Source organism: Phragmites australis, chromosome 2 (assembly GCF_958298935.1).
Source record: "Phragmites australis chromosome 2, lpPhrAust1.1, whole genome shotgun sequence".
Lineage (NCBI taxonomy): Eukaryota > Viridiplantae > Streptophyta > Magnoliopsida > Poales > Poaceae > Phragmites > Phragmites australis.
Genome location: NC_084922.1, coordinates 7547047 through 7616433, shown reverse-complemented (window position 1 = coordinate 7616433; position 69387 = coordinate 7547047). Strand labels below are relative to the sequence as shown.

The 69387-nt window shown below is 42.7% G+C and overlaps 7 protein-coding genes, 1 non-coding gene and 1 pseudogene across 15 annotated transcripts; 4 read left to right on the top strand and 5 right to left on the bottom strand.

The window, feature by feature from the left end:
- Positions 1-7616: 7616 nt before the first annotated feature.
- Positions 7617-11480, bottom strand: LOC133909816 (glyoxylase I 4-like). Its single transcript, XM_062352364.1, has 3 exons — positions 11270-11480; positions 11063-11171; positions 7617-8133 (listed from the first exon to the last, which is right to left on the bottom strand). Exons 1-3 carry the CDS (start codon positions 11452-11454, stop codon positions 7675-7677), a joined length of 753 nt encoding a protein of 250 aa, XP_062208348.1. The 5' UTR covers positions 11455-11480; the 3' UTR covers positions 7617-7674.
- A 17882-nt stretch (positions 11481-29362) lies between these two features.
- On the top strand, positions 29363-31391 carry LOC133897395 (uncharacterized protein At2g34160-like). Its single transcript, XM_062338126.1, has 5 exons — positions 29363-29673; positions 29767-29815; positions 30733-30795; positions 30910-30974; positions 31111-31391. Exons 1-5 carry the CDS (start codon positions 29512-29514, stop codon positions 31204-31206), a joined length of 435 nt encoding a protein of 144 aa, XP_062194110.1. The 5' UTR covers positions 29363-29511; the 3' UTR covers positions 31207-31391.
- A 2894-nt stretch (positions 31392-34285) lies between these two features.
- LOC133897389 (embryo-specific protein ATS3A-like) lies at positions 34286-35933 on the bottom strand. Its single transcript, XM_062338115.1, has 2 exons — positions 35188-35933; positions 34286-34649 (listed from the first exon to the last, which is right to left on the bottom strand). The coding sequence occupies exon 1, from the start codon at positions 35848-35850 to the stop codon at positions 35227-35229; it is 624 nt and encodes a 207-aa protein (XP_062194099.1). The 5' UTR covers positions 35851-35933; the 3' UTR covers positions 34286-34649; positions 35188-35226.
- A 1922-nt stretch (positions 35934-37855) lies between these two features.
- On the bottom strand, positions 37856-37927 carry TRNAP-AGG (transfer RNA proline (anticodon AGG)). Its single transcript has one exon. It is a non-coding gene; the product is annotated as a tRNA-Pro (tRNA).
- Positions 37928-38177: 250 nt separating this feature from the next.
- Positions 38178-39111, bottom strand: LOC133909815 (peroxidase 25-like; annotated as a pseudogene).
- Positions 39112-44124: 5013 nt separating this feature from the next.
- LOC133897376 (uncharacterized) lies at positions 44125-47524 on the top strand. 2 transcript variants are annotated; one of them, XM_062338094.1, is made up of 5 exons: positions 44131-44404; positions 44986-45215; positions 45941-46031; positions 47032-47098; positions 47171-47524. In XM_062338094.1, exons 1-5 carry the CDS (start codon positions 44268-44270, stop codon positions 47222-47224), a joined length of 579 nt encoding a protein of 192 aa, XP_062194078.1. In that variant the 5' UTR covers positions 44131-44267; the 3' UTR covers positions 47225-47524. The 2 variants fall into 2 exon arrangements, with proteins under 2 accessions (XP_062194087.1, XP_062194078.1); XM_062338103.1 differs by lacking the exon at positions 45941-46031 and having other exon boundaries at positions 44125-44404.
- Positions 47525-48555: 1031 nt separating this feature from the next.
- LOC133897341 (DEAD-box ATP-dependent RNA helicase 14-like) lies at positions 48556-53218 on the top strand. Of its 6 annotated transcripts, none has more exons than XM_062338060.1 (13): positions 48556-48666; positions 48845-49101; positions 49241-49318; positions 49635-49760; positions 49847-49915; positions 50263-50532; positions 50738-51088; positions 51170-51447; positions 51608-51940; positions 52011-52067; positions 52128-52184; positions 52267-52311; positions 52718-53218. In XM_062338060.1, exons 2-13 carry the CDS (start codon positions 48865-48867, stop codon positions 52824-52826), a joined length of 2010 nt encoding a protein of 669 aa, XP_062194044.1. In that variant the 5' UTR covers positions 48556-48666; positions 48845-48864; the 3' UTR covers positions 52827-53218. The 6 variants fall into 6 exon arrangements, with proteins under 6 accessions (XP_062194044.1, XP_062194061.1, XP_062194053.1 ...); XM_062338077.1 differs by having other exon boundaries at positions 48583-48738; positions 52143-52184; XM_062338069.1 differs by having other exon boundaries at positions 48583-48738; positions 52140-52184.
- Positions 53219-53939: 721 nt separating this feature from the next.
- Positions 53940-56558, bottom strand: LOC133897326 (phosphoenolpyruvate/phosphate translocator 3, chloroplastic-like). Of its 2 annotated transcripts, XM_062338023.1 has the most exons (9): positions 55937-56551; positions 55725-55847; positions 55482-55634; positions 55278-55363; positions 55036-55120; positions 54807-54926; positions 54635-54703; positions 54404-54533; positions 53940-54290 (listed from the first exon to the last, which is right to left on the bottom strand). In XM_062338023.1, the coding sequence occupies exons 1-9, from the start codon at positions 56312-56314 to the stop codon at positions 54220-54222; spliced, it is 1215 nt and encodes a 404-aa protein (XP_062194007.1). In that variant the 5' UTR covers positions 56315-56551; the 3' UTR covers positions 53940-54219. The 2 variants fall into 2 exon arrangements, with proteins under 2 accessions (XP_062194007.1, XP_062194016.1); XM_062338032.1 differs by lacking the exon at positions 55725-55847 and having other exon boundaries at positions 55937-56558.
- A 6561-nt stretch (positions 56559-63119) lies between these two features.
- Positions 63120-68417, top strand: LOC133897320 (dol-P-Man:Man(5)GlcNAc(2)-PP-Dol alpha-1,3-mannosyltransferase-like). The gene is made up of 13 exons (XM_062338013.1): positions 63120-63360; positions 63456-63490; positions 63597-63734; positions 63863-63931; positions 64212-64369; positions 64469-64535; positions 64612-64665; positions 65153-65241; positions 67021-67137; positions 67381-67487; positions 67592-67670; positions 67786-67842; positions 68014-68417. The coding sequence occupies exons 1-13, from the start codon at positions 63213-63215 to the stop codon at positions 68171-68173; spliced, it is 1278 nt and encodes a 425-aa protein (XP_062193997.1). The 5' UTR covers positions 63120-63212; the 3' UTR covers positions 68174-68417.
- Positions 68418-69387: the final 970 nt, after the last annotated feature.

Below are 69387 nucleotides of genomic sequence, written 5' to 3'. Positions count from 1 at the left end.
TAAGCTATAACATAAGAGCCTCAAGCTCTTTGTACACAGTTCTCCCCTTAGAACCAGATACCTCCTTGAAGAATCCCCTTCAAGGATAAATATAGCGCTCATACAGGAGTAGGGTGTTACGCCTCCGTGCGGCCCGAACCTGTCTAAAACCCAGCGTACCCACTTTTCCTTGCATTAGGGTGATCGTCTCCCACTAGCCATCGCATTTATTTCCGTTCCCGCTTATTTCCCACACAAGCTTTTCCAGGATCATCCCCCCGGCCGAATCTCTAAAAAGGGGTCTCTCGGGATCCCTGCGACAGGAGTTCACTCTCCGACAGACCCCATCTCCGGCACAAGCCGAACCCCGAGCGATGAGCCCCAATCCCTCGACGAGCAACACCTGGTGTTCTATTACTCTTCAGGTTTCGGGGGATCCGTCGGGTTCCGGGGACCCGTCGGGTTCGGGGCCGGGTGGAGATTTGCACCCGAAAGACAATTCGGGGCCGGGGCAGGTTTGATTCTCGGGTTTCGAGTGCGGGTCCGCGGGTGCTTCACCCGGCCCCGACCCACCCTGTTGCCATCCCTAACACAAACACTCAAGCCATAGTCGTATAATACAAACGATGACACTTCTTAAAAGATGACGGCTACTTCCTTGTGAGTTTTAATAATTTATATGACATCTTCAATCTTGATGCCATATATATATCGTTATTATGGACTTTCATATTGTAAGTCTCTTGAAACTTGATATTCATTAATTGATATCACTAATTTTTTAATCTAACTATATTCTTATATGTAGGCACTTTATCAAAGAAAAAAAAGGAAGAACAAGGAGCATCTCGGATTTCTTGACCCTAAGGCTATTATAATTTTGGTTGACTAACTTCACTCTGACTATGTTGTGGACTATGTGACTAAGGCAATGCAACATTATTTCAAAATAGACTACATGTTGGGCGCCTACAACACCGGTGGTTATTGAATCTTACTGTTCAATTACCTCAAGTGGAACTTGGTGTGGTACCTCGACTCATCAAAAACCAGTAGAACTAAAAAACAAATCTAGAGAGAGTGATTACAGCGATGTAAAAGGACTCCTCGATGTGTGAGTTATGCCTAGCTTAGTTTACATATTTAATTTTTATAACATTCAAACGTTCTCTAATCGATCCCTCTTTATGCGGGGCTTTTAACAAATAACTTTGAGCTTATCTTGACTACAACACGATAGACGGTCGCAAACTGACACACAAAACTGGGTTTGCGGTAAGTGCTACCAAACAGATGTACCTTTGAGCTTTTTTCCTTTCGATCTAAACATAAATTCTCTTTTCCGCAGTGCCACCAACAATCACCGGGCAACGTCCGCAGATTCTATGTTGCGTGGAACATGCTCCTCACGCTCAAATCAAAAGATATCAAATCCTCCGATGTAAGTTCAATACAAGAATATACTGTTCATCAAAACTATACGAATACCTATATGTATATATGCACATATACATATATGTATATGTGTATATATGTATATGTATATGTATATGTATATGTATATGTATATGTATATGTATATGTATATGTATATTTACATATATAATTTTTTTTTTTGGAAATTCCAGAAAAAATAGGGAAAGGTATAATAGATATATTGATAAATCGGTTGAAATAATCTAAAACTCAAAAAAAAATATGAAACAAATTTTGTTAGGTTCGTATTACTGTCATATACCTATTAAAATTATGTGCATGCATAAAAATAATATTGTTTTCTCTATAATTAAATGAATGTTGTAAATATTAATAAATTCATAAATAAATATTGAGATATACAAAATCAGTGAATATAATTTTTTTAGACTTATTTTATCATATTCTGTGAAAAAAAGACGCGACTAGGCACGCCAATCCGCTAATTACTACAAATCCTGCGCGGTGGAGATCGAGTACTTCGTGGAGAGGCAACGCTAGCTAGTGGATGACCGGAGGAGGCCTGCATGTGATCTAATAAGCGATCGAACTGAAATCAACTAATAAAAGTCGATCGAAAACGCTGCTGCCTGCTGGTTAACACTCCTTCAATGTAATTAGACGTCTAACCGACAGCGACAGGCACCAAATAATCATCGTCTCGTTAACCAAATTGCCCAGCGGACGACGGTACGTAGCGATCGAGCTTGCGGAATTACACTGATACGATGATGAATCTAGCTCCACCAGAGAAAAATTATACTAGTCCTTACACGGATGAGCTATCTAGATCATTTATTTATGTTAAAAATTATATTAAAAAAGATAAAAAAAATATATTATAAAATAGATAAAAAAAATAATAGATAAATGGATATAACATCTAAATAACTCGTGTATCCACGCTCGTTAGAGTTTGCCTTTGCAGCGCCCATCCTGTCGCAACTCGCGGGACGGTTTTGGCTTGGATTGCCTTTTTTCCTCGCACCGCACCAAACATGAGCACTCGACAAAGCGCAGCGTCGGGCCACTAGCTCGCATCTGCGTGTGAGCATTTTATCTCATCTCACGCCTGTGAAGTGCAGCCGTGCAGGCACGAGGAAATACTGGGATCTTTTTTTATTTTCTTAATTTTATTTTTTAATATTCGTAAATGTAAATATTAGTTTTAAAATATTGTACATATAGACAATCATCGCCGTTGGTTAGGTGACAACTAGAAAAAATAAAAAATATTATATTTTATTACTCTCAAAATTCAAAATACTATCAAATAGTTATGAATTTTTTTGAAAAAATATATGTTGTAGAAGGTACTATGATCTGACTTTTAAAAAAATCAAACAAAAATATGATTTATACAATAAGAAAAAAAAAGACAAATTTCTCATTGTAAAAGTATTGGTTTGAGTTGAAAATGTTTGGAGAGATAAATTATATGCATCCTGTATAGTATATTTTTTAAAAAAAATCATGATTATTTTGATAGTATTTTTAATTTTAAAAACAAGAAAATGCTCTGTTTTTTATTTTTCAAGCTGTCGGCTATTGAAAAGATGACATCTTTATTTTATTTGAAGGTGTCGTCCGTTGAAAACTCGTCTCTGCGTGATTCTGGGCTTGCGGGTAGGCGTCTTCCCGCTGGGCTCAAGCGGTTGGTGCGGGTGCATGGTCCAGGACCGAGGTGGCCGAGTGTGTTTGGGCTGACGAGAAGCCTGCAATGGTGGCCCTGTTCTTTTGGACGCCCTGTACTCGCCGTGTACCGCGTACGGCCGATCCCCGGCTCTGGTTGGAGACATGCGTCGTTGTTGGACACACTCGGATCGATCCTTCTTGTGAGTTATCTGTGTTACCCGACCAAGACAGACATCCATGTGTCTCGTAAAGGGTACGTCCAAAAGTTCAGGAAGTTGGACACCTGGCATTGCATGGATGGAGCAACGATATATCATATATAGATATCGTAAGAGAGATTACAAGATGCGTATCTGCATACTAGCGGATTTTCGCGCTTGCGTTGCGTCCGTTTTTTTCCAATAAAACATGATAAAAGAAACTAATTTAGAATATCTCAATATTTAACTATAAATTTATTAATGTTTAACACATTCACTTAATTACAAGGAAAACAGTAGTACTTTTATATATACACATAATTTTAGCATGTAGACAACAGTAATACGAAACTAACAAAATTTGTTTCATATTTTTTGAGTTGTATATATTTTTCTCTGTATTTTAGATTATTTTAATCCATTTATCAATATAACTAATATTTCTGTTGATATTTTTTAGAATTTCCCAAAAATAAAATTATATTATATATGTAAATATATGTGTATATATATATGTGTATATATATGTATCTGTATATCTATACATACAAAGCTACAGTGCTCTACATCTTGGTTAGATAATATATGTTATAGATATGTGCAAGAATTAATTGTACAAGGCACAACTAGCAATCTAATACCGATGGACCGATCAATGGATCGATCTCCTCCTCAGGGTGCAAGCGATCACTACCACTACCAGAAAGTTAATTTTTGGTGACTGCCTCACAGATTTGGTGACGGTTATAAAAAACATTAACCAAGATAATTTGAGTGACATGCCAAAATAGAACTGTCATCCAATGATTTTTTTTTTTTTTGACACGTTTGGCATCACTGTCCCCAAAGATCCGTAAGATTATTTTGGGAAATCAACGTTCGCAGCTTTCATGATGATTTATGGTCAGTGTCACCAAAAATATCGTCTCCACGTAACGGCGTTAACGGGAAAGATTCTATAATGACTGTCTAAAGACCAATCGCTAGCTAGGCCCAGAAGCTCAACTCGTGCCGAGAAGCTCAAAACCGTACGCGCATGATTTCTGTACCCTAAACTCAAGAAAATTTTATAAGGACCGAGTTTTTTAAAAAAATCTCTTTTCTTAATACGAGCTTTTAATTTTTTCTCTTTTACACCCATCAACCATTAAAATAGGAGAAGTACGATATGGACGAGAGTCTCGAGATATTTTCCTAAAATCCCATAAAAAAATTTTCCCTCAAAACTACGTAGCGGCCGAAAAAAGAGAAGAAAAAGGACGCTCGTGTGACGCGCAGCCGGCCACGGCCGCCGGCCACCGCTCCAATCCGCGCTTGCCGCTAGCCGACCGCCGATCCCCTCCACCGCTTGTTGCTGCTCCCATCTCTCGACTCCGACGGCCGCCGCTCCCTCGATTCCGACGGCGACTGCTCCACTCCTCCGGCACGTCACCTACGTACTCCCTCGACTCCGCTGGCCCCTGCTCGGCTCCAACGGCCACCGCTCCATTCTTCCGGCTACCAGTAGACTACCTAGCTGCATCTACGCCGTGAGCCTGTTGCCTTCTCTAGGTAAAGCCCTAAACCCTTGCTCCTTGATTAGAGAGTACAATTATTGGGGTGGATTTGTTGGGGCTGTGGTGTGGATTTGTTGGGGACGTGAGCATATTTGTAATTCGTGTTTTTGGGGCTGTGGTGTGGATTTGCTGGGGCCGTCCAAGACTTCTTTTGGCAAATTCGTGGGGTCAGTACTATGGTGAGAAGGATGAAAATGGCATGACAGTTGCTGGTAGGGTAAGAGAGGAATTTTGAGTATGTATGCTATCAAAGAGTAGTTCTGAGTAAAGAGATATATATATTTTTGCTTCGGGACTAATCATTTGTTTTTCAATCATTCTTCACTGTAGATGACGAGTTGTTGGAGGAGCTAGATGAGAATATTGACAACTACTGCCAAAACAGAGTTCCCAAGATATATGCCAAGCACGAGTTGATGCTGTAAAGAAATTCTATGGCCGTGGTATCAAGGGCAAAGGCCCTAGTAGTATTGAACTGGAGTACGAGCAGTACAAGACCTGCCAACTTGATTGGTTCAGTGATGAAGCATGGGATGTCATGTGCCGCTGGTGGACATCAGCAAGATACAAGGAGCTGCGCAAAAGAGGTCAAGAGGCACGCTTTTCTAATGAAGATTATGCTCAGCAGAGGGGAGGGTCTCTGCCTTTCCCTACCATCCAATAAAATCTGGTAAGGAAATCTACATGAGTGTCATGTGTTGTACATTGATGAATGCTGCAGCTGTAGTAGAGAATGATTTTCAAAATATTTTGTGCAGACATGCTGATTTGATATGGAATACAGGATTACCGGTTTGGGCCTGAAAAGGCCGGTGGCTTGTATACATACAAGGTACATATGGGAGGCTTTAAGGCATCATTGAAGGGTTCTGGGAAAATACTCAACCAGAAAGTGCAAAAGCGTACTGCAAGTTAAATCACATTATGCTTCTCACACTAGCTCATTTGTATGCATGCATACTTACCCTACTAATTAATTTTCAAGGTTGACTACACCCAAGCAATGGACAAAGAGCATGGTGAGAATTGGTAAGAGAGTGATGACTTGGATGGATATGTTGTGTATAGAACCTTTGGTGGATTAAAGCACGGCCGGTTTGCTATGGAAAATGGTTCATTCAAGAAAGATGAAGTCCTTGCTGCTGTGAAACAAAAGAAAGCCATATCTTCTGTAAGCTCTTACCATGCAGCAGGGGCTGCTGAAGGTAAGAAAACCTGAAAATAGATCACCTAGTGGATGATATGCTAATATATTTCTGATAAGTTGGCTTTCATGCCACCGCAGATTCTTGCCTCATGGGGATCTCAACAGACGGTATAATTGCTATACTACTTGTGCAATTTGCAGTGCATAACTTAGTTTGAAGATTTTTTTTGTAGAAATCTTTTTTCCTGATACATATATACATTGCTATACATCTTTCATGATCACAATCTTTTTTCCTGATATACAGAGAACTTGCTGGATCACATACCGATCACACTGCTGATTGTGAGCGAGGGAATATGGAGTTTGAATGATGTTTTCATATGCATATACCCTGGTGAGTTATTCTACTGGTTTCGATATAATTAAAGGATACATGACATATTTTAGTATGAATGTAAACTTGAAGAGCTCTGGTATATCTTATCTGAACAGTGCATGATTGATAACATCTTTTATAATACATATACAACTGTTTAAGCTAGACCTTTTTGTACATGTTTTATTCTGAAGAATGAGGATTGTGGTGTTGTTATGACAAACTATAGGGTATGGTTCGGTCTACTCTTTTATTTATGTAGACATGGTTGTGTTTTTGTAACTATTTAGTTTCGACTACATGTTGATATATGATATGCATGAAAACTCATTATCTAACTGTGATCTGATATGTTGCAGATTTCCTGGTGACAATAGTAGAAGCTTGGAATGGATGTCTGATTGATATGTAGTCCTTTTTTCTCTCTCTAGCTGACTCTAGTACAAGGATGGTTGATCCTTCTTGGTGCTGCCTGTAACTATTCTGGTGGCTGATTGAGATCATTTGCAGTCCATGACTTGTTCTAATTATTGAGATCACTCGATAATTTTTCTGATGATGAGAGTTGTGCTGTGTTGAGAGATGACTCGATTACATTTCTGGATGTTGAGAATTATATGGCTGGTACATGTTGGTCACCTCTTATGAAAAGCATGTTGAGAAATATTAAATATATGAATTGTGATGTATCGATATTTATGATTATTATCAATTACTGAACAATAGAAGCTGTATGTGAGTAGACCAAAGTTTGGGACGGCCTGCAGTCACAGAAGGTTATATATGAGTGAGCGATGGAAACAAGATTTCGTGACAGCCACATCGTCATCAAAAGTAACTCCGAGTATGTAGAATCGTAACGGAGCCTGATGCCGTTCCGTCCAACTTTTGGTGACCGTCCAACTTAATTATCAGTCACAAAATGGCATTGATGGACTGCCATGGGACTGCCACATTAGTGACGGTTGTGCTGTCACAAAACTATTCGTGACTGCTTACGGTCACAAAAAAATTGATTTCGTGACTAACCAAGCATGACGGTCTTTTATGACGGTTTTTTGTCACAAAATAGTTTTGTGACAGTCTTCGGGCTTTTGGTGACTGGCCGGGACAGTCACTAAAAGCCTATTCCGTGGTAGTGTACTGATCAGTGATCACTAGATGCAACTGCAACAAATTTTCGGATCACCCAGCATCATATCGAACAAAATCATCAACTCGAATGGAAACAAGACAAACCGGTTCAAACAATTTTTCGATGAAGGAGATAAGGCAACAAATCAAATGTTCCATTTTGGATCATCAAAATGCCGGTGTTCCATCTTGATCCCGGCGAATCACACTCTGCATGCACGCGTGCTCTGGGCAAGGCCTCATCTCGCAAGCGTGGATGCCCGCCTCGACCTCGCCGACGCAGGAGCCGCCGTTGGTCTTCGTCGGCACGCACTGCAGCGGCGGAGACGGCGGCAGCACTGCCACCGGAACAGGAAGCTGCTGCTGCTGCGACTGCAGTGCCTTCGGCGGCGGCTTGACGGCCCTGTTGCAAGCCGGTGCCGCCGGCGGCAGGCCGAGGACGGCGTGCCCCTCCGGCACGAGGGGGACGATGGGGAGGTTGTCGCAGGTGCAGACCTCGATCATGAAGCCGTCGGGGTCGTGGAAGAAGAGCTGGTCGACGTAGATGCCGCCCTCCTCCACGCGCCGCTGCACGTACTTGACCCCCATCTCCTTAAGCCGCCGCTGCACGGCCTCTATGCTCTCGCACTGCATGCATGGAAACACGCGTTAATATTATGGTAAAATCTAAAAATTACACATTTTAGTTTTATGGTATGCACATTTATTTTACTTTTGAAAGTTTACAAAATTGCTTTCGAGTCTTACCAATTTGTTTTTCTAAAATTTTCTTGAAGCAAAATTGTTCTTATCTTTTATTAAAAATATGTAGCAGCTAGATTTGATATTGCATTTGAATGATTCTAACGTGTTTAAAAATTTTACTGAATCTCCGATCTGAATTGTGTTTCTTAAATTGTTTATGGATCAATTCTATTTTACTTCTAATTTTTCACAAAGTTGCTCACAAACAGATGGATTTCCCCCCCCCCCCCCCCCAAATTCTCCCTCTGTTTTTTTTTTACCACGTATTGAAGTGGGTCACATATAATTGTTGCAAGTCTATAAGTAAGAAAGTTGAAAAATCAAATATTATCGTAATACTACTTTTACTGTTGTGCAAGAAAAAACATATATTGTACTACTACTCTTACTGTTGTTCAACAACCTATGAAAAAGCATGTATGACAGGCATGCATGCTTGCAAAGTTTGTCCTTGCCAGATGTGCATGTGAGTCACTACAGGCGAGGCAGTGCGCACGTCCACACTGTCCCATACCATCATGTGGACATGGGAACGAAAGCTTCCTTAGTGTTACCGCGCTGTCCTTCACCATTAGTGCGCACGTGTGTCTGTACAAAGTCTTTCATCGTTCGCCTTTTCCGTTTACAAATATCTGACATTGTTTTACTATACCATTCAATAATTCATCGTTCTGCCTTTTTCGAAAATATTTGTGCAAATAGGCAGAAATATAAGACACACTTAAAGTATTTTTTATAAAAAATCTAATGAGATTTTTTTCCACTTTCCTTAACTAATATTTGAACAAATATTATTAGTCAAAGTTTAAACAGTAAAAGTATAAAACGACGATTATTTGTAAACGAATGGAGTATATGTCTCCTCGCAAATCTTGATAGGTTTTTAAATGAAACGCGTGCAAATCTTTTAGGTGTTCTTGAGAAAACAATTTTAGGTGGGGAGGAGTAGTACGACTATATATTATATCTGAAAAGGTGTAATTATGTTTATATGCCCATTGTACTACCATCAACTAAATAATCATGCACTCATCCTATAGTGGGAACTTTTGGTTGTTGGTTTGAAGGAACCTTGGGGATCATCATGGCTTACACAAACGTTTGGAATGGGATCAAGGTCGTGATTGATGGTGCGTCGCTGTCTACACCTTATTTCTTAACGATGGACACGTGCAAGCGCATGCATGCATGTCTCACAAATATCCATCTTGGAAATGGCTGGTTAAAGAATACACAGGCATATATACTGATCTGATGCATTGGTATTTTTTCTCCTAGTGTTGGCCAAACCAATTCAATAAGGTTACACTACTACCTCACTGGGGAAGGTGCATGCACATGGGCACATGGCCACATGGCCATGAATATTGTGCAAAGTAGTTAAATATTCAGACAGATCAAAGTCCATTTTAAGTTTAATCACCACACGTACATGGTAATTACTTGTCTAAAGGTAAATTGCTCTGTGATTGATCTAGCCTTGGTTGTGAAATTTTGTTGTCAGTGATCAAGACAACATTGCATCCCTATCAAAACAGCGAGGCCGCGATGGTGCATGAGGAGGTCTCTTCCTCAACTTGCAGATGCTAGCTAGCTATATGGCGAGCAGTATCAAGTGTAGGCGCCACAGAAGATATAATGTGCCAGACTCATAGATTAACCAGTTCCTGGACAAAAGTTAAGTGCATTTGTAGGTGTAGTGATTAAGCATGCAGGCGCCACAGAATTAAGAACCCATTGATCCTACTATTAATTTGTTGAGACTATGATACCTATGCATAGCCCAAAAAAGCATATGAAATTGTTCAACAATTCTGCTAGCCCTGCAGCTGACTACGGATCAAAGGGTTCCTGATTTCCTGAAGATGGGTGTAGTCATCATCTGATATATATTCTGATGCACACTGGGATGAACTTGGCAGCAAAATATATGTTTTAGAAAATGGGATGGTGTCAAACTAATTAATCTATTAAACTTGAGATCGGTTTGCCTCAAATGAAGGGTACAGTTCAGCTGTGTCGACGGATCGGATTGAAGGAGCTCGATTGAAGACGCGCATGTGCAAGATTGCTTCTTCGATCTCATCAAGATGCAAATCCACTCGTTTCACGAAATATTATATATATATATATATATATATTACTTTCGAAGTATGTACTCTCGCATATGTATCTCATAATATAGAGAGTATCTCATGTGATAAATATTATGTATATAGAACATGCGAGTATATAAGATTATCCAAGTGGTATATATACATTTTTAGGTGGTTTGCATTTTTTTTTTGAGTATATTCATTTTTATGTATAAATATAAAGATATTATCAAAATCTATTAAAAATGATGGACTTCTTTTCAATTTTTTAATATAGTTTACATTAAAGCATCTTAGAAATAAGTATATCCTGTTCATTTATATGGTATGTCATAGTAGAGAGTATTTTGAGAGTACAAACTAGTTTTTTTAGAGAGAGAGAGAGAGCAGATGAGGACCAGAAGTGGAGGTCGATCTGCAGAAAAACATGGGCACTGAGACAAGCAGACCACATAGTGAATTCCCTGATGTCAACTCTGTAGGCGCATCTCTGTTTAAATTTTTTTTTTCTCTTCTGATCTCTCACTTGTCTGTACGTATACTGCTAGATCGAAGGATGGATCGAATCGCGATAAATATATACATCAGTATTGCTTATATTTAACGCCTGTTGTCAGACCAACGTGCATACACACACACTATTGCTCTGGATCTCAGTTAGTTATATATGGTGATTAATCAATTAACGTGATGGCAATGGCATGCAGCATGCATACCTGGAAGGAGATGTGGTTGTCCTTGGGGTTGATCTCCGTCTTCTTGGGGGCCGTGCTCTCCGGGTGCTCCGCCTGCAGAAGATGGATGCCGATGCCGTAGTTGAAGAGCCTGTAATTTCCATTTGCCGTCAGAATTCAGAGCTCTCACAATGTTGACAGCAACAGCAACAGCAATGCATGCATGGCGTACGGCATGAACGTGCGTACCATGCGCCGTCGAAGTCGAAGGATCCCGGGCGGCGGATGGGGATGAAGCCGAGCACGTTGCGGTAGAAGCTCAGGGAGCTCTCGAGCGACCGGCACACCACCGAGATGTGGTTCAGCGACGCGAGCGGCAGCCCGCCGCCGCGCGCGCCGCTCTGCTCCGGCTCCACTCCCGTCGTGTTCACCATCTTCCGACGGAGAAACGCTAGCTCTCCCCCCCCCCCCCTACGTACTCCTGACACGACACGCGCGCTTGCTCGCTTGCCTCCTCGTCTTGTTCCCTTCCTCCCGGCAGCTTTGTACGGCACTCACCGCGATGCACGTATTACGTGAGCGTGGCGAGGAAATGTGAGCTCGATGAGGGAGAGATGGCCGGCGAGGCACCGACGCGACCGGGACGCTGGCGTTAGAGAGGATGGGAAGGGAACGGGAACCAGGGAAGGGCGACGTGGGGCTGCTAGCTAGCGAAATGGTACGTGAGGGAGTGTTGGCTGGTGGCTCTGGTCTGGGGTTGCCGCGGCGCAGGCGGTTTATATACAGCCCGGGCACTGACAGCTACAGGCTACAGCTCGATGGAGCACTGCGTGGCATAGTAGCTGCAACTTCGATGCGGTATGATGCACACTCTGTGCAGGGCGGGCGCTCATTAATCGATCATGTCTATTATATTTGGTTGGACTGAGATTTTTAGTTTTTATTGAAAAGTTGGTTTCTGTTGGATGGTTAATAGTTTTTTTTATTAATTTTTATAATAAATTTTTAGTTTCACAGCACGTTAAAAGCCAAAAAAATTCTTTTAATCAGTTTCTCAGCTTTTAGCTCATTTTCTCAGAAGACAATTTTTCAACTTCTCAATAACCTATTTGATTGGGCTTCTGGCTTCTGAGAAACAGAAACAGAAGCCAGAAAAACCCAACCAAACAGAGCCCTATGTATACGTCGCGCGGAACATGTCACATATGAACATGAAATTTTTATCAAAGTATACAGATGTATGGCTAATTTACGTTAGATAAGACAATCAATAGATAAATAAATAAATAAAATTATAAGATAGATAAATAAATAAATAAATGAGTAATAAGCGAAAGGAATAGCCAATCGAGCTAGACCCAGCATGAATTGTATTTCCTGTCACACGTCTGTAGTGCATGTGGCTGAGCGAGTATTTATTCGCACACTAGGTTGCATGCTGCCCATTCCCATCGACCGCGCGCGCGAATGTCCCGCACCGACGCGTCTCGATCAACTCGGCGTGCCACGCCTGGCGCCTGCATCCCCATCGACCGCGTTCCCGTGATAGCGCTAGCTCGCACGCAGGCACGAACGTACGCACGCACGTTTTCCTCGAGGAGCTAGCCGACGACGCGCGTGATCCATAAGTCGCGCGGATGTATATATCGATCAGGTTCTTGATTACTTCAGAGATCAGATGACAGGGTAACCTTTACACATGTGCTGTACTACAGGAGACTGCCTTTTCGTGTTTCTACATTGGACGCGATTTTCTGACTTTCGTATGCGAAATTATGATTTCGGGGCCATAGTTTGCATGCGCCATTCTCTGGGCTTATTGGATGCCCGGGCGGCATGTCTGCCTAGCGGTGTTGAAGGAAGCAGGACCGGCCGGGTGATGAGTCAGTACTATAAAACTAGATTTATATATGATTTATCACGGTTAGTTTGTAGGTTATATGGAAAGAATTAATTATCGTGGCTGATGAACCGGTAGTGATAAGGAGAATCATAGTCGGCTGATGGCTTGAACCGACAATGATGCTTAGCCACCACATCACTATCGACTTAAGTCACCGATCGGTAGCAATAGTTGAACATCACTGTCGGCTGGTGGGATAATCCGACAATAATATGTACAATATAAAATAGTGGTCCTCCCCTAAGTCTGAGCACAGTACCATCCCTGACGACCTTCGTCGCCCTCACAGACACATCACCGCTTCTGAGCCCTTACCGTCCAATTCCATTGCTCCGTGAGCTTCACAGTGTCATACCCAATCTTTTATGCAAGCTAGTTCGATCGTAGCCCGTCATCGGTTCAGTGCTCCGTCGGCCGCCACCGCAAGCTCACCCACATCGCTGACGGACTTTGGGTCGTTAGTCACTTCTGCCCGAGCCGAACGCACAGTGAGCTTCATCGTGGTCCAAGGAACCTCACTGCTCTATTTCCTTCCACTCTCTGCCTCTACAGCGCTCCACCACTGTCGGCCTAGCTTCGCAGCCTGCCATGATCGCCGTCAGTTGTGCTTGCTACCGTACATGCCACCGCCGACCCCCTCAAATGAGTTCGCCAAAGTGCTGTTTGCCGTCGGCAACCAGTCAAAGTCGAAAAATCCAGAAAATGCCAAAAGTAATATTAGTTGTATCGATAAATCGATTAAAATAATCTAAAAAATTTGTAGAAAAATATGAAACCAAATTTATTAGTTTTGTTTTGTCATGATCTACATGATAAACATACATACATACATGAAATGTCCACTAAAATACCTCTATTTCATAATATATTATAACTTATTAATCCATAATTAAATCTTGAAATATCTAAAATTGGTCCATCCAACTTTGTTAATATTATTTTGTCATGCTCTGTATAGGAAAAATATATTTCAAGCATGAAATATTTGTTTAGCACTAATTCTTTGCTAATCTTGATTAAGCCTTTTAAACTTGATTAATTTCTACAAAAATTAATAAAAATTATAAAATATAAAACTAATTTTTTTAGGTCTTCTCTATGTATACTTTATACAGTAAAAATACCTTTTGCCATGTTGAGTACTTCCCTTATGTGAGTTTCTTTGAACTACCTCATATAATTTTGGGTTTAAAAATATCAAGCATGTAATTTGGTTAATTAAGTGGGCAAATGAACTCAAATTCATGTGATTCTTCCGCTAGTGCATTCATAACCACATGCACTACATCTCTACCATATTCCATATTATTTGGATCATATCTCATGACATTTCATTCATTCTCGTTTCAATGCACTTTATCACTCTTTAAAGAACGACGTTGCGGAGTGTCATGAGGTTGATCCTAAGGGTAAATGTGTTGTTTAATTTTAATAAGTTATTGCTATATGTATATCATGCATGTAAGGGTTGAATAATAAAGAAAATGTTTAGGGATGACACCAACAAAAACTCACCAGATTCAAGTAATAAGGAGGAATACCACGTGTTTCTTCAAGGAAAAAGAAAAATTGTCAGAGTGAAGAATGTCATTGACGAGGAAGACTATAATTAATTCGATGCGCTAGCTCCTTTCGAAGAGGACGTCGACCTAGGTCCCATGGAAGACACCGATAAACGTCCATATGTACACCGTGATCATAATGAAGGGCGAATTGTTAAGATAAAGTAGCTAAATTGTATTACTTACTATGTATAAATTTGTTTTAGATGCAATTATACATCACTTATGTTATGAAAGCTTCAATTTATAGTTTATGGTGGAAGATATTTTTATTATTGAGCATAATGTTTTTTTGATGAATTAGCAATATCACAAGCACTATTGCTATGTATTACTATTTTTATTTTTAATGAATTAGCAATAGCTCTAGCATATTGCTATTTGCATATTACATGATTTACATTAGCTATAGTTATGAGCGTATTTATTTTCAATTTTTAATAATTTAAAATATTTAGTGATGAAATTAAGATATATAGCAAGTCTAATGTGGAAATTTAGGTATGAACATATTTATTTTAATTTTTTATTGAATTAGAAAATTGAATAAATTTTTTGCATTAAAATTTTAGGTCAACGGAATGTTAATAAATATAGATAGTACAAACTAATTTGAAAATACTTGAGTAGCGCAGCGGTTTAATTGTTCAGTCTTATTTGGGGCAGGTCATGGGTTCAAGTCTCGGTGGGTGAGCGCGTGTAGCTAAAATAATTTTTTTGCACGCCACACCTGTAGTGAAAGGGGTTTCACTGTTGGTGAATATATTTGATCACCACCAGTTGTCCTATTGAGCCGGTAGTGAAGATCCCCTTTCACTGTCGATCTTTATCTTGAGCCGACAATGAAAGTCCTCCCCTATAAAAGCGCTCGACGCATGCGCCCTCTGACACTTAGAAAATTTTTCCCCTTCCCTGCATGTACCCTCCACCGAATCACCTCCCGATGCCGAGGAGCTAGCGTTGCCGTGACCTGCGCTGTCATCCACTGTTGCCGTCGCCGAGGACCACCACCATGACGCTGAGGAGCTCGCCACTTCCTCTCCAACACCGAGGAGCCCGTGCTACCATGCACCCTCGTCCACCACAGTCGTCGCTGAGGACCACCACCCCGATGCCGAGGAGATCGCCGCCTCCACCCTGATGAGCACCTCGACGCCAAGGAGCACGTGCTGCCGTGCCATGTGCCCTCGTCAACCGCCGTCGTCGCCATGGACAACCACCCTGACATAGAAGTAGTCCTCCCTGCTCTCCCTCCGTCTCCTTCTCCCATTCAATTCCTAGGGTTTTAGCTCAAGTTCATACTGATTCATAGTCGACTACTTGTGTGTTCAAATGATAAGAATAAATGCTTGTGTGCTGGTCCTTTGTGTGTTCAAACGATAAGAACAAATATGTTGTCTCGATCTTTTTTTGTGTTCAAACGATAAGAACAGATATGTTGTCTCAGTCCTTTTGCGTGTTCAAATGATAAGAATAGATACTGCTTATGGTCCTTTTGTGTGTTCAAATGATAAGAACATATGTTGTTTGTAGTCCTTTTGTGTGTTCAAATGATAAGAACAAATATGTTGTCTTGTTCCTTTTGTGTGTTCAAATGATAAGAACAGATGTTATCTCGATCCTCATGCATCAACGGGATGCCATTGTGAGCGAACAGAAATGACAAACAACGTCTCCTAATGTTGTGTGATCTAGCTCTGGTGGTCGTCGGAGTAGTTGTGCGTCCACGGGAGTTCTGAGAGCTGACCATATCACTTATCCTAGAGACCTCATCACAGTACGGACACCATGTGAACTACATATTGGTGCTAGAAATATTACGTCAAGGTGGCTTCCAGTGCAGCTTATCCTGCGACTCCCATGAACATTTTCATGGACATCCGATACCGGAGGACTACACCATGATCGAAGTAGATGAGATAATTGACCTGTACCGTCATGTTAGGTGGACTACCCCGCAGAGGAGGGGGTGAACACTATAGGAAACACATATTCATCATGTGGGAGCAGGCCTACATAGTGTTTCTACTAGGGACAGATATAGAGAACCTTTACTCTCCACAATACCCTGAGCCATCTCCTAGAAGAAGTCCACCTCCCCAACCATCGCCTCGAAGAAGAAGTGCATCTATTATCAGTGCATCTGGTCCGGAGGATCCTATTGTGGCCTTCAACCAGTTTTTGGAGTTGGTACCGTCGGATGACTCTTCGATAGAATAGCCTTCCAACGATTATGCAAAGGAGAAGCAAGAAGCAGTGGCCCGTAAGGGTGCCTAGGAGGAGGAGGAGGCTAAGAGGATGGCCCGTCAGCTGTGCGTTGCGAAGGAGCAAGAAGCAATGTCTCGTAAACTTACTCAGGAGGAGGACGAGAGACTGGCTCATCAGTGTGCTCTGTATGAGCACGAGAGGGTGGCCTATCAATGCGTTACGGAGGAGGTCGAAGGCTCAAACCGTAGTGATGTTCAGGCGTCCAACTTCGACGTCTTTGACACACCGGTGAGCCTGGAGCATAGGCAACACTGCGGTCGATCAGGCGTGGCCGGGTCCTCCGCTTGACCACCATCGGCCCCCGGTGTTTCTGGATGTACACACGCCATCAGCTGTCCGTGTAGAGACACGATCCTCATCGCGGGAGAGGTAGAGGGATACTGGATTGGATCAACTCGACTGAATTTTTAGGGGTGACATGTGAGAACTATTATGTATATATGTATGTTTGTCGATGCGTAGCACCTTCATTGTATGACATAAATTACTATGTATTAATGAATGTGCCTTTATTATTAATTTACATTAAATATATCTCATTGTATGCGTGTATTGAGAAGGAGAGAGACGGAGAAATTGAGGAGTGGGAGAGGGAGGAGAGGGGAGGGAGGTTAGAGAGGCAACACACTATCGGTTGTGGGAGGTGAAGGACCAACGGTTGAGTGGTACTGATAGCTAAGACAAATGGAGGCTACATGGTGAAGATGGGTTAGCGCGAGGGTCCAACAGTGGGATCGAGTCCCGATCGATCCCTAGTTAATCAAACCATGCATTATTCCTATGTAACGAGCAAACTGAGTGCTACTGCCGACGCAGTTTTAGTTCGATCGATTACCTTTGCTGACGCCTGCATGCTGCAAACTAGGTTGCAACTAGCTTAGGCTAGGTAAGCTACAACCACCACCCCAGAACAAGTATATACAGACGGATTTTAAATCATATCGCAGATGATTATAAGTTTCGTCTCTGCAAAAGTGTCTGTGATATCGACTTTGTTATAAACTATTTCAGAACCGTCCGCAATATATTTACATATGGATGAATTTTTAAGATAACCGTCTGTGCGTAGTGAAAGTCACAAATGAGTTTTGTTTGAATTTGTCTGTGTTAATTATCATTGATGGATTAAAAAAAAGCGTCTATGTCTCCCTTTCCCTTATAGGCAAATTTATTTTCTGGCTCAGCGAGGAAGCAAATTTGCTTATAAAGGCAAAAGAGTCACACATATACACATTTTATGATTCTCATATTAAACATATTCACATATTATTCAGAACATTGATCACACATTATTTATGATATTGATCATATATTATTCAGAACACAAAACATAGGCATTTACATATATATCACAATTGTTAAGAACATCACAAATGATGAAATGATTGATATCATGATGATGCTATCTTTTAAAAAGACGAAAAGTGATAGACAAACTTAGGTCGATCGACACTGTTTTCAAAAAGATGTGATAATAAATATCATCTTAGCTTCCTGCGTTTCAGCACAATGTCAGCACAAGCATCATCTTCGATTAGAAGTCAGTAATCCGGATCTAACTGCACCTTGACAGCCTTGCACATCAACTAGAATCAGATTGCATTGCTACCAACCGCCAGTCATGTTTCAGCAAGAAATGAGCATTCAAGCCTGTTTTGCAGTTGATGAAAATGTATCCATTCTGACGAACAACAATGGAGAAATTTTCTTCCGGTAGAATAGAATGGAGAACGTGATTGACGGTGTACACAAGGTTGACGGAGGGGGCCTTCACAGCAGCGAAGAAGACAAAGTTCACTGGGCCCAAGTCGACGCCAAGCATCCGCGCCGTTGAAGTCATAATAGGGACAACCTCATCCTGCCACCCCCGCCGAGATCTCGCTTCTACGACGCTTATGGCTAGTGAGGACGCAGAACACTCCTCTGTTCCCAGTGTAGTGGAACATTTGAATATGATGAATGAGGAAGAAGAACACTGTTCATCGCTTTATATTAAGGTAGACAAGAGATTGTGTATATGCGAAGCCAAAATAGTATGGAGAGACAAGCGATTTGTGTGTGTTGGAAGCCAAAAGAGTCAGGAGGGACATGCAGTCAAATTTGAAAAAGTTTGCTGGTCTTTAAATACAGACAGGTGTTTATAAAATATATTTGTACCTACTGAATAAACATAGGTGAATCTTACATGAAACTGTCTGTGATAATATCACAGATATATTTTTCTAAAAACCATATGTGTATGTATGTTAGAAATAGACAGATTTATAAAAATTGTCTACGAGTTTATTCACACCTAGATAGCCTATTTTGTTACAGATATATCTGTCTTAGCAATCGTTTAAAAATATGTTAGGATTTCTAAGAAATCATCGGTAACTTCAACGATTATGCGGTAGAGATGCACTTGTCGGTCCGTCTGCAGTGACATTCCAAGTCACGCGGCAGGGAAGCTGCCTACCCAGTTAGTTAATCTGTGTGCCAACAGCCAAGCAAACTGCAGTTGAAGTGGTCTGACGCATCATCTCGATCTTTACTCAACAGAAATCTATTCATGCACGTACAAGCTGGAGTAGTTTGTATGGACTATGAACATAAATGAATAGTCCCAAGCCAGTCGTGACTTCGCTGTCGTCGTACTGCACGAGAGTAAGCGCGCGGTCCCAGCCATGGATCTAGCTTGCTGCATCCAAGGATCGGAGCTCGCTCGATCGCACGGTGGACTACTTGCATGAGCGGATAAGAGCGCGTCCGTCCCAGATCCACGTCGAATCTCGTCATCGACCTCAGGTATATCATGGATATTCGATTGCCAAGAGAAAAATCATCATATCATGGAGTTGCAAGTGGATATGGTCGTCCATGCATGTCCACATACCACACATGCAGGCACATGTATGCATGTGTACCGGTGCAAGTACGCGTCAGCAGATGCTGGCTCTCAAGTCTCAACTCTCACTGATGCATTATTTAACTATTTATCATTCTTATCGTATGACAATTTCATCTCTCATTAACATATAGAGTCATCTAAATCACTGGATATAGATCAGATGGCAAATTTGTTGTCACTCACACTATAGAAATGGTAAAAAATTAAATATCCATATAAGTGGTTGGAAGTTGGAGCGCACGATAGATAAGCAGACCAAGGTCTCTTGATAGCTACATAAGATTCACTACTACTATACATATTGAGTTATCCATGCTTATATCACTGTTAGTTCAATAATAATTGGCCCATAAGCTCATTGTGTACATAAAAAATTGAGTTAGGTAGAATCGGCAGGGACAATGATTATCACTATCGATTTTTAGCTGGAACCGGCAGTGATATATCACTGCTAATTTATAATACGAATCGATAATGATACTAGTTCAAAAAATACATGCTTTTAATAATCAGCAGTGATAATGGTTATCACTGCCGGTTGTAGCTTAAAAACCATATAAATTCCTATGCTCATCGGCTCAGCTTCTCTCAATCATCTTTAAATTTCAATCGATCCCCTCCACTGCGGCTGTGATGGACCCGCCACCTTCTTCTCCCGCTCCGGCCACTACACCACCGCCACCTTCTTCTCCCGCTCCGGCCACTACACCACCGCCTCCACCACCACCTTCTCCAGTCACGCCACTCACACCCGTGCTATCGTCTGACGACGATGTGGAGGCACCACCAGAGAGCTCGAACAAGGCGCGGCCCTCAGACTCAGGTGGATCGACAGGGTCCCTCTCTGAGGACGGTGACGTTTGGGAGTATTTCCTCGACAAGTTGAATGCGAAGAGGGCTCGGAGCTCGCATGATGATTATGAGGAGGAGGAGGCTGGCGACAACAACGATGAGGACGGTGGCGACGACGGCAATGACAAGGACGACGACGGCAACAACTACTTCTTTGTCATTGTGGTCGATCATAGATGCGCGCTAGGGTTTAGGGTTTTTCCGTGCGCAGCCGTGTCATTTGTTGTTTGTGTACAATGATCGAATTATTAGTGATTTAATTATATATTAGTCCGATATAAACCAGTAATATATATAGGGCCACACTATTTAATGCGTCAGCCTATCCAACCTTGTTGAATCAGACCGCAATCGAAAAAATACCTTTTACAAAATCAGAAATCACACATTATAAAACACGCAAATTGAAAATAGTAAACTCCTAATACAAAATAGGAAATCACACATTATAAAATAGGAAAACTGACGATAGCAAGATATCTATGAAAAAAGGAAAACACTCATTCTTCAGTGTAATAGTTAAGTGGGTGCCCCATCGGGCAAGCCTCACGCTACCACATGTCAACCAGTGGGTGAATACCCTCAAGACCGCGAGCTTACCTTGCGATAAGGACAAGACTTCGTCGACCAGCCCGCTGATGGCAGACAAAACCCTACGACCAGCCTCGCAGGGCAGGTACTCACCTAACCGGTTAAATCACATTTAATATCATCCACTTAAGTGTTTTCCTTTCCTAGGCACTCACTTTCGGTGAGCGAGGTCGTAGGTAAGCGTGCTATGCAGTGACCCGTCACGTAGCATTTAACGCTACAAGATGTCCTCGTAGACGTGCATGACGGCATCCGGTGGATGGAACAGGGGTTGCAGGACGACGAGAGCAGGACAAGCGTAGCTACCCCTGTCATGATGAGCTTGGAGTAGTTGGCTTCATCAGGTGTAGGTCCGTCACAGAGTTTGGCACAGTCTATTTGTATGTACTCCTTTTCTCCTGTTATATAAAGAGGAAGGACTCGTCTTGTAAGGATATTCGGTAACAAGTTTATCTAATCTATCAGAAAATACTCAGGATGTAGGGTTATTATTTAACGGGAGGCCTGAATCTGAATAAATCCCTTTCTTCTTGTGTCCCTTCGATTCAACTGAAAAAAAATAAAAAATCAACGTGTCCATCGACATGTATACCCCGAATTCATATATATATATATATATATATATATATATATATATATATATATATAAACTAATCTGTACTCCCGGGAGTATATACTCGCTACTATGATATACCACATAAATGAATTGGATATACTTCTTTATCACTATGAGTATACTTATATACTCGTTCTAAGATACTTCAATGTGAATTACATTAAAAAAATTGAAAAGAAGTTCATTACTTTTAATAGATTTTAATAATACCTTCATATTTGTACATAAAATGTAATATACTTAAAAAAAATATATACAAACCACATAAAAAAATATACATACCACTTAAATTATCTTATATACTCACATACTTCATGTATGTATCATTTATCACATGAGATACTTCTTATGTTATAAGATACATTTATGAGAGTACATATTCCCGAAAGTATTAAATATGTTATATATATGTGTGTGTGTGTGAGCTAGCTGCTTGTGGCATATATGGACAGCGTTGGTTACCTGCACTCTGGATGCATTGATGTGTGTGTGTGTGTGAGTGTGAGCTAGCTGCTTGTGGCATATATGGACAGCGTTGGTTGGCTGCACTCTGGACGCATCAATGCATCATCACGTGGAATGTGGATGGATGGATCGGTGTGGAAATCCAATATCAACGCGGCCAAGAGGGCGCGTATTATATTCCTTCCTCCTTATATTTTATTTTTGCAACATGCAACTAATGCACGTATAAGCTATAATGACTTCAACTAGGATGTAATCATGAGTCGAACATGACCTATACATGTATGTTACGTCATCTCCAGCGAGTGCGGTTTCCACCGCTATATATGTAGCGCTACAGTCCCGCTATAGTGATGGATGCCACCCCAATCACCCTGCAAAGCGCTACAGGTGCGTTTCCAACGCTACAGCCCTTCTAATACTATTTTATAGAGGTTAAGGTAGCTGCTAGAGATAAAATAATAGATTCTAATGTAATATTGTTAGGTTATATTATAGTAGTATTATAGGAGATGATTTTTTAAAATATCTGTTAAAGATAACCTCAAAGTATACATGTCAAGCAATTCGTACGCATAAAAATATAATCCCGATCCGGGGCAACTAGAGCAATGCATTTTTTGTATATGCGAGTTGATTTCTTATTCAATTGAAGTGCTAAACAGCTAGATTAGGTGAAGCAGAAATTAGATGTACGCAAAGGTTTCCGTTTCAACTTAAGCATATATATTAATATTGCATGTTGCCGTACAGTTAAGCTTACCGAAATTTGGTGTGTATATCCTCTATGATTGTTACACCCCCCGCAGTTTGACAACTTGACATGAAACCAAACGAGTTAGCATTATAGGGCAAGCTAGCTGTGTATGAAGTATCAACATGCATACATGTATGCCTGAAAACTAGCGGATGCGTTTGAAAATGCTAAATCGGGACAGAGCGGTCGTCCGGCTGAGCTAGCCTTAGAATTTTGCCATACTGCATATACGCGGTCTGATCAGGAGTGGCACAAGCTAAACAATGCTACAAAACATTGATGGGGTTCTGGCTGCTTACCTGGGAGCATACAGGCTAACAAATTTCGCCTTCAAACCTGCCACCGGAACTAGAGGAGGAATTTTATTGCTCTGTGTGGGCATAGTGGGGCGGTGGAAGGGCGGGCTAATTAGTAAGTTAATATGTTATAAGTATTTCATCGAATATCTTGTGTTTATAAACAAAAATAAAATCCTAAGCTTTAAATCTCTTAACTACAAGCTGTCCAATAGATCAACAAGCAAATACTTGCGGCAATTAACTCACTACACCATCAATCCATTTGATCTAACATCAACATGTCAAAGAACACATCATGCCTCATATGTCAACCATCCATAGACTATGAATTTGATCAAATGACACCAATAGCAAGCAAGATGATGAACAATCAACACATATGACAAAGATAATACCAAAGCAAGAGTAGACGTCAAGATTTACGTGAAAACCTCTTGTGGGAAAAAACCATGGGCGACAGGGAGCAATTAAACCACTATGAAGATAAAGTACAAGATGTGGGAGCCAACAAAAGACGGGAGGCTCCAAATCCCCTACAAATCTCACTCTTAGTGGTTGGATTTGGTGGATCTAACACTCTCCTCACTTGTCCCTAACCCTAGCTTTCTCTCACACAAGAACTCTCTCTTTCCAAATGAGCTCATCCTCACACACGAGAATACCCCTTCGAGTTTTGTTCTAGAGTTCGCAGGTTCCAGTGGTCTGACCGTCATATTCCCAGTTAGATCGTCGTAGGCATTTTGGCTTTGCGCTCTGATGGTCTGACCGCCCATAGACTCTGATCTGACTGCTGGCAGCTAGAACGACCGAGTGAAAGAAAGGAGCTTGACAATACACAATTCTCCTCCTCAACGATAATTGAACCATAGAGCCAACACATCAAGCTTCTTGATGCCAAATGTACAAACTTCAAATGCTTCATCTTCAAGTGACCAATTAACATGTAACAACCTCATCACCTCCAAAGCTCCACATGGAGCTAACTTGGGCAAGCACAAACGCCAGCCAAGTCCAAGCAATGCTCAAACTTGGCATTTAGGACCACCTTGGTTAACATATCAGCCGGGTTATCTTCTGTGCCAATTTTCTCAACATACAAAATTTCTTTTTCACATGAAAACGAATAAAGAAATTACGCACGTCAATATGCTTGGTTCTCTCATGAAACTTTTCATCTTTTGCAAGGTGAATCGCACTTTGATTATGACAGAAGACAACACGATCAACTTGCTCAGTGCCCAAATCACCAAGAAAACTATGCAACTAAATAGCCTCCTTCACTGCCTCAGCCAAAGACATTAACTTAGCTTATGTAGTGGATATTGTAACCGTATGCTGCAAAGTTGCCCTCTAGCTAACACAAGACCTGTCACAATGAATATCCAAACCCAACAATAGAGTAGAAATGGGCTTCGCCTGCGACATGTGAATGCAATGCAGAACCTTCTCAATATATTGACTTTGTGAAAGCCAAAGTCTGCCCTAAGACCTGTCACAATGAATATCCATACCCAACAATCTCCTAGCTGCTCCCATATCCTTTATCTCAAACTCACTCTTGAACATGACCTTTATTTTCTCAATAGCAGAACGACTCTTTCTTGCAATAAGGATATCATCATAAAGAAATATATACACCCTTGAGCTATCTACAAGTACCTCCTAAAACACACAAGCATCATATGAACTTCTTTCAAATCTATGGCTACTAACATAAGAGTCGAAAAGATGGTACCATTGCCTTGGAGACTACTTCAAGCCATACAATGACTTCTTTAGCAAACAAACGTGATTTCCTTTGCCTTCAACCACAAATTCATCTGGTTGCGCCATAAAGATCTCCTCCTCAAGCTCACCATGAAGAAATGATGTCTTCACATCCATTTGCTCTAATTCCAAATCAAATAGAGCAACCAAAGCTAACAAAGCCTGAATTGAAGTATGCTTCACAACTAGAGAGGATATCTCATAATAATCAATTCCCTTCTTTTGATCGAAGCCCTTCATCACCAATCTTGCCTTGTACCTTGGAACACCAACTTCTTGAGAGGCATCTTTAAGTTTAAATACCCATTTACAACCAACAATAGTACGTCATTTGGGCGGCAACACTAAGTCCCAAGTGCAATTCTTATGCAATGATTTCATCTCCTCAGTCATAGCCTGGACCCAACTAGCTGCTTGAGGACTGTGAACTGCCTCTTTACATGTGCTAGGCTCATCATGCTCAATATTCTCAGCAACTGTCAAAGCGAAAGTAGTTGAACCTTTGCCTCTCACAAATGGTGTGACCCACTCTCCATAGTATTGTGGTGGTCTTCTTAATCGTTGAATGCGATGAGCAATAGAAGAGTCTGGAGCCTCTATTGCTCCACCTGAAAACTGTATTCTCTGACCGATTATGAGCTAAATCTAACTCATGATATGCCTTATCAGTGTAATTCTGAACACCATCTACAGATTCTGACAATAATGGCTGCTCCTGCTGTTGACTGTCAATTGCAGTAGACTCGGTCAGTGGAGTCTCCACCTCAAATGTTACCCTCTGTGCTATCTGCTCGGCCCCTGAACCACCACCTGTAGAAGCTCCACCTGAAGTGGAAGCCTATCCCAACTATCGACAAACTGAAGTAACAATTGTCATCTCATGAAAGGTCACATCTCTGCTGACGATCACCTTAGAGGGTCTTGAATCTTTACACCACAAATGATACCCCTTAACTCTATCACCATAACTAAGGAATACACACTTCAATGCTCGAGGTTCCAACTTATTCTGGCGAATGTGAGAATACGTCGGACAACCAAATACGAAGGTGATCATAGTGAGGTGGCTCGCTAACACTACGTAAGAAACCAGCAAAGGAGACACCACATTAGTGACGACTGCTCAACATGCTCACTAATATCATGTAAGTGATGGGTCCAATAAGAACGCGTCACTAATGACCACTCATTAGTGACGGGTTATAACATGACCCCTCACTGATGATAATAGTGACAGGTCAAGTTATGACCCCTTACTAATAACTAAGTCATCAGTGACAGATCGTCCTAGACTAATCATTAATGACGGGTTGTCCTAGGCCAGTCATTAATGACGGATCATAACTTGACCCATCACTAATAATCTACTCGTTAGTGACGAATCATCCTATGCCAGTTATTAGTGACGGGTCAACTTGTAACCATCACTAATGACCAACTTCAGTCACTAATGACGGTATTCGCAAATATTTTTTATTTTTATTTTATTTTTCTCTTATTTTTTTCACCTCAGCAATACCATAATAGGAGCCATTGTACATTTCTGCTCAAATTTGATGTAAGGTGTGGCGACTATGGACACAAGTGCGTGTTTCGAAAATGGTGTAGAAACTTTCAGGGGGCGAGAATTCAATCTTCCAAGCCGTTTTTGGCCTCGAAAAATTTTCTAAACCTGACGATGTTGGGGAGAAAACGGATGTAATTTTTTTAAGATGTCCGTAGAGTCAAAAAAATGTCAAAATTAGAGTCCGTATGCAAAAGTTATACCCGTTTTACCGAATGCAATTCGAGTCACCTATCAAATTATAACTCTCGACGAAATTTGGCAAAATTAGTCATTAGTAACGGGTCATGTTTATGACGTGTCACTAATGATCTTCGGCAAAGAAGGTTAAAAGGATAAAATATCTAGTTTCTATCACAACTATTTGATAGCAGAGGTGGTAAGGTAGCTACACGCGCGAGTAGAAGGTCATGTGTTCTATTCTCATGGAACACAAACTTGAAAATAATATGAAAAAAAAATATGGCTTGTGAGGCATATATGATGAGTCTGCGTTGGGATGGCTCGGGTAAAAAGAATATTTTTGTGATTTTTTATGTCAAAAAATACGAAAAATATTCATCAGTCATTATTGACAGGTCATAATCTTGACCCGTCACTAATGACAAAATATTAATTACGAGTTACGATTATAACCTATCACTAACACCGGTTATCACCTGTCACTAATGACTTTTTTCACGTACTATAAGTGACTTTTAAATTCCTCACAAATCTCATTCTTAAGTGGTTGGATTGACTCTCTTCACTTCTTTCTGACTCTAGTTTTCTCTCATACAAGAACTCTCTCTTTTCAAATAAGCTCATCGTCATACAAGAGAATACCCCTTCAAGTTTTATTCTAGAGTTCGCAAGTTACAGTTATCTGACCAGCATATTCCTAATCAGACCATTAGAGATATTTCGACTCTGCGCTCCAACAGTTTGACTGCCTATAAACTTCGGGCGACCGAGTGAAAGAAAGAAGCTGGGCAATATCACACTCTGGGGCAACTTCATAGACCTGAAAGACATTCATATACGATGCTACTCCGTCACGGCAACAGTGACGATTAAGGAGTGCTCCTCCACATTCACTATTTCCGCGGTCTACGGCCCATCACGCACGCGACAACCAAAAGCATACTTCTCTCCGCCCAAAACCGCATATTGAAGCCTCCGAATGGGCAAAAGTGGTTAATTCTTGGCGATTTCAACCTCATCTCTATCGTGCGCGACATAAGAATAATCGGAACCTAAACCTCGCTCTAATGCGTCGATTTCGAGCGGCCCTCAATTACTATGAGCTAAGCGAGATTCACCTGCAGAACATAAATCATTCGGCTCGACAACATGGACTGGGACTTGGCTTTTGATCATCATGAAAGAAGTTGGCAGACAGCGAGTGTTCGATCTTCAGCTTGGGCGCACGATATATTTATGGTTCAGACACTTTAATTTGGGGCATGTGAAATGGTGCAATTATACTAGCTAATGCATGGCTGCATACTTACATGCATGTACTCAAGTTAAGGAGCTTCAATTAGCAAGAAGCGGCCACATGCACACTGATCCACGTCCAGAAAATGGAAAGTGCATGCGATTAATTATAATAAGCCTGCTTCCCTCATCAGAAACGTGCCACGCGCGGCGCATGATGCGCAGGCGAGGGCGAGGCAACCACCAATACGACGGACAGAAATGCCACGTCCGCCCGCGTGCCGAGCTTCCTGGTGACCTGGTCAGTTCTGGCCGGCCGGCTCCACGCCTCCACCGCGACCGCCCGTGATGATGAACAATAATACCGCGGCTCCGGGCGAAAGTCGAAAATAAACCGCCTGCGCCTGAGCCGTGCGCCCGCGTGTGTGAACTTGGTGCCGGGACGCGCCGGCATGTGTAAACTTCGTGCCGCGACGCGCCGTGCTGATGCGATCTGAGGCGATGCTAGCTAGGCCCCGTTTTTTCCCCGGAATTATGTAGTGTGGATTATAGATTTTATAAATAAATAGTCAAATTTTGAAGGTAAATTTTACAAATATATGATTGAATTATGACACAATCTATAATCTATTCAAAGTGAGCTTTTAAACAGAGCCCTAGCTTTTTCGTGAGAGAGAGGAAAGCTCTAGCTTCTTCGCACGAGAGAGGAAGAGGCGATGCGATCTACTTAGTAGCTAGCTATATGGTGTGATTGGTTATCTATATTGGAAGATCTTGGTTATATATATATATATATATATATATATATATATATATATATATATATATAATCTAATAAAAAGGTATATTTGGTTGTCTGTATTTACTATTTTATTTTAGTGCGGTGAATATAAATATATGTTTTTAGCCTAGTTCAAGAGTTAAACTCGATTCAAGCTTCACTTCGTAACTTAGTCCGACACATGCAGACTACTGCATCCAATCATATATACACGTTCACTTATCAGTATCACCAAATCACTTGCATCTACTTACGGACTAACTGATCAATATAACAAAATCACCTCTGCTCATATAGCCTTAAATTCAGTTTTAAAAAAACTTGGCTCGATCTATCCAGACTAGTGTAATCAACGTAATACTATTATTTTTTAATAATATAATTTCATTCAGCCTTGTTCCCTCGTAGCGCAGATACTGTCAAGGGGAGACTCCATGCGAGTAACAATCACAGACGTAGCATCACAACAGGCAAGTCGTCGGGACGTGGCCGCGTGTGTTTGGGCCTGGGCTGCTCGACTGGCAGCGTGGGTATCGGTGGGCCGAGACGCGATGTCCGTCCCGTGCCCCGTGGGGTTTGTCAAGCCAGTGTTGGGCCAGGCCTCGCCTCCCCGTCCGCTCCTGCCTCAGCCGCAACGCCGAGCCGCGAGACGAGTCAGAAGGGAGCGGCTCTGCCCCACGGAAGAGGAACCCAACCTTGCCAGCCATCCCTTACCTCCATCGATCCAGCCGGGGCGGCACGGCACGAGCCAGCGGTAATGGCGGTGGAGGAGATCACCGAGGGCGTGAAGGAACTCACCGTCGTGGGAGATGCGGCGGCTTCAGGCGCTGGCGGCGAGGGGCAGAGGAGGGGCGGCGGCAACCGCATCCAGGTGTCCAACACCAAGAAGCCCCTCTTCTTCTACGTCAACCTCGCCAAGGTACGGCTGCCCCCTTGCCATACCCGCGTTCTTCCATTATCCTGCCGCGCCGCGGTTTTCTGACGCGCTGCTTGCTTGGTTGGGTCGTTGCAGAGGTATATGCAGCAGCACGGCGAGGTCGAGCTCTCCGCGCTCGGAATGGGTGCGTCTTCCCTCACACCCCTTCATCCTCGTTTTCTGAAGATAAAAGGGAGATCTCCCCTAGTTCCATTGATACAAAACCAGCAATCCTTCATCCTTCTTTGTGATTTTGATTTGGCGATACAGTGCTTTTGATATCGTCGCTTGATATCCCTATGAAGATAGATGTAAGGTTTAGATTCTTTTTAGAGTGAGATGAATGCCTCTTGTACGCGATTTTGATCTATTATGTAACGGGACATGATATAATGTCCAAGATCTGGAATGCGCCGCGCAGTTGTGTACTTTTTTAACTGTTGAATCGCTGTGATGTTTTGGTTATTTTTAAACCCTAACGTTTCTCGTATGGCACTTGCCTTGTAAGCAGCACTTTTGTATTGTGTCAAGAGATATGCTACTCTGTTGCACATCTTGAATTCAGTTCCACGACTTAACCAGATTTATCGGGCAGATGATATATGATGTTTTCTTAACCAGATTTATCGGTCAAGTGATATATGATGTTGTTTTTACATGCCCTGTCATATTCTAGTGTAACCGCATACATATGCATTTCCATATTAGGGGTTTGGTTGAGGAGAATTACTTTGGGGATTTTAGAATTTAGCTCTAAGGATTTGATTTTGATTTGAAATCTCCCGTATCCAAAGTGGCCACAAGAGGTGCAGGAAAAAAAAAACACAATCATCTGTCAGAAAACCCTGCCAGTGTTTGTGTGATGACATTTGCTTGCATTTCGAAAAGAGGAACTAATATTTGGCTGCGTCTTGGACTGACTGTTCATGCTATTAGTCAGTGTGTTTTGATGTTTTTTATATACACAAAATAAACCAGAGCTCATTGTCATCTTTATGTGGTTTATCTGTACTAGCGTAATGTTTCAGGCAATGCTAACCAAGTTGATCAATTTGTTTCCAGCCATTGCAACAGTTGTGACCGTGGCAGAGATTCTGAAGAACAATGGGTTTGCTGCTGAAAAGAGTAAGAGCTTGGGCTATCCTTGTTTTAGATCATCAATCAACCTGCTGATGTGTTCGTTCACATGATTTATTGTTCTGGGCTCTGAACCTTGCCTTTGCGTCTTGACCTCTATAGAGATTAGGACATCTACTGTGGAAATAAACGATGAATGGAGAGGGCGTCCGTCCCAAAAGGCCAAGGTCATAATATTAAATCCTTATTCTAGTGCCAGTGTGAACTATTTGTTGTCTTTGTCAGCATGATCATTCTATCTGTAACTGTGTATAGTTCTTCTTTTTCTGAGATTTTAAACTGATTTGACCTTTACTCCCCCAGATTGAGATAACGTTAGGAAAGAGTGACAAATTTGATGAGTTGATGGCCGCTGCTGCGGAAGAGCGGGAAGTGGAAGATGATGAAGAGCAGGCTTAAAGACAGTACTAGCGACAAGCGACTGTTGTTGTGCGCTGATAGTGTTTGCTTAATGCTGCATGCATGAGAGCTGGCATGCGTTCTTGTTTAACTATATTTCCATTGCAGTGCTTGTGGACTCAATTGACTGATGGATGTTGATGTTTCTTCGCATTTTGGACATCTATTTCATTTGTTTCTTTGGATACGTATGTGTTGCTAGTTGATATTCTCCTTTAAAACTCTGGTGCTGCTTTGTTAACAGAAGCCTGGTGCTTGTCTTGTGCGGATACATTTTTATTTTAAATTTATAGTTCTAAGCATAATGCTTTCCTGAACTAGCATATGCAAAGGCTCTGCGCAAATGATAAGATGTGTATATGTCGGGACAAGTTGGCTTAGGCTCTCGAGCAATGCTAAACCCTCTTTCCCTTCCTTTCCCCTTCACGACTCGCGCCTCTCGTCAGGGTAGCAAAGCTATCAATGTTACCTACCTGTATGGTTGATTGGTGACTTGCAGGGACCCTGAAATGTAACCTGGCTCAACAAGAACGTCCTTCCTCCAGGGATGACCATGATAGGCTGGCTCCCATCGCTGCAAGCCGCTTGCCATGTCGCCAAGAATGCCTTTCAGCAGAGGAGACAAAGGGGAATCAGAAAGAAGCAATGCAATGCAGCAGAAGCAAGCAGGTATCTAGATTCAGAACTCATAGGGTTGTGCTGCTACCTGTGCATCATCCGTTTTGCCATCCCCAGCCGCATGGAAGTTGAAGACGTTGTGAGTGTATCTGTTGCTGCCCTTCTGCTTATCGAATGACCAATACAAGCAGCAGGACGAAGGTATGTTTTACTGCAGTCGTCTTCTAGGTGAAGATTTATGAGGAAGAATTAAACATGGTTGATTAGAATGTATTTTTTTGAAAAGGAGAGATTTATTAACTCTCGTCGCTACATCAACCTGATACATCGCACAAAAGTTTACTCTTGATCTCTTCGTAACTATAATGCACTCAGTTGTGATAGAATGTATGAACAAAGCCACATAAAACCTCGAGCTGATGAACAATGGCAGACTGACACTTACCATGATTTAGAGTGCTAATTTGACGCACAAACTTACTTTGACCTCATGCAAGGCGAGTTTTTTTTTTTTTTTTTTGACGGAAACTGAAGGGAAGATTAAGAGGATGACGTGAACACAAGTGTGAATCACCTTTGGTGTCAACTGTGTGATCAGATGCCAAATCTTCATCCTAGTAAAGCATTGAAAATTCTTAAGCTGCTGGTTGGCCAAGTTAAATTCTGCCAGTGTCTTCTGCCTGCCACACAAGGCTCCTATGCTTGGGCATTTACAAAAATCAAATGCACCATGCACGAGCATTCCCAAAACGGAGGATCGTATCTCCCATGATTAGGCATTTCCCAAAACAAAGTTGTGCCCTTTTTCGAATGGACTGAAGAATCCGGTTTTAGCGATGGATTGGAGTGGATTTTTATATGACTCCATCACTTATCTTTTGGATATGAAAGGTAAGATGCACCTATTGGCTATTTCCCTTCCCCACAAATCAGTAACGTTTCAGCCATTGGATCTCATCTCTCAGAGTTGGCTATTCCTAAACGAGTAATGAAGGAAATGACGAACATAGCTTGTCTAGTGTCTTATCAAGTCATTGAGCCAACCTAACCACAAGTTGCGGTTATGTGCATATATGCACTAAAAGCAATTTACCAAGCGCATCACTGCATCCGATACAATAATGCGAAAGTGATACCAAGCCAAACCCATGGAAATTAAATATCCTTTTAGCAAAGAAACACACATGGCATTACTTTATTTTATTGCATTGGAAAATACTATTTATCCTTCTAGGAATTAGGCCTAACCCAATTAATTGGGTGTGCAGGTGTGTTGGCAGCCAACACTTGTGTCTATCTCTTAATATGGAGAAGCCTTATTATTCTCCCTAAAACGGAGGTATATAATTCTTCGTATGCATTCTTATCTTTTTATTGCTCCCACTTTCCTTGGCTCCATGCCACCTCATCTAAGCAGGTTAAGTAGGGATGTAAGTTTTGTAGTTTCTAGGTTATTAGGTGGATCCAAAACTAAAAAAAATGAACTAAAAGATTTATCTCCATCTAATTAAGTTAAAAAAAATGAACTAAATAATAACTCAGATTTACCTATTATGTACCCACTTACATCCCTAGATTTAACCTTCTATTGTAGCATATTGGCTATCAGTTTGTATACCAAGAGTGAGTCACAATAGAGTAATAGACTTGTTTTTAATACCCTGTCCTGGTTGGCGTATGCATATACCTTTGCCAAACTTTGCCACAATTATCACGACTAAGAGCATGTTTGGTTCACCATACTTTGTCAAACTTTGCCACACTTTGTTAAATAGTTGTTTGTTTCGCTGCTGCAACTGTGGCATGCCATAGTTTGCCAAACATTAGGACCACATGTCATAAGCTTATTCTTTTGCCAAACTTCACCTAAGGTGTGGCCATCAATTTATTGGCCACACCGTGGGCAATATTTGGCAAGAAGTTGTGGCATTCTTTAAGAGTAAACCAAACATACCCTAATATTTTGGTAGTAAAAAGGTGTAGCCCTCCATGTCTGCCTAAAAAATACGTGGCAAAATGTTGCCCAGTATACGTGCCAAAAGAGAGGCCATCATCGTAGAACAAAACATCTTGGTTCCAAACTGGCTTTTACTATCGTTTTTGAAATTAATAGTACACAACGGGCAGTGATAATATCTAGGGTGTTGATTGTTATGACTGTCGGTTGTTGTTCACTGACAATATTGGTATTTTTAGGAAAAAAATGAAAAAATCTAGGGCGTTGCTTGACCACCCGCACCAGCTCCGCTACTACTCGCTCGCTTGCACCCACTACTGCTCAAGCTCGCCGAAGCCCCTCGCTCGTTGGCACCGACTACTACGAGCTCGAGAGCAGTCGAAGAAGGGTGACAATGGCGAGGCGCCTCACCACCCACAACCTGGATCTGGAGGACCTTACCGAGCTCAAGCCACCCTCCCCGAAGCACCGCACGCGACCTCCACCACATGCAACACCTAACCGGACTGCAACGATAGTGAGGTACCTCACCACCCCACAGCATGGATCCGAAGGACCTTGCCGAGCTCGAGCCACCCTCCCCAAAGCACCGCTACCTTCACTGCCTGCAGCACCCAACCGGACCATTGTGCCACCTGCCTCGATCTACGTCGCTGACAGCAGCATAGGTGCAGCATCCTCCTCCTTTCGCAATGGTGAGCCGCCACATGGCTTTGCCTCTACATCCCACACGTGAGGTGACGTGGCCTCACCTGACACGACGAGTCGCTGCCCTTGCGCTACCTTCTCACCTGCACCCGCACGTGCGGACTTCGATCTGATCCGCCGCTGCATCAGCTCCCTCTGGCTACCGCCGCTGCTTGGCCCCCTACACGCGAAGAGAGAGAGAGAGAGAGAGAGAGAGATAGAGAGAGGAAGAGCTAAGATTGAGAGAGAAGATCTGAGTGCGTGACATAGAAAAAATCATTCAACCCGAGAGCGGAGCGGACGCGAGGGTGAGCCAAAATCGCAATGAATAGAAATTTTAGGTTGGATCTAAGTTCACTACCGGTTCATATTAACAACTGACAATGATACAATACGAACCGGCATTGATAAATTTTTATCAATGTCGGTTGTCTTTTAAAATTGACAGTGATATTGTTTTTCTTATGGACTGGTAGTAATAATCTTATCACTATCGGGTTTTTTTTATCCAGCAACAATGGATCATATATAAGTCTTATTATGCAGTAATGTAGACCGATAAGATCGGTTTTATTGCAGAAAATTTCGATCAGGATTGTTACAAGCATAATGTAGCATGCATAGCATATATCCACCCGTAAAAGAAAAATACTCTGAAATGATTTGTCGTAACCACCGTGCTCGACGAATCATCACATCGATCACGGCAGCAGCAGTACCTTGACCAGTGGTGCTCTGCTCCATCCAACCATGTGCGGTTACAGTGCTTGGGCCGCAGCATCAGAAGAGGCGTCGGCGTCGGCCTTTGCAGCGGCGGCGCGGTGCGGGCAGCGGTTGAATCCGTACCAGACGCCGTTGGGGAGCGGGTCACCGTAGCGGTAGGTGGACGGCGTGCTGGACGTGGGCTCGTACACCCTGACCCACTCGGGCGTCCATCCGACGCGTCCGGTACGGCGGAGGTAGAGGTAGCAGACGCCGTAGCCGCAGGGACCGCTCACCTTGAACGTGTCCGTGGCGCACGACTCGAAGCCGTACTCCGGCGTCAGACGCGCCGCGTACACCTCGTCGCGGTAGGCGTCCCCGAACGCGAGGCTGACCGCGTCCGAGCTTCGCCTTGGGGACGAGCAGCTCGTCTTGATCTGCACCGTGTACGTGCACGAGCGCCGGGCGAGACCGCGGTCCTCTCCTGCTGCTTCCAGCGGTGCCGCCATGGCGGCGGCGTCGGTGGCCGTGCGCGCGAGAGGGCGTGGAAGCGGCTGGGGCTGGGACAGCTGTGACGCGGCGGGGAGGAGGAGTTGCAGGCAGGAGACGACGGCGAGGGCGAGCAGGGCGAGGCGCTGCGGTGGCCGGTGACGGAGCGGTTGTACGGCGCTGGAGGCCATGGCTGGATCGAGGTGGGGCTGTTGACTGGTGCGAGCTGATGAGGCTGGACCGCTGGAGTGGCCAAGTAGAGAGGTGGTGGTCGGTTGGGGAGAACCTTTACGGTACACTATGATACTAGATGATGGAGAGTATCATTGTTGTGATCCAACCGTTTATTTTAGTAGGTATTATTGTAATTATCTTGATACCCTTAGGGGTAATTACGTCATTGACTGACCAGACTTCGGACTTTCGCCACCCATCATCGACCGACCGACGGAGGGTGGAAACCCTAATAAATGAAATGAACAGAATAAGTGAAAGCTTATCCGAAGAATAAACTAACATTTTGATCTTTCCTAATTAAACATATAATTTACAAGTTTATTATAGTTTTTTTGCCAATCCTACCCTTATGATACCCATGATACTCTTTAATGATACCTATGATACTGATGGGCGATAGAGTATCATTGGACCAATCTAAGCCACCGGATGAAGAAAATGGACGGTATACACTCATTTATGTGTACTGTAAAAGTCCTCTGGTTGGGCGCTTGCGTCTTTGGTTTCGCGGCAGCTCCAGCTTTACATATCTCCGATCATACTTGTTTATTTTTGTTTCTTTTTCGATTTCACTTCTCATTTTTATTATCTTTATTTTCTCTTATCTATAATATTTTTTCTTCGAAAGATTCGTAAAGGTAAAAAAGAGAAGCTCATTCTGAAGGTAATGAACTTGAGAATCTCTTCGTGATAAGTACTGTAAAGTTATACCCTTAGAGCGCTAAAGGAAACAAAACCCGTTTTGAAAAGAATTTGGTTCCTAACATGAATTACTTGGAGATAATCTTATTTACTTTTTAGAGCTACGTAGAGATCGGCACATGACATGAGGGATAATTTTATTCAGGTTCTGTGTCACCTGATCTGATATGGCACAGGACATAACGACAGGAGTAGGATGGTAATTGTGACCATTTACCCGTGTACTCTGTAGGTAAATACCTCAATAGAAACATTTTTTTTATCTACAGGTATATTCGTTGGCAAGAATCTCTGCTCGACGAGCAAACGAGCACGTGTATGGTAAGGCTTACATGTGCCCATATCACCCGTGTGCTCGATGATAGCTGGGCTTAGGGGTGGACCCAGTTAAAAAATGAGCAGGGGCATAATAGGGGTAGTCCTTTGCAATTTAATAAAAAATATTAAATCCACTAAAATCCACAGAAAAACGAGAAATTGAGCCTAACCGACTACCTCCCTCCCACTCGATCACAAACACGGACATCTTCCCACCTCCCTCCCCTCGACCTCAAGTGTGCCTCCTCAAATCTACTCACCATTGCCACTCACCGACTGCCTCTGATAGCCTCCACTGCCCGTCTAGCGACTTCAACTACCTACATCGTCCACAAACACCTGCTCGCCCACTTGTCCAGTGACTCAAGCTATCCACCCCGCTCGCCCCTTAAGCGACGCCATCCAATCGTCCGGCTCCAGCGACTTCAGCAGTCCACGCTTGGTCGCCCACCCGTTGAGTCGTCTCCCTCTGTATCAACCAATGTCTCTCTCCGGAGTGTTGGCGGGCACACAGGTATGTTCACAGGAGACTGTGCCCATAGCTATTAGCGAGCATACCCGCGGACAAAAAAATCCAATAGACATAGGTATAGGAGTTCTATTCATACCTACTACACCTGATTCCCATCCCTAAATAGGAGTGACGATTTATTCAAGTTTCGTATCATCTGATCTGATCTACCGAGACTGAAAACTTATTAGAAGGGTCTAGATGACAGTGAGCCCACCCGTCACTGTCAACTCCAGCAAAGGCATAGTTATGCCCGGCCTTGTCAAACGTAGAAGTGGCTCCCCATGATCCACGAGTTTCAGCGTCATTTTCTTCGTCATGCAGCATGGACCTGGGTAGTACAAGACGATGACCTTCGGTGTCCACGAGACTCCCGTGGGAGAGAAACGGTTTGAGAAAACAGAACAAAAAAAAAGGATACAAAAATAGGGGCATTCCGAGAATTGAACTCGGGACCTCTCGCACCCTAAGCGAGAATCATACCACTAGACCAAATGCCCTTTGCTGATGGCTGTCAGGTTAAGGCTATGTAGAGTCGTAGAGATTAGAGTTAGTAGAATTGCCTGATGTCTACAATTTCTAAGGCTTTTTCTCCTACTACCACCAGCATAATGCTGTCTTCTTCATCACCACGCAGTACGATTGAATGGATGGTTCATGGTAGCACAAGCGCAAAAGGCTTTTGTATAACCAATTGTATATCAGCCTGCACCACATAGCACATACTGCATCTTTGCTGATAGGCACATGATGATTGGACGACGCCTGCAAGACTTGACGTACAGAAAAGAAAGTGACAAGCAACCAACAACGCATCTCATTCCAAATTATACCAGCACTATCGCGCTGGTAGAAACAGCTCAATTTCCACTGAATCCGAAAAAAATCCCTGCGTTCCGAATTGAGCGTCAGTTGATTCTTGAGCACCTCTTCCTTGTCTCGCCCTGGCCGCTGGTCTTCACCCCGATGCTGCTCATCTTGACCATGGCCTTGGGGAACTCGTAGCCGAACCGGAGCCCGAACAGGCCCCGGATGTTGCCCGCGTACTTCTGCACGACGGCCTGCGTCGCGGCGTCGCTCCACAGCGTTGCCGTCGCGGGCGTTCTCGAAGAAGCTCACGTCGAACGCGCCCGGACTGCCTTTGTCGAGTGCCACCCGCCTGGAGGGGTCGCCGTTGGGCGGGCACAGCGCCCGGACCTGCGGCAGGAACGCCTGGCTGATCGCCGGATCCGCGTTGCCCGTCGCCGTGAAGTGGAACAGGAGGTAGCTGAAGAACTGGCAGTCCGCCTGCCGGAAGGTGTGAGCACCTACAGATCACACAGCTTGATGTCGTCAGTCATTTTAGCATCGGTCGTTGCTAAAGTGCGAGCTGTGTAGGGCAAGAACAGAGGAAGATTTTACCGACTAATGTTACAAGATCACGGTCTGTCAGGCCTTGATCTGAAAACTTCTGCCTCTGAACAGATACAGGATCAGCAGGAGATGGTGTGAGCATGGGAACAGTCACAGTACAGCCCTGCTAGTACAACTCGTGAAGAACATGGGAGATAGCTGCCGGAAAGGTTTGTCACAACTCATGAGTGGGCTTCCAGCTAGACAACAAATAATCCACAATGAATTGTTGCACGTGGATCCTGAATTCAGTAAGGAAAGGAAGCAATGGGCTAAGACAAATGGCATAAAGTGAAGGTTATAATCAGATAAGTAAACCAACATTTTCATTTGCCATCTTCATCAACACCGCTAATGAATGAAATCAGTTTAGCTCCGCTACTTGTCGAATCGTATGGCCACAATAAACATCTAGGGTTTCGAATCCGAGTGGTGATCCAGCTCCAAACCATACAATCAATCATTCGATGACTAGGTCTATGGCGTTGATGCTTACTCTCTAGGCCGTTGTCGGCTCAGCAATCACTCGCAATGCAAAGGGATATGTTTAGATGGCCATGTGGCAATGCGACATCCTTTGATCCATCAACAGGGGCACGCTAGATATAAACCGTGAAAGTGACAGCAGGTGAGGTGGCCTGGGCAGCCGGGAACGTCGTCTGACCTGTATGATTGAAGTGGTCCGAGACTGCGAGCTCACCCGGGCGGAGGGGATTTCGTCGAGCAGCTTGCAGGCAAGGCAAGCCCGGCACGTGGTGTACGCCCGAGCTGCCGAGAGGCGATCGATGTCTTCGTCAGAGACGTCGGCCGGCATGGCCCAACGCAAAGCTGACCGGAATCCACCGTCCATTGCCACCGTTCCCCCTTCTCGAAGCCGGAATTGAAGCAGTTTCTTCGATTCTTCTACTGCCGAGGAACTCGAGCGTACGTACTCGTCCGCCAGTTGGGATGGCGTGAAACGGGTTCGCGGACGGGAAGGCTGCGACTTCCGAGGCTCGCCAATCACAACAGGCAGGAGTATATAACAGGTGAAAAACCTTTTTTTTCTGAAGAATTACGAGTAAGGGTCTCTTTCGCTTCGCAGGATCGAACTGCCTGTCACCGTTTAGATGCACACAATAAAAACATAGGTATTTGAAGAGAGATAGGAATAAAGGAAAGTTTCTAAGAGGTTAGACCGTATGCTAGATTCCCTACAAAATTCCTATAAATTGAGCCATTTCGAAAGAATTTCATAGGATTCTAGGATGTCCAATCATCTTTCCAAAAGAACCGTATAGGAAAATTTCCTATATGGTTCGGATACTACAAAATTCTTACAATCATCTTTCCAAATTGCACAAGATCCTACATCCAAGGGGCTAAGGAAATTTGCCTTGTTTATAGCAAAAGACGAGGATTTAGGAGCACTTAAGTTGAGTTTAATCAACTAAGGGCATCTTCAATAACATACCTCAGCTAACTTGGGTGTCATGTCACACTTTTGCCTAAAATCTAGCTAGTAACATGCGATTAGTCTATAGTGTATTTGAAGATGCATGTATATTTTTAATACTCTATTACATATGGATCTGCATTAAATTAGGAATGAATAATATAGTTAGTTCATTGGAAGAGTTAGGTAGCACTTGGTTGGTTGAGATGTGATTGTTCTGGATGGGATAAGACTGGATGGAATGGTCCTACATAAGGTGATACAAGTATGTTTTTTATTAGATATATAAGATGATACGGAAATATGTTTGGATGGATGTATAGAATGAGACGATTTGGTATAAGATTCTGTTTGGTTGCTTGAATGGGTTGATACTGGATGGGATGTATAGGATAATAAAAATGTATAAATAAAGTATTACAAAAACCTCAATTTTTATCATTTAACCTGGGGCTAAAAATAATTTTATAAATTAACTTATCACATAAAGAAAGTATTAGTGAATTTTTTCAGACCTTTTACAATTTATTTGAGACCCTAAGAATTGTTAGAAGTTATAAATTAGTTTTTTTAGAGAATTTTAGTTTTAATTTTACACCGATTTTTGAGTGAATACAATTAAAATAAGTTGCACATGAATTATGAAATACGCACAAAAAATTATATTATTACAAAGGTTTTGTACATGTTGAATTATTTTTATTCAAATTGAATTAAAAAGAGAATATCACATAAAATGATAAAAATGCATATAAATGGAGTATTACAAAGGAGATCACTTTTTCACTAAATAACATAGGGTTAGAAATATTTTTATAAATTAGTAAATCACATGAGAAGAATATTAGTAAATTTTTTAGATTTTTTGAGACATTAAATATTGCTAGAATTTATAAAGGTTGGTCTATTTGGAGAATTTTAATTAAATATTGGCTTAGGTTTTTTTTTATCAAACCAAATAAATTGGATTGCTAGTGATCTCTTGTTTGCTAAAAAAACGTTTAGAATTTTTGGACTATTTTTTACTTCCAAAATAAATTGTGAGTACTTTTTTGCGCTTTAGCTTCCTAGCTTCTCGCTGGCTTGGCGCACGGCAGAGGCTGGATTCGGCAACTGAGTTGCCAAATTCTCTGTATTCGGCACCTCAGTTGCCGAGTACACGGAGATTTCGGCAACTGAGGTGCGGAATACAATGAACAGTGTTGTATTCGGCTCCTCAGTTACCGAAAAAGATGGGGCCAGTCCGTTTTCGGTGTTTAAGGTATCAAAATTGGGTTTTCGGATTTTGAGTACTAAATACAGATGCTAGATTTGTAAATACGCCGATCTATTATCTATTTTAGCAAATACGCTGCATATATTATCTATTTTTACATTTTTGCCCTTCTTTTATCACCTAAAATGTAGTTATTCTTATATGCCGAGCTCATCTGAATAGTTTGTGGAGGGGATTGAGGACACCGTGGGTATCGGCAAAGGCACCACCAAGATATATGCCACCATTGACCTGGATGGTCAGGAGATTGACAAGTGGCTTGATATCTGTGATGATAAGCGTGAGTCTGTTGCCGTGTTGGTGCAGCAAGATTCATGTGAAGCTTCAGTACTTTGATGTGTCCAAGGACCGCAATAAGGCAAGAGGTGTCTGAACTCTGGAGCACCAAGTATCCTGGTGTTCCGTACACCTTCTTCTCGCAGAGGCAAGGATGTAGGGTTACTCTGTACCAAGATGCTCATGCCCCTGACAACTTCATTCCCAAGATCCCGCTTGCTGATGGCAACTATGTATATGAGCCCCACAGGTGCTGGGAATATATCTTCGATGCCATATGCAAGGCTCGGCAATCGGCATTTGATTTACATCACTGGTTGATCTGTGTACACAGAAATTGCCTTGGTTAGGGACACCAATCGTCCGAAACCTGGAGGAGATGTTACCCTCGGGGAGTTGCTCAAGAGGAAGGTCAGTGAGGGTGTCCGAGTCCTTATGTTAGTGTGGGATGACATGACTTTAGTTGGCTTGCTGAAGAGGGATGGCTTGATGGCCACGCATGATGAGGAGACTGCAAATTACTTCCAAATTGTTGGATTTTATTTGAGACCTATGTAGCATGATAAAGAAACTCATTTTTTTCACCATATAATTTAGTACTATAAATATTTTTATAAATTAGTCCATCACATAAGAAAAATATTAGTGAATTTTTTTAGATTCTTGTTATTTTATTTGAGGCAGTAATAATTGTTAGAAGTTATAAAAGTAGTATTTTGGAAGAATTTTAATTTAAATTGTACATAAATTTTTTGGATTAATCCTATTAAAATGAGTTGCATGTGTATTACGGAACACGTATAAAAATTTCTAAGATTTTTTGAGAAACAAAATATTATTGTGCCCGTTAACAGTATTAGTAAACAGTGAATTTTGATATCAGAACTAACTTAAGTGTAAAAATATAGTTTTGTGAGAATAAAATTTAAAATAGTGGTGGATTTATGAAATTTATAAAAAAATTATAGTTTTGTGATTATTAGCTTAAAATTATGTTGGATTTATAAAATTTACTCTTGTTGAATTGTTGATGTGCTGCTACTAGCTGTTTGATCATGCTCATTTATGGTGACCTCCATTCTCGTTTCGTCCTAAGGTCTATTTATTTGTGCTTTTATTTCTAGTTTTTTTTATAGAAGCTAGAATTCTAAATAAACGATATTGTTGAGAATTTGTTTCTGAAGAAATCAGAAGTCTGCTATTAAGGAAATAAACTAGGAGCTCAGAAACTAGTTGAAAATAACTTTTCTAAGAAATAGTGTACTGAGAAGTTAAAAATTTAATGTAAAAGCTAACATCTAAAATCTAGATATAGCTTTTTAGAAAAACCAAAACAGATCTTTTTTAAAAAAAAACCTAAACAAACAGATTCTTAATGTTAATAGCAGTAGTAGGAGCAGAGGAAGCATGCCCAGGGCATGACTTTTTATATATTTTGAAAATAAAAAAGTTATAAAAATAAATGTCCGTTTGAAAAAATTACGGGCAATAGGTTTAATGTCGCCCTTCCAACGGGCGACATATTTAACAATAAAAAATATTGCGTCCCATTGCTTTTAAAATTTCAAAACACTATCAAAATAGTTGTGAAAATTTCTAAAAAAACTTTGGTGGTGTAGAGGATGCTATAATTTTTCTCTAATTTTTAAACTTAAACAATTACTTGTACAATGAGAAAAAAACATATTTCATACATATCATAGTTTTGTCTGAAATTTGTTTAGAGCTACTTTCTCCTTTCATAAATAGTAAACTTTTTTTTTAAAAAAATTAAAAATTAAATTTTATGTACTTTAATAAATATTTAATCAAATTATAAGAATATATAATGTATAAAAATTATATAACTAGGCTTATAATTTAAAATAATTTTAAACTATATACATTTTCTTACTATAGTTGATATATTTAATGAGAAAATCTTACTTAAAATTTAACTTTAAAGACATAGCTCAAAAAATACACATACTATTTCTGAAGGGAGTGTAGATAATAGTATTATCTACGCTACCAATATTTTTTACTATTTTTACTGTTTTTATTTTCGAAATATAAAATAAAAAAGGTCCCACAAACACACTGACACTGCTGTCGGCAGAGTGCAAGTAAAGCCATTCCCCAAAAATGAAAGAAAAAGTGCAAGTAAAGCTAGCCCAGTTGTTCTGATCCGGGACTCGGGAGGCCCACTAGCCCATGTGGAAGTGGCGAGAAGAGGAGCCGACGTGGATTGCCCGAGAGTCGAGCACGTCACGACGCGCTGTCGAAATCAATCAGATCACATCCGTCCATCATCGTCAACCCCACCACCCGTCCCCTCTCCTCCTCTTATCCAAATCACGTGCTCGACGCGTCCTCGACTCCTCGGAGGCTCGCACGCAACCCGCGATCGAGCTGCCCGAGCGAGGCGCGTCGTGAGCCAGACCGAACCAATCCGGCGAGTGGATGAGTGGGCGCGTGCGGCATGGGGACCCGCGACCGTGGCGGCGGCGGGGGATCGGCGTCGAGGGTCGGTGACGGGGACGTCGACCTGGGCGAGGGCTGGGACTGGGGCAGCATCCCGCGGCTCCTCTCCTCCGCCTGCCTCTTCCTCTGCTCCGGGTGGGTTCGCTTCCCTCCTGCTCCCCTCTGCTTTCCCCCCCTTCTGACTTCTTCGGCCCGTTCGAGTGAGAATCTATGCCGCGGCAATTCGCTTGGAGTCGTAGGCGGAGCTGCCCGTTTGCGGACGAATCGGCTGCTTCTTGCGGGTGCGCAGCTATGGATGATGGCGGATTGGCGTGTCTGGCAGAGTGTGACGCAGAAGGGGATCGCATTGATAGCGACGTGTTTTATAAGAATTGTTCTGTTGGGCATCTAGACACCGTGTTCCTCTAGGCCGACGATTAATTCTTGGTTTCCTGGTGATTAGGTAATGGGAGAAATCGAGGGATATGGTAAATTTCATTGGTGTCTTCTTTTAAGATGAGTATGTTAGTGGGCTAGTGGCATGTTACTGATCAGTGATTACCCGTTTATTTATCTGCGAGTGTTTCCCTCTGCAATTTTATCACCTAATATCGTTTGTGATCGAGCTAGTAGGTTTGGCAAGTCACTTCATTTGTTCTTCTTTCCAGATTTACCCACCTTAATTTGGTTTCGTATGCTAATTGTCTACATGATTAAACTCCTTCCAAACAGAGCAGAGGCTGTTTTGGATGCTATGATAAGGCTGCAAAGCAACTAGGTGAGCTGTCCAAGAGCTTAATCACCCAGGACCATAATCCCACCGTAGGAGACACATTTTGGAGTACAACCACCATCGAGATTGAACCAGCAGATCTCAGGGGCGTTTCTTCAATCAATATATCCAACTGGGGCCTTGATCAGCATGGAACTGGAAGCAGTCATAGCCAACCGGAACTTGTTAATAATGGTAAGTCTTTCCGAATCATGTAGACATGTAGTCAGTTTTGCTAAACAAGAGCGTTTTCACTGCATCTGCGTATTGCCCGGCCACCTTTACTAACCATGATTTTCACTACATTCTTATGTTGTGTCAAACAAAGCCGTTTATTTATATTTATATTTATAATCTTTTTTTTGGGGGGGGGGGGGGGGGGGGGAGGGCAGTACCATGCCTTGGCACAATCTCAACAATATTCATGTCAAACTATGTCAGCGTTTCAAGTACCATCTGTAACAATTGGCTGTACCAAGTTCAGTGCATTTGGTGTACCATACTACCATGTCTTAGTTGTTGTGTGGTTCTAAGAAGAAATTTGTTTGGAAGCTTTGAATCCACAGTTTCATAGTGTCATCTTTCATAACATCGGGTATACTTTGCTATTAGATTGGCCTGTAAGAAATTTCAGTAGGCAGTAAAGGCAGTGGCCTGGTGGTGAGAAGGCTGTTTGACCACTCCACCCACCTGGGTTTGAGACCTAGGACCAGCTTAGGTGCCCATCTCCTTTGGTTGATGTCAAATCTTCTGGTCATTTAAAAAAAAGAAAGGGTGAAGAAATTTGAGTAGTCAAACTGTTGCCTAATTATTATTCTTATGTTCTTTCTCGATAACAAGTGGAACTAGAGGGGAACTAGAGGAGCAATTGAGAATAACCTTAGTTGCATGGTGACCTGAAGTTCAAAATATTATTACAGGACTCGTTCTTTGGGAACAGACTAGGCAGGAGTGGACTGAAATTAGAAGTCTACGACCGAAGGTGAAGCAGATTCGCGAACCAGTATTGAGGTATGAGAGAATGAGATGTCCTATGCATCATCCCAGAAAAGTTACCTGTAAAACCTTTTGTATCAGACAAGTATATTCTATACAATACTTGTTTTGACTTTCAAGAACCATTTGTTTGCATCCTTACAGAAATAAAACTAATTTCATATTAATGATTTAGTTTATTCTTATTCACATGTTTTTGTTCTTCCAAAGTTTGAGATCATTCTGGTACCCTTGTTTTATCAAGGTGATTCCGATTGTACTGACCTTGTTGGTTTCATTTTCTCTTGGTTCTTCCAATTGTGCTCGGTTAGTGTAGTTTATCACTTTCATTCAAGTCACACTGCATATGTCGTTCTTTTGTATAGGAACCCAATGTATTTCTTTGTATACACCCTCCATTTCACAATACTTACCCACCCTCTTCAGAAGCGTCGTTCCAATATTTCCACTGTCTATCCCTACTTTAATGGTGTGGAAGAGGTTAAGAGATTGTAGAATGATATTTAGTAGGGGTATGGAGGGCTTGGACAGATACTGCTAAATGGAGGAGTATATCTATGCGAACTGAAGGCCTACAACACATTATTGCTGCACTGTCGCATTGATTTGTGGTTTTTTACTAGTAGTAAAGAAACATAACATTAGCTTCAAACAGACAAACACTAGAGGCAAGTGTAGTCGGGAAACTTCCATAAGCAATAAATAGAGTACCTATGAATCAAATTTGATGGCAGTTGTTCATATTTCAAAAAGGATGCAGAGAACCAGCTGAGATGTAAATTTGAAGCAGACATTGGATACTCATTCTTGTTCATGTACAACTTGTTTTCGTTGAAATTGATACTAGGTTTAGATTTGATCCCCCAGAATATGCTGAAACCAATAGTTTCTTATTATTTTGTTTCTGATGGTGTATTTCTTGTGTGCCATCTATTGAAGCTTCAAGGAATGCTATCATGGTGCATTACGATGGTTTATGCAATTTTGCTCACCTAAACTATATTTATCTATGCAGTTGGAATGCAGCATACGAGAGTTTGCTTGGATCCAATAAGCCATTTCCTCAAGCCATTCCTCTTCATGTAAGATCTAACGTGCTTCATTTTACCATTTAATGCAATCCATGTTCTTAAACCTAGGTCATGAAATCGCAGGAGATGGTTGATTTTCTCGTGGACATCTGGGAGCAAGAGGGGATGTATGACTAGCTCAAATGCTTTCGCAGAAATAACATAGTTCTTGGAGAAAGGAAAAAGAATGGCATAGTTGTAGGCTTGATGAGCTAATGAGGAGTTGGCCTGCCATACTTGTTTTTGTTCATGGAGGCCTGTTGTACTTGCTAAATACAGGGCTGTGGTGGTAAACTTGTAATGTTAGGAAAGGTCCAGATTTAGTCGGTTTGTTGAAAGAAGCAAGGAAGGAAGGTGTGTGTGACAGTTGTGGACATAAGTGTGATTTGTATTGATTGAGAAGAAGAAAGCATTTAACACCGGTGGCTGTTGATTCTAGATGATTGAACCTTTCTAAGGAGTAACATTCATGTCAGCGTCCAGTCGTGGAGATGCAGCTCCCTCGACTGGTCCCAATTCTGAAATGTTAAATATCGTTCGGTTCTGCCATGTGAAGTGTTTGTAACTTGTAACTTGTAAAGGCACGACATCTCTCGCCGATCAGGAAACTGGCTATGTAATGAAGAGGATGACATAGTTAGAAAACGAGAAAAATCTATGGGATGCTGCTGAGTACTCCCGTCAGTTATAAATACTTATAACTTTAATCTGAATCTAATAATTTTTTTTAAAAATTTTAACCATCAATAAATATTTAATTTTGAAACATAAAAAACCATAGGTTTAAATTTGTCTTAAAAAACTTTTATAATATTATATTTTTATTTGATATTATAATAATATTCTAATAGAGGATAATGTCAAAGTCGGACGTCGAAGACGGTAAAATATCAAAACAACAAGTATTTATGATCGAAAGTGTATTGATCAAACACAGTATTAATCAATGTGTCTTACCGGGTTTGAACACCGAAGTCTTCAGATAAAAATAAAAATCTACTTCACATTCTATTGTGATAATGACATGAGTAACTCGTGAGTGTCTACCTTATGTTTATATGATGTGGCAACCTTTGTGTCTACTTTATCTCTATATTTAATTTATGTCTATTTTGTGTCTATATGATGGGATAACCTTATATTAAGAGCTACTCATAGCAACGTGCGTATCATGTCATCATCACAAGCCGATGACGTGTGAAGTTTTTTTTTTTTTTTGAGAGAGGAGTGTGAAGCTTTCACCGGTATGCCAAGAAAGGAAAGCGCGGTGAAAAGTGGGTTGGGCCGAAACCAGTAAAAGGTCAGCCGCGTTAGGCCCGGAAGCGGTTGTATCTGTACGGGGCCCGGAAGCGGTTGTAATTTCGTCGCTGACACGCTTGGGCATACTGAGATTTGTTGGTTGACGTGTCAGCGGCGCTACGGGAGGCGCGGCCTTCTGCGCTTGGCGGGTCCCACCACCAGCTGTCGTCCCCCACTTCACATTCTCACACACGCTGGCGACTTGTCCTCGGCGCCTCCGCTTCCCCTCCTTTTAATCGGGAGACGCCGCGGAGAAGACAAGGGTTTGGTGAGGCCGCGAGGTTAGAAACCCCACCTCCTCCGCCCGCCGCCGCCGCCGCCGTCTCCCGCATTCCGCCGCGTCGATCGCTGCGGTTCGGCCGCGCTGCCCTCCTCGGCCAGATCCCTTTTGTTCTCCCGCGCGCGCATTGCATCTCGTCTCGCGTTGTTTTTGATCTGATTCGTGGTGTGGTGTGGTAGGGTTGGGAAGGGGGTAGGGCATGGAGTCGTCGGCGCCGTCCAAGGGCCCGCGCTACGCGCCGCCGGATCCGACGCTGCCCAAGCCGTGGAGGGCGCTCATCGACGGCAACACCGGCTACCTCTACTTCTGGAATACGGAGACCAAGGTCGTCCAGTACGAGCGCCCAGCCGCGGCCGCGCCCCCCTCCTCGTCCTCCTTCGCGCAGCCTCCCAACCCCTACCCCGTGGAGAGGGCGAGGACCAGCGGACCTTCCGAGGTAATAATACTCTCTTTTTCCCATTCTTCCCGCCTATGCACAATGTACTAGCTTCCTACGAGGTTGAGGTTTGCAAAATGGTCTTTTTAAGATAATAAATGTTTGCGAGATTGTCACAATAGTCTCTGGTTGGTGTCAGTCGCGCTCGGAAGCTGGGGTGAGCTACTCGCGCAATGCACCTCCCGCTGATGACAGGGCCCTGAATGATCAGTCGCAGGTGCACTATTTTTTCTTCATTTCCCTATCAATCGCATGTTGCCTATTAATGACCGTTTCTTGGTTAACCACTAATGTGCCAAGAGGTGCCTATTTTTCAGCGGCTCGCTGAAGCTGCATGTTGAATGTACCTAGGTACTAGCTTTACACGTGGAAGTGGAACACACTATGTGTTTACATTGTGTCGATTTTCCATAAATATAAAAAGATTACGATAATACTGTAGTAGTAATAGTGCCGCAAAGAGCCAAAATACTGTCTTCAAAAGCGCATGATCCATTTTTGTTTCCACTCGTAACATGCTATCCTTTTTCCAGGCACGCTCTGCAGCTGGAGTGAACCTTGTGCAAAATGCACCGCCCACTTATCAAGTTTCACAGGCAGCCAATGGAAACCTCATCTCACCAGAAGCATATCGTACCAAGCATGAGATTACTATTGTCGTATGTGTTCAACTATTTTATATCCCGCTATGACTCCAGGTTTTTAGACGTATATTGCTTAGTTTTTCCATTCCCTTTATTATCAGGGAAATGAGGCTCCAGCGCCGTTCATGACATTTCAGTCTACAGGCTTCCCTTCAGAGATTCTAAGGGAGGTAGGTGCTCGCAATGCACGCAATACCAATGTGCTTCCTTGTGTGCCTCTCTGAAGGAGCTAGATGGTCGTCTTGCATTCATTCCACCTGTTCCAGCAGGCTCTTCAAGTCAACAATTCAAGTCGGGATTTGACCTGTTTGTTGTCTTGTCCAGCCTTCTGTGGTTTGAAAGAACTCCTTTTTATTTTGTTTCCGACCTGCAGCTGCAAGATATTTGGCTTTGGCTATAGCTAAAAAAATTATATGTCATAATTATCCTCGTCTCTTTTGCCATATAATAGTTTTAGGCCTATGTATTTACACAGCAATAGTATTCATATCTTTGCAATGGATCTGTAATTTTACAGGTTCAGCAAGCAGGATTCTCTGCACCAACTCCTATCCAAGCTCAGTCATGGCCGATTGCTATTAAGGGTCGTGATATTGTAGCTGTGGCAAAGACAGGTTCTGGAAAAACACTGGGTTATCTCCTTCCAGGGTTTCTTCTTCTGAAGCGCCTACAGCATAATTCAAGGGAAGGCCCTACAGTATTAGTTTTGTCTCCAACAAGGGAATTGGCAACACAAATTCAAGATGAGGCAATCAAATTTGGCAGATCTTCAAGAATATCATCTGTTGTATGTTGCTTTATCTTCTCCTATATCTCTTATTTTCAGTGTACTAGTTTCAGCCTAGATCTAGAATCTGTATCCTACTATTAAAGGACTTATGTAGAACCTCTTAACCATATTGCTAAATTCTAATGGATTCATATGTAGGTTCTATTTAGTATTATATAATTTTTTCATTGGATATTATCTAATCCTAACTCATTATTTGAAGTGCTTGTATGGAGGTGCTCCAAAAGGCCCTCAGCTAAGAGATTTAGAACGTGGTGCTGATGTTGTTGTTGCAACTCCTGGAAGATTGAATGACATTTTAGAAATGAATAGAGTGAGCCTGCGTCAAGTATCATATCTTGTTCTTGATGAAGCTGACCGTATGCTTGATATGGGATTTGAGCCACAAATAAGAAAAATTGTGAAACAAGTACCACATAGACGGCAAACTCTTATGTTCACTGCCACTTGGCCAAAAGAGGTTAGAAAAATAGCCTCAGATTTACTGTCAAACCCTGTTCAAGTAAACATTGGGAACACTGATCAGCTGGTTGCAAATAAGTCTATCACTCAGGTAAGCAAAATGTTGTTTTCTTTTTGTTGACTGGGTAACACTTGGTTGCAGCATTTTGAAGTGGTTTGTTACACATTGCAGTATGTGGAAGTTATCCCACATTCAGAGAAATCAAGACGACTTGATCAAATCTTGCGTTCACAAGAGCATGGGTCCAAAATCATTATATTTTGCTCCACAAAGAGGATGTGTGATCAGCTGGCACGGAATCTATCACGGCAGTACGGGACTGCTGCTATTCATGGTGATAAATCGCAGTCTGAGAGGGATTCCGTGTTGAGTGAATTTCGAAGCGGCAGGTGCCCAGTTCTTGTAGCCACTGATGTTGCTGCTCGAGGCTTAGACATAAAGGATATCAGGTTGGGCATTTATCTTTGCCGCTTCCAAAATTTTGAAAGCTTGACTTTCTAATCAATTGTGAAGAAAAGTATAATGGTGATGGTGAAGCTGATAAAAAAAACGATGACTGACTTTTGAACTGTAGCTCACTGACAATTCTTCCAAAATCTCTTATAACAGAATCGTGGTTAACTATGATTTTCCTTCGGGCGTGGAGGACTATGTCCATAGAATTGGGAGAACAGGTAGGGCTGGTGCAACAGGCTCTGCCTATACATTCTTCGGTGACCAGGATTCAAAGTATGCTTCAGATCTTGTAAAGATTTTGGAGGGTGCAAACCAGTCTGTTCCGCCACAATTAAAAGATATGGCTCTTCGTGGAGGGTATGGTGGAAGGTCACGTCGCTGGGCATCTTCTGATGACTCTTATGGTGGTCAGGGATATGTTTCGGGTTATTCTAAAAGATCAACTGATAGCAGTCAGCCTGGGGGTGGTTCAAGCTTTCACTCGAGGTGTGTATCAGTTTCTATCTGAGAGTTGCTTTTTATCTTAGCACCAACCTGACTAGTCATCAATGTGCAGCTCCCATAACAGCACCAGTGGCAATCTGTTTGGTGATACTCCGAGGTTTCATTCCAGGTACGGTAACGATCTCCATTCTATGTTGCCTTTCATACCTGATGAACCGTCATTTAACAGCTTTGGTAACAGCAGCCACAACAATCAGACTGGTGACAATCTGAGCTTTCCTCCCAGGTGAGTGAAATATTTCCATCTGGGAACTTGTTTGTAGCTTATGTATACCTGATGAATAATTAATTGTCATCTTTCCTAGCAGCTCCAGCAACAATCAATCCGGTGACAATCTCAGCTTTCATGAAAGGTAGTTTTAGTCTCTGATAGAATATGCTTTTACCGTATGCCTGAAGCACACTTGACATAGGCACACGTTTAGCACCTTTGGAGTTCCCCTGCTCATACATACTATGTCATTTGAATTCTTACAATAAAATAATCTACAGAATCTCTAAATTAATTATGATGTTATCATTTAAGAACCTGTTGTGCTAACATTGCCATGTTTAAGTACTGAGCTAATGCCACTATTAAACCAAACACCCTATTAAAGTTTTAACATGAAGCGGACAATAAATTGGTGCGTCTTTTGGTCTGTGCCTTTTTTCTAACAACAGTTAGTACTTTTCTAAGTTGCTTATTTTGTGGGGGGATGTGATTGCATCCACAAAGGATATATCTTTATTGACTGTAATTCTCCATTCGATTGGCAGGTTCTATGGATCAGGTGGTGGTAGGAATCAAAGCAGCACAAACAATGACGGTTTCCGTGCTAGGAGCAGGAGTCCTCCAAGCAAGGCTCTGGGAGTTTCCAACTGGTGATTGCATCTGCTAGGTGCAACCCAGTTTCATGATGGTGACAAAACAAAATAGATGAAGCTGGTTTCTAACCAATTTATATTATCTTTTATGCCTGCCCAAATCAAAGGATGTCCTGGAACTTCACTAACCTAGGATATGAGTGTCGGTCTTCTGGTATGCTTGCTGACTTGACGCCTGGGAGGCGTCTGATACTTTATGCCGGTGTTAGTCGTTTGTAAAACTGTGAAGCTTGACTTCCTTGCAAGCATACCTTCTAGTGTTATAAGGAAACGAACCGCTTGAGGCATGCATTTTGGACGAAACCATGGACAAATTATCCACCTTTTTTAATCTTATGTAGAACCTATGTCGACGATTGTTGTAAATGCTCTCGGCATGGTTTCTATATCGAACTGAATGCCTCAGTTTTTACATGTGCTGAATGGTCCTGCTGCCCATGTGTGCCTCTTCCCCCGGCTAGTTGTCTCAACAAGAACAGCTTGGTCGGGAATCAGATTAAGTTCTTGTATATTATTGCTTCCACCTTGCTGCTATGGAAGCACTTGACCACGCAATGATGCACATTCCTGTGGCTTGCGGTAGTCTGGTGGGGTTTTCGGCTAAACATCATGCATGTCCCATGAAATTCGAGAATGTATTTCCTGTGGCGCAACTAGAGTGGGCCAGTGTTACCTGGACATTTATATTTAATTTTTTTAATTGGATATTTCAAATTTAAGTCGAATTTCGATATATGTGTTGAATTTTAAGTTGTATTTTACGTGTCTAATTTTATTTTGAATCGTACATTCAAATTCAAATTGGATTTCGTTACTCGTGTTTGTGTCTAGTGTTGGATAATTATTTCTTCGTCATGTATCGTATCATATATATTTTTTTCTTAGAGTTGGAGTTAGAATTAGAGTGGATAGTACTATAAGCTTTCGGTTAGTTAGATAGATGAATTTTTTTACTTCATTTGTATCTCAATATAACCTATTTAATGCAATCAAAATGAATATATAGTGACAACCTAAAAATAAAAATAATACATTCAACATTATCTATCTACAGATGTGTGATAATCTACTTATATTATTATATTCTTAAGTGAAATCATAATAGACTTTCTCGTAACATCTAATATTTAAATATTTCAAATAAGTATCCATCATCCTGTATCATATTTTATTTTTTTCTCGAATTCATAATCAGACACATATAGTGTTAGATATCTATTGTTACATACATATTTACTTTGCAAGCCTTCGGTCGGAAGAGTGGGAGGGAAATATCGGTCACATTTTCACCCCTACTCATCGATATATGTTTCTCCATCTAATCCGTATACCTCAACGTGTATACAAGAAAAAAAATTTAGGAGGCACTGCTACTGTAATGCTTGTCATCATCCTCATGCATCCTTTGGCTTTGTTCTCTTCAACCTAGAGTACAGAAAAACTCCCCCTAGTGCAGCACCAGTTCCTTCAGGAAGAACAAAAAAGTAGCAAAAAGAAAAGATGAATAAGTTAACAGAATAATAGTCAGAGCTTGAGGCGGTAGCTGTTCCGAATGACTGGTGCATTGACCAAAGTTACCTAGTGCGTTTATGGGTGAGATCGGGGTTCTGAAGAACAGAACGGACGAGACGATCACCACCACACGCTTGACGCAGTTGGCGACAGAGTGGGTCACGGGTGACACCCTCGCCAAGATCATGTACGAGATCTGCCATTGCAAGGGAAGATCACTCATGAAACGCAATCGTTCTGGAGCCATAGAGAAGGTGAAGGTGCATTGGGGTATTATGAGTACGGCTATCTCCTCACCTTTTGATAGCCATGGAAGCAGAAACCAGCAAGTGCTGCTCTCACGACGAGTTCCTGGAGGTTGAGGCCCTAAATGTCGAAACAAGATTCTGATAAGTTCATAGTTTGGGAGTGATGACACGGGTGGTTTAACATTCAGGTATCTGTTTGTCTGAATTTTCAAAACGCTCACAGTGCTCTGGAGGTACCCAGGGGTGAACTTGACGCCCTCTGCGAACAGCATCAGGGGGCAAGAAAGCAGAAAGGACAGCACAGTGATCACTGAGAAGAGGTTTATGTCATCTAAAGCTTCCTGCATCACAAGACATTTTTACTGTTAAATCTTCGAAAATGATTTTTTATTGTTCAGAATCACCGCTTAAAAAAGAAGCAAAAGATACTGCATGGGGAAGAAAAACCACCTCGTCACCGCCCAGAAGTTTCTTGCTGAGGACATTTCTCGACTGGTTGGCCAGATTGGATGCCATGGCACTCCAGAACCCAACCCTGCTTCCAAACAATTAGCGTGTCAAGATTCCTCCAATCATTGAATTCCAACAACAAAATGGCAAAGAATCATTTTGGTGGATCAAATAGTCACCAGTATCCAATTTGTTTGCTCAGAAGAAAAAAAAAAGATTCTGCGGTAGCAGACCCCACTGACCAGTTGAAAGAAACTTCGGTCAAAGACGCCAAGGCGACGCCGCCAACGATCGGCACGAGAGAGCCCAGCACCGGCAGCGAAGGCGTCTGCAGACGAAACAGCAAACGAAATGAGCACAATTCGAATTTGGTTTCTTCTGATTTCACGGTGGAAATCGACTGAATCTGCAAGGACTCATCATGCTGGTATGTGTAGGTAGTGAACCTCGCCGAGGAACAAGGCGGAGAGGAGGGCGGTGAAGAAGGGCTCGGAGGCCTTGACGGTGTGCGTGAAGGAGACGGCGACCTTGCCCAGGCTCATGTTGGTGAACACCGTGCCCAGCATGTGCCCCACGGCCAGCGGCGCAATCTTGCCCAACTGCAGCGACAAAAATTCCAATTTTGGGGGGCAAGTTAGGAACCAGCAATAAAAAAGTTGCAATTTTTTCGGGCGCAAGAATGGCCTCACCTGTGCAGTGGAGAGTTTGGGCACGGGATGGAGTCTGGTAGCCCACATGAGGAAGATGAGCAGGGAGCCGAATGCGAGCTGGAAGGCGGTAATGGTGTACGGGAACGGAAGCACCTCGAGAACCTGCAACGGCGAAGCGGATTGATCAAGGAACAGGGAAAGGGCCGCATGGAGATGGAGAACAGAAGAGGGAAACGGGAGAAATGGCGGACCTGCTTGTTGTAGATGTTGAAGTAGATGTTGAGGAGGTACCAGGCGACGATCATGGCGCCCAGCTGCACCGTCTCCGCAACGCCGCTGGCGCCCTCTTTCCACCCTGCAGCGGTCACCTCGTCCGCCGGCACGGGCGCAGCCGCAGAGGCCGCCACCGCAGCCGTGACCGCCCTGCTCTTGTCCGGCAGCAGTGACAGAGGCCTGAGCTGGCAGCCGCCGCGAATGCGGAGGAGCGGCAGCGCAGCGGCGGCAGCGCCGCCTCGGGGACCGGAGGACGAGGAAACGGCGGCGACGGCATGGCGCGAGGCGGAGGCGCGGCCGCGTGTGGCCCAACGGGCTCTGGAGAGGGCGGGAGTCGTGGCCGCCGCACCCTGCATCTTTTGTCGGGTCCTCGCGATTGGTTTGGCGCCCACACTTAAAATAGTACTCCACTCCGTAGTACCCAAGGGGGGTGGTGCCGGGTGAATCTTCCCGGGATCCCGTACTTGTTCGTCCCCCTCCGGCTTTACGTTGCAGTGAGCCAATGGGATGCGAGATTGGCAGATCTGCAGGGGGAGTGCACAAGTGAGACTTGGATGGATGCCCTCTTCTTCTTCCCGTCCTCCCCTGCCTCCTCCGTGTCAATGTCGTCGGCGTCTTGACCTTGTTGGATCGGGCATCATAATGGCTATCGGCGTCACGTGTTCTAATCAAGAAAAAAATGGCGTCACTGGTGAGGCGAGCTTGCGCGTGAACTCTTGGGCTGTGCTAAAATGGAACAAGAAAAGAGTCAAGATCAGGCACGTTACAGTGCTCGGAAAATCAAGTACTGAAAGAGTTGCAAACCAAAGCTAGATATCCGCAAGGTAAACGCCATTACCTTGCATCCGACTCAGTCATGTACGAATTCTTTTATGCGCGTGTGGGCCGGTGAGCAACGCAAAAAATAGTACTATGATCAGTTGCGAACGCAGGATCAGGGTTCCCAAATTCAGCGGAAATCGGTCGAAAACCGTGAAATTCGTTTAATTTGGTGCGGTCCGGTTTTGTAATGCGATCAAAATTTGTATTTAAATTTAAAAAATTCAAATCAGGTTAAAAAATCTATAAAAAAAACTAGAGATAATTCTAAGACTATTTGTAATTTTTTTAAAAAAAATGTCTTTTATATCAGGAAATATGTGCTCGTATATTGATAGGTTAAAAAAATGAAATAAGCAAAAAGTTCGAAACAGTATGAATGCACAGTGCAAATGGCCTATTTCGAACCAGTTGGATGGGGTGAGTGATAAAGTTTGTATTAAATCTTGTTTATCATTTCCCTGATCATTAAAAATAATCAACGTCATGTTAGACATGATTAAGTTTCTATTTAGGGTTAAGCTTTTGTGTTAAGCATAATTTAATCTAGGAAAATAAGTAGATGCTTAACATTAATCTAAATTAAGAAAATCTTGAGGCGTTAAAACTCATGTCATGATGCATTGCATCTCCACATTGTCATGCAATGTGGAGCATCCATCATTGCATGTCATCCGTGCTCATCATTACATGCGTTCTTCAGTAGTGAATGAAGAATCGGAGCGTGGCGCGAGTGTGATCAAGGTTGACACCGAGGCACACCACTTCTGCGAGTTCTGTTCGGGAAGTATCAGACAAATCTCGGAGCAGCAAGGTAAGTATCTAAGCATGCTGCACCCTTTGTTCAAATTAAATGAAGTCTAAAATTGATAAATTATGCTTTATGTATGTTTGCATGTGTTGAGTCCAGTGTCGGGCTGATATAGGTAGAAACTATGTTGATGCATTATCTCTATCTTGAGTTATTGATGAATCCTTATCCTTATAGCCTTGAGGATATAGTTGGTGTCTAGCTTCAAGGTTTATTCGAAATGCTTAGCAATGCATAGGTCCTCGGTAGAAGTCGAGCGACGGTGTTGCCGTTGTTTGCGAGCTTAGGGCTCAATCACTGTTTATAGATACAAAGATGAGGTTGAGATGAATGGTTGAGGTGTGAGATTGAGACGAGATGTGGGCGGTGCTAGGGGTATCTTCTGCCCAGGAGGAGTCCTCTGCGTAGTTCGGGAGAGGAGTCCGGATGCCATAGACCGCTTGCATCGTTTAAGGCCGTTCGTCGGTACAGTTGGCTCTAGCATTTACCGTACTCACCATATGCTGATCTAATTATAAGATAAGACGATTATCTTATGCTGTGCCGACACTTTCTTTGCGGCCCTATGATGCGTAAGAGAAAAGGAAAAGGAGAAGCAAGTTGGTGGGGGAGCCAGAGGTGTTCGAGACACGCTCGCGGTAACCTTGGTGTCGTAGGGGTATTGCAAGTGGGTGCTTCCGGGTATAAGAAAGGTTAACTCGAGTACCCCTTGTGTGTACTTTCGTGAGTAGCACAAGCCGAATGGTTCTCAAGTCGTGTGGGTAAAGTTGTACCCCTCTGCAGGGTGTAAGAATAATTCGAATTACCACGCTCTCGGTCATGAGCATGCTATTGTTTCATTTGTATCGGTCGTAGAGTTTACGAATGTGGGATAAAGTTATGATGTGATAGTTTTGGTTGGTGATTAGTTGATGAGGTACTATGGTTACTATATATACATGTTCAAGTTGTGGTTTAGAGGGTAGAAAGGTAGTTGTTTTTGGAGTTAAGTATAGCTGCTCACACATTTATGTCTAGGTTGCTTACCGCATATGTTTTACTTAACCTTTGTAGCCTACTCTTGCTAAAAGCTCAATGCATAATCCTTGAAGTCGAGCTAAGTATATGTGCTCTATATGATTTAAGTCTTGCGAGTATCTTCGTACTCATGCCTGCGGTTTCAGGTTCGCTGGTGAGGGTGATGCGGTGTTTGGCTACTTCGTGCCCACCGATGCAGGTGGTGGGCAAGAGTAGTGCATCCTACTCTGGTGAGACATAGCTTTTGGGGTGGAGCCTAAGGGCGTATGGTTCCACTCTCCTTTTGCTGTTGTTAAGGTTTTATTTTTCGCTGCGTAGTTTCTATTTGTGTAAACTGTTGTAAATAGTGCTTAAAAACTTGTAATATAACTTTTATTTCTCGCTCTTTCTTAAGCTATGTTATGATATGCATGTTGGAAAGGCATGTGTTCCGATCTTAGACATAAAACACGTGCCAGGACTACTGGAATGGTATTCTGGTTAATCACTGAGGTTGTGATTATGAATAATGATTATCCTGATGATTAATTAGAATACTATTTAGACGGTTCCTCACATAAACCCATGGGTAGGATTGTCATCCCTAGTCATAATTTTCGTGTTACTTCACACTTCAGGGGTGCAGAGCCAGGGTCTCACTACAAGACCTTTACAAAGCGTCTCATAATCTGTATACACCCACTAAGGTTTTACCGCTAACAGGGATTCCATCCACTGTAGAGGCCCCCTCTAGTACCACTCAACGACCGATTGGTACATACAGAGTTAGACGGAATACTAATTATTTAGCCAGACTATACCCATATTAGCCTCATTGTTGTACTGTCGAGCTGGGTTACATGCTTCACAAATCGGTCCTTGGAATCTAAAGCAGGCACTCACACATTATCGAATGTACACACAACAGCCATACAAATCAAACTAATCTGTCTAGATCCCTATGATCCATGTTGCTACAAAAGATTACCCAATCTGGTTCATGTTGCATAGACAATTAATCAGGTTATTAAGACCCTATTTGGATAGGCTTTTTCTGGCTTTTCTTTGAAAAAAGCCATAAGCTATCCAAGGGGCGGGCTTTTGGCCCCAGCTTGTGGTGACTTTTGGCTGGCTGAGGAAGCGGCTATGACTGAAATGAATTAGAAGCTAAGAAGCATACTGAGAGAAGTGTTTCTAGCTTTTGGTATGTTGAGAAGCTAAAAATTTATTGTAAAAGCCAACAACCAAAATTCAACAGTCACAACTACTTTTTTTAGCTAGCTAAGAGCTCTAAAGCCACAACATATCTAACTGGGGCATAAGTAACACACTCATATCCATGACAACATAGCTAAATAAGTCTACCCTTGACATCCCGACTCTAACACAGTGACAAAAGATAATCTGGAAAGTACTAGTAAACCATAAACCTGAAATTTATATTGACAAGCATTCAATTGAACAAATAAATGACACACTTTCCTACAATGGGCTCGAAGTGATAAGGACACTTACCTTCAACAACAAGTTACTCACAAACGTCAAAGGTCTTCACTTGCAAGCTCACCTACTGCTCGTCTCCTATTGCATTCATGAACATTAAAAATAAGCAAGTACGAACAACTAAGAATAGTACACCAAACTATAACGAAAGGCTAAACAAGCTTACTAACAAAAAGTACACATAAATACAATCACGTGAGCGTAAGAATCATCTAAAACATAGCTATAACAAAAAACCTATAAGAGTTTTAAGCTAAAGAGGTCTTTCTGTAAAATAACATGAACTATTTGGTAAAAATAGAAAGGTCTATAGGCTTATTTGTAAAATTTTAGGGACTTATATGTAAAAGATAAAGGTTTAGAGACTTTTTTGTAAAATAAAAAAGTTCAGAGACCTAGATACAAATAAATAAAACTACAATGGGATAACAAAGTTTAGGGACTAATTTGTAATAAAACACTAAAATTAGGGGTATAAATGCAAAACCAAGAAACTATAAAGGCTTTAATGTAAAATTAGTAGCTGGTAGGGGTATTTTTGTGAAAACAAAAAATCTAGAGACCTAAATGCAAAATTACCTAATTAAAAGAATTAACATATAATTTTTAACTACAAAACCCAAATTATATCGTTAGCATGATGTCATCGGCTAACAGGCTCGGTTGTGCTGCTGACTTGGCTTGATTGTGCTGACTGGACCGTCACGTAGGACAAAAATGCTGACGTGGCAAGGCTGATTAGGTCGAAGGCTATTTAAATCGTGAGCGAACATTTTCGATCGGACGGTTGAGATCTAAATCGCGAAAGGGCTGATGTTCTAATCTCGACCCTTCACGCAAGATTGGACGCTGGGAGCTAGGCCTACATGAAATCCGGTGGTATGTGGTGATGGTGGCGAGCTCGGATGGTGGCACATGGTAGGAGAAGGGTGGAAAAACTCGTTGAGGGCCCGAGCTTCGACTACGAGCGGCGAAGAACGACGTACGGGTTACGGTGAGTCCGTTTGATGGCTTGGACGAGTTAGGCGGCTCGGGGTGTCCTGGCGGCATCGAGCTTCAACATGGAGGCTTCAACGGCGGCTAGAACTCCGTGCGGTGGCCAGAATCCAATGAGAAGTGGCGGACAACGATGAGATGCGGTCGGCGAATGTAGGCGAATGCTCGGACAACGTCTGGGAGCGATGGTGAGGCGGCTCAGCAGATTTAGCACGGAGAAGGCGGCGAGATCTTGGAGCAGGGCGGCGGGGGGGGGGGGGGGTTGGGCACACAACGTGTTGTGCATATGTCGTGCGGTGGTTGCAGCAGAGTGGGGGAAGAGCGAGAGCTAAGGGATGACAGGCGGGACCTGCGCGTTAGAGAGAGTGGGGTATGGTGGGCCGGGCCGGGTGGAAAAGAAACCGGCGTCACAGTTAGCGCACACAAATTAAGGAAGTCATTTCGTTTTTAAGAATATGAAAGATATCGCCGCATCTCCAAATCATTTAGAAGAAGACACGATGTACAATAGCGTTCTCCTGTTAGACTTGGCTTTCAATAGAAGTGGAGCTAGCCCCTTTTGTCTTTTAAAAAACGAGGTATATTAGCGAGCTGCCTCTTACGTTTGTCAAACGCAAGGAGTCGAGAAGCATGCAACTATGCTGCTCTCTCGTTTGATCTGAGGTTCAAATTAATCAGAAGTAGGCGTGAAACGAACCCTTTGGATTTGAATGTGAATCTCCGGCGGCAGCTGCACTGCTGCAGGGAAGCACGCAGCGTGCTGGACATGTATAAATTGTTGTAAAATTAACAGGGTATAAAGATTAATTTGATTCCTAAATGACACAAAAATATTATAACAGATCTACTAGCAGCATAAATATATGCTAGATAAATAGACAAAGCATCTAATATATGTGTCATCATTAGACATAAATGGACTTACAACGGATCTCCCGCTAGTGGAAGATGAACAATTAAGAAGTCGAGGTAGATGTCACCGAGAAAGTCACAAAAGCGGTTGCATAGGTGCACTTTTTAGAAACCTGATCGCTAGTCTCTTATGCAGGCCTCAGACCATCGACGTCGGCTCGGAGACACCGCTCATCCTCGATCTGTTGCATACATAGAGAGGGGTGACAAAACTGGGAAGCGACGTGCTCAATAAAAATAGGACTGGGAAGCGACGTGCTCAATAGAAATAGGAGAACATGGTTCTAATTGTTGTCTATCTCTCTACTTTCACATGACATCTCCTAATATATAAAGGAAGAGATAACTGCCACGATTTCCAACCGTTAGATATCTATGAATCGCCCCATGATATCTCTCAAACGTGTAACCGACGAACTCTTCGCATGGGAACGTGCTTATCCTACTCCGCGGTTCCACGTGGCAACCTATGTGTCCATAATGTGGTGTTATTGCATGCACGGCAGAAAAATAAGAGCCGCCTAATTAGACACATAACTCATGACACGATCACGCATCTCATAGGCAATAGAGAAGTAAATCTTCCATACTCTCCCATACTACCTTAACTTTTCCTAATAAATTTAGGTCCAAGCAAAGACCCATTTAGGATGAACCAAGTTCCAACATAACATCGATCGCCGCTCTCACTAGTAGCAAATCATACGAGTGCAGTGACCAAAGCAGCCAATCGATTGATAAGGAAAAGGAACCCGTGCCCAGCCATGGGATAAGAATAAGAATGAGGTGGTGACTGCCAAAGCGAACGCAGAAGGAAATGCCCGTCAAAATCGATCAAAGGTTCCCTTTTTTAGGGAAAAAATCGACCAAAATGATTGTGGAGGATGATGTGTGCTCGACGGCGACCGGCTGCCGAAGGAGACGACTCCAAATGGGCCAACACTGGTAGAGATTCAGTCCCATAGTTCGTGGCCCATGAACTTTCGCAGGATGAAAAATTTGTGGGCCGTGGTTTTCGGTTCGAGCAGCCGAATCGGCCCATAAGTCTAGCTACGCACCGTGGCGGCGGCCCAGCCCACCTAACCGGGACGGACGAGTCCCTTCGACAGTTGAGGTGGGTCCGTGGGTGCTAGACTGGTCTCATCGGCCGGCGGAAATCGGCTCGTCTCGTCCTGGATCTGCCGCCGGGTGCTAAGCTCGCCGCCAGGCCGCCAGGCATGGCGCGGGCGGAGAAGCGCGCCGGAAGCACGGAGGCAGCGGCGGCGAGGCCGTCCGGGTTGGCCGACCGGAGGCCGCTCCACTTCGCCGCCTTTCTGGTGCTCGCCGACGCCGCGCTCGTCGCCCTCATCATCGCCTTCGTCCCGTGTCTGTATTCTCGAACACAAATCCCAGCTCCCCCTCTCTCCTTTGCCGGCATCCTATTTGCAATTTGGTTACCTTTCTGTTGCTTCGACGTGCAGACACCAAGATCGACTGGAACGCCTACATGTCTCAGGTACTAGCGTAGATAGGCGATTTCTTCTTCTCTTTTGGGTGAAGAGTTTTGAATTTGGGACAAAGTTATGATCTTGGCCGCTGCTGATGTGTGTTTGGTGCGAAAGGTGGATGCTTTCCTGGAGGGGGAGAGGGACTTCACCAAGATCGAGGGGGACACCGGGCCGTTGGTCTACCCGGCCGGCTTCCTCTACGTCTACTCCGGCATTAAGTTCATCACCGGCGGCCAAGTCTTCCCTGCTCAGGTCACCTCTCAGCTAAATTTGTTATTTACTACCATCAACTTGCTTGCTATGTTGCCTCATCACCCCTTTTGTGGTCGGCTACTCAACTGTGCTAAGCATGATGAGTTCTTGCGTCTACTTGCCTGCAGATTTTGTTCGGCGTCCTGTACATTGTGAACCTGAGCCTTGTTCTGTTGCTTTACGTCAAGACTGAAGTGGTATGAATGCAAAACTTAGTCTTTTCTCCCCTCTAATTTCGCTCTAGTTTCATCAATTCTCATCTAGAACAACCGTTTGTAGCTCAACAAGGAATTTTTGATAATTGGTTGATATACTGTCATGAGGATTCCAAAGCGTTTTTGTTGTTCTTTACCAGCAAAGCTTGTAAAACATCTCTATTGTCAAGTCTACAGTTCCATCGGGGATGTTCATTGTTCTTATAGATATTTACCTAATGCTATTTCTGACCCCTCCTTATTTTATCAATGATGATGACAGCTTCCATGGTGGGCTTTAAGCTTGCTTTGCTTGTCCAAGAGAGTCCACTCTGTCTTTGTGCTCCGCCTTTTCAACGATTGCTTCGCTACGACATTGCTCCATGCTGCCATGGTTTTGATTATGTATCACAAGTGGTTCCTTGGTCTAATAGTTTTCAGGTATTTACCAACATTATGATATAGCATTGCATCCGCACACTGCTTTACCAAGATGACCTATCATTTTGCTCACATTTAGTTTCTATCACTCCTCTGTAGTGGGGCTGTCTCGATTAAGATGAATGTCCTTCTTTTTGCTCCATCTTTGCTTCTACTGATGTTGAAGGTATAATGGCACCAGGCTTCCTTCCTTACACCTGTTTATGCTGTCAACTGTTACCCTTACTAAGCTGTTGGTACAGGCCATGAGCATCAAAGGAGTCTTCTTTGCCTTGTTAGGAGCTGCTGTAGTACAGGTGCATTATGTCTTTTAGCTCATCTTATTCCATTTTCAAGTTTGTCGAATGTTTTTCTTAGCACCATATATTATCTTAGTTTGGTTGTGATATGCTTGGCACTTCCTTCTAGCTTTCTAATACAAGTTATTATCTTTGATAAATAGATAAGGTCAAGGTCTTATGTAATGTCTTCATTTTTGAACTTCAAACCATATTGATGTCTCCCAGTAGTGTGTCACGACGGATTAAATTCACCCCTCATTATACCTTTTATTATGATGGATCTTCTGATAGATGCAAATTAATTGTGGAGCATTTTGAGCATATCAGATTGCATACGTGATATTGATATTGTCATGGAAAAGTTAGTGATTGTTGATCTCAGACTGTAGCCTGAGGGAAACATGAGCATGTCTGTAGTGCTCTAATTTGCTTGGATAAATTGGTTAGATGGATACACGGTATCTCACTGTTGATGCTAATGATTTCCATTTCCTGTCTATAGGTTTTGTTGGGTATGCCATTCTTGCTGCCACATCCAGTTGAGTACATCTCAAGGGCATTCAATCTTGGTCGTGTCTTCATCCATTTCTGGTGCTTATATAATACGTCTTGAATTCTGAATGATTTCTGCAGCAGCATTATGCCCTATCTATCACACCCCTAGCTGTGGCTTCGCAGTTTTTTAGGGGATTTTAGCTACAGGACACTATTATAACTCGATTTTAGCTCCTGGACATCCCTATTGTTCGATTTAGCTGCAGGACACTGCAAAACCATGGAAATTAGCTCAAGGACACCGCCTCCCCTAAAATATTATTTGTGGCTGCCGGAGGAGAGAGAAGGTGGGGAAGCTGACCGTTTTGCCCTTTGGGTGCGTAGCGGGAATATGGACTCTGGATAGCTATTCAGCACAAGTAATTGGCTCCATACATGACATTTGTGTAGCAGTTTTGGCACAAATAACATAGATAATTGGGGTCATACATGACATTGTCATGGAATTCAGCATGTCACAAGTAACAGTCTAAGAACATGCCATTTAGCATACAAGTCTACGGAGGGAGATAGATGGCATCAGCACACGCCAACGTCTAATATATCACAACTGACACAAAATGCAATCTGTATCACATGCCAATGTCTAATACATCACAACTGACACAAAATGCTAGTCTTCTTCGCGTGGCCAAATTGTCATCACTTGGTCACAGAACTAGCTTTTTGGCCAAAATGCAACGTCTAATACATCACAACTGTCACAGAACTAGTTTTTTGGTGTTTCCCTTCTTCACTTGGTCACTGCACTGGACTGTAGATGTGGTTGAAGGATCTAGGCTCCCTACCAATAGTAACGCTATTGTTCGACTGTAAAATAAAGGTAAATCTGAGTGACAAAATGTTTTGAGAGAGAACAAAGGCTAAGTTCTCACGATTCCATCTCCGCCTTCCTCTGCAAGTTCTCACGATTCCATCTCCCATGGCACCCTCCCCCTCCTCCTGCTAGACCTGGCCCCACCAACCCAATCCCCTAAACCCCCCGGAGAGGAAGCTCCGCTGTAGTGCGAGATTTCACGACTCTATCTTCCGTGGCGGCCGTGGCGACGGATCGAGAGGAGGAGCTCGGGATAGCAAGGCAAGACGGACCGCTACATTTGCCGAGCCACTCTCGCGCGATGGCTAGTGCACAGTGATGGTGATGCTTTTGGCGACGCCACTGGACCTTTGTTTTCTCAAGTTGCAGCCAAATTTGGCGATGGCGAGCAGGAAAGCGTAGCTGCCGAAGATGCTCAAAGGCACCTAGATCTACATGGTGGAGTCGAAGCTTACCCTTCGGGGACCCATGCCAGGGATATCGGCTTGGTTGGCGAGTCCACATTGCGAAGACGCCGCGTCGGAGAAGTCACCGTCTTCATCGCGCCCGTCGACGCGCCGACGATGGAGCTCGGCTCGTGGCCGCCTATCGTCGCGCCGCCGGTGGAGCTCCACTCGCGGCCGCCCGTCGCGGCGCCATTGGTGGAGCTCGTTGTGCCGCCACCAGGGGAGGGGAGGGGAGGGGAGGTGAGGAGAGGTGAGGGGAGGGGTGGGGGACAATGAATGAATGGGGGTTATTTGGTCTGGCTGAGAGGCCGCTGCGATTATTTGGTCCAAGGGCAAAACGGTCAGCTTCCCCACCTTCTCTTTTCTCCAGCAGCCACAAATAATATTTTAAGGGAGGCAGTGTACTGGATCTAATTTCTATGGTTTTGCAGTGTTCTGCAGCTAAAACGCACAATAGGGATGTCCAGGAGCTAAAACCATGTTATAATAGTGTCCTGTAGCTAAAATCCCCTTTTTATTATGCACAATGTTTATTGTTTTTATGTTTTTCAGGTCTGTCAACTTCAAATTTGTCCCTGAGAAGTTGTTTGTATCAAAAGAGCTTGCTGTTGCGTTACTGATTCTTCACCTCACTACCCTTATGGTATTTGCACACTACAAGTGGTTAAAGTGAGTACTCAGGTTGGGGGTAATCAATTAGTAAAGATATGCACTCATCTCAATAGTTCAATCTGAACATGCCAGTTCACTTTAACTTTTTTTTTCTCTGTCAGTATATTCTGTTCTTTCAAGAATATTTGCATGTTTTTAACTTATGTCGATAACAGCACATCCGAAAAAAATAATAGGATCTTTTATATTGGTTCTGCCAATGCGTAATATATATATATATATATATACTTTTGTTGACAGACATGAAGGAGGCCTATTCGGTTTCTTGCATTCGAGATTTAAAGATGCTACATCAATTCAACAGTTTATTTCCTGCAAGCCCAGACCATCAACTCTCAGTAAAGAACGTATGTTGGACCATAATAGTATAATACTCAAATTTATCGTAGCATTTGGATCTTTTTTTTTTTGCTGGACTAACACTAACAGGATAGTTACAACTTGAATCCAGATATTGTAACAGTTATGTTTGTTGGCAACTTCATCGGCATTGTGTGTGCCCGATCATTACATTACCAATTCTATTCCTGGTAAGTACAAGATGCCCTGTGTGCCGTAGCTGTTAAAGAGCAGTTCTCAATATATTTAGGAGTGTTGCTTGTGAATGCTAGAAACCAAGTTTGTTTTCTCCCCTAATGTTTGCAGGTACTTCTATTCATTGCCTTTTCTTTTGTGGAAAACACATTTTTCAACGCCTTTGAGGTAAGGCTCCACACCTCATGCTTGGAACTGTCTGAACAACCAACTATATTCATGTTGATAGAAATGTTTGCTTCTTTTTTACGCAAATTAAATGCATTCTCTCAATAGTGCTTTCTTTCTAGTATTGATCCACTTGGTTTCCAGTCTCATTCCACTGTCCCCTATTCTCAGGATCATTTTATTTCTCGGTGTGGAGCTTTGCTGGAATATTTATCCTTCTACTGCCTATTCATCACTGTTTTTGCTATTTTTGCACATCTCCATTATGTTTGGCATATGGTTTTCACCTACTGAGTACCCTTGTGTCAATAAAAGGACACAAGGAACATAACAAGCTGGGCAAGACAATTGCAAGGTTTCCCTGCAGGATTGTTTAATCTTAGCAGTAGTCTTTTTTTTTTTGTACTGATACAAACAACATCAAGGGCTTCTGGAAATCCAGAGATGTATTTTGGCATACCAATACTCTCAGCATGAGTTGGCCCAAGATTTCTATAGTAGCATCTAGATATACCAAATATGTAACATGCGTAACTTCTTGACATATATGAAAACAGATTCTCTAGGACTTACTATCTTGTTTTATCATCTTCCTGGTGTCCTTCAGATATTGATGTTAAACTTTCTTAACGCGAAAGTTTTTCTGGAAATGTATAACTAATTCTTGCTGTCGTCAAGGAACACTACATAATCCAATACACGATGAGGATAAAAGCACACCATGTATGTTCTGTGCCATTGCTGAACAGAGAAGAACATATGCACCAAAAGAGGAAAATCTTCAATTATTTTGCCAAACCTTGGGACCTTAAGCTACGTAAGAGCAGCTTATAACTCTTTGCTTCTGAACGTGGCCATGTCCACAAATATAACTTTTCATACACAAGGAAGCACATACATAAGTTATATAAACAGCAGTTTGCAGAACAATTACCTTGTTGGACGCGCAGCTGACGAAAAAAATGCCTAAAAACAGAAGAACAAATCCATGCTAGCGCTACATAGTACAGCTATGCTACACCATAGCACACAACAGAGAACACATCATACTTGTTCCATAAATCAAACATTCTTCATAAAGCAGAAGATCAATACATCCAACTATCATGGGCAATGCAAATATTTGAGTTGGAAAGGTAAAAGAAGCAATAAACATAACTGAAGTTTCTCATTGATTTGCTGCTGTTCATCAATCCCCAACAAGTGGTCAGTTGAACTGACTCAATTCCAGGGACGACGTTGCAGGTTGTTCTTTGAGCAACCCTGTGCATCCGAGCCCAGTGTCAATTCAGGCAAAGACTGGCCTGCCTCCAGCCTCTGCTTCTTCATGGACTCCATGGTCTCAGCCATGGCAGACAAGTCCCAGTACGAGCCCACCTCTTTGCCTTTCCCTTTCTCGTCGCTGCCGCCATTTTCTAACCCAAGACCCAAGCTTGGTGCGGACACAGCGCTGCCGCCGCCTGCTCGGGCAAGAGATGAAGCAGAATGCCGAGGCTCATACAGTGAGCTTCCCGACCTGAACACCTTCTCTGAGTTGGAGAGGAA

Excerpts from the sequence above, each read along its gene's own strand:
- LOC133909816 (XM_062352364.1), bottom strand. The coding sequence starts at position 11,454 with ATGGTGAACACGACGGGAGTGGAGCCGGAGCAGAGCGGCGCGCGCGGC. Across the intron at positions 11,172-11,269 it reads TTCGACTTCGACGGCGCATG|GCTCTTCAACTACGGCATCG; the intron begins GTACGCACGTTC and ends TGGAAATTACAG. Across the intron at positions 8,134-11,062 it reads ACAACCACATCTCCTTCCAG|TGCGAGAGCATAGAGGCCGT; the intron begins GTATGCATGCTG and ends CCATGCATGCAG.
- LOC133897395 (XM_062338126.1), top strand. The coding sequence starts at position 29,512 with ATGGCGGTGGAGGAGATCACCGAGGGCGTGAAGGAACTCACCGTCGTG. Across the intron at positions 29,816-30,732 it reads GCTCTCCGCGCTCGGAATGG|CCATTGCAACAGTTGTGACC; the intron begins GTGCGTCTTCCC and ends ATTTGTTTCCAG. Across the intron at positions 30,796-30,909 it reads TGGGTTTGCTGCTGAAAAGA|AGATTAGGACATCTACTGTG; the intron begins GTAAGAGCTTGG and ends TGACCTCTATAG.
- LOC133897389 (XM_062338115.1), bottom strand. The coding sequence starts at position 35,850 with ATGGCCTCCAGCGCCGTACAACCGCTCCGTCACCGGCCACCGCAGCGC.
- LOC133897376 (XM_062338094.1), top strand. The coding sequence starts at position 44,268 with ATGGGGACCCGCGACCGTGGCGGCGGCGGGGGATCGGCGTCGAGGGTC. Across the intron at positions 45,216-45,940 it reads ACCGGAACTTGTTAATAATG|GACTCGTTCTTTGGGAACAG; the intron begins GTAAGTCTTTCC and ends ATATTATTACAG. Across the intron at positions 47,099-47,170 it reads CTCAAGCCATTCCTCTTCAT|GAGATGGTTGATTTTCTCGT; the intron begins GTAAGATCTAAC and ends ATGAAATCGCAG.
- LOC133897341 (XM_062338060.1), top strand. The coding sequence starts at position 48,865 with ATGGAGTCGTCGGCGCCGTCCAAGGGCCCGCGCTACGCGCCGCCGGAT. Across the intron at positions 49,319-49,634 it reads CCCTGAATGATCAGTCGCAG|GCACGCTCTGCAGCTGGAGT; the intron begins GTGCACTATTTT and ends TCCTTTTTCCAG. Across the intron at positions 51,448-51,607 it reads TTAGACATAAAGGATATCAG|AATCGTGGTTAACTATGATT; the intron begins GTTGGGCATTTA and ends CTCTTATAACAG.
- LOC133897326 (XM_062338023.1), bottom strand. The coding sequence starts at position 56,314 with ATGCAGGGTGCGGCGGCCACGACTCCCGCCCTCTCCAGAGCCCGTTGG. Across the intron at positions 55,364-55,481 it reads CCGCCTTGTTCCTCGGCGAG|ACGCCTTCGCTGCCGGTGCT; the intron begins GTTCACTACCTA and ends TTTCGTCTGCAG. Across the intron at positions 54,534-54,634 it reads GCTTCCATGGCTATCAAAAG|ATCTCGTACATGATCTTGGC; the intron begins GTGAGGAGATAG and ends TTGCAATGGCAG.
- LOC133897320 (XM_062338013.1), top strand. The coding sequence starts at position 63,213 with ATGGCGCGGGCGGAGAAGCGCGCCGGAAGCACGGAGGCAGCGGCGGCG. Across the intron at positions 63,361-63,455 it reads CATCATCGCCTTCGTCCCGT|ACACCAAGATCGACTGGAAC; the intron begins GTCTGTATTCTC and ends TTCGACGTGCAG. Across the intron at positions 63,932-64,211 it reads TTTACGTCAAGACTGAAGTG|CTTCCATGGTGGGCTTTAAG; the intron begins GTATGAATGCAA and ends TGATGATGACAG.